This window comes from Triturus cristatus, chromosome 5_2 (genome assembly GCF_964204655.1).
Source record: "Triturus cristatus chromosome 5_2, aTriCri1.1, whole genome shotgun sequence".
NCBI lineage: Eukaryota > Metazoa > Chordata > Amphibia > Caudata > Salamandridae > Triturus > Triturus cristatus.
The window spans coordinates 1,044,685,480-1,044,757,568 of NC_140588.1; positions in this window are offsets into that span (position 1 = coordinate 1,044,685,480).

Here is a 72,089-nt window from a genome sequence, read left to right on the forward strand (position 1 = left end):
CTGCTCAATGGGGTCTCACTGTGGCCTACATTAAGTAGGGTCTGGGTGGGGAGGGGCTCGGTGGCAGGAGGAGGGAAATGGTGGGAAAAGAGAAGAAACAAACAGAAAGAGGCAAAATAAAGGTCAGAAACAAGCACAAAGAGGTAAAATAATGGCCAGAAACGAGCAGGAAGAGACAGAATAAGGGTCAGAAGTGAGCAGAAAATGAGCAGAAAAGAAGACAGAAAAGTGAGCAGAAAACGAGCAGAGAAGGCACAAACCGAAGGCAGCAGAGGGTAGTGGACTGAGGGCAAGTTGGACAGGAAAACTGTCACAGGTGGATCTGGCACGAGGGCTAGAGGGGTCTAGAGGGGAATATGGGATGTCCACTTTAATTAATGTAGCTATCTCCCACATTCCCAGCTTGTGTCAGTCAACACACTCATTGTATCGCGTCAAGGTACTGTTTCTTTCAGAATAACTATCAGCAGGCATTATAGCCTGGCCAGCGTTTGTTCCTTTTACATGTGCTAACTTCTTTGATTCATGAACCTGTACTTGGCATGATGTGGTTGTGCCACTAGATAACAGAGAAAAAGGTCCAGCATCCCCAGCACACCTCTCAACACCTCTGTGTGAGAACTGGCCAATTTAATGTGAGGTTGCTCACCTCCTCATATCAGTCTCGTCAAAAACCATTGAAGCTGCTGGAAAAAGGTCTTCAAAATATGTATTGCAACATTAACAAACAGATACAGCAACATAGGCAATAACACCGTTTTATTAAGGACATACGTCCCAGCATTGACATAGGAAGTTTGATCCTTCTCTCAATACGCACTTTCATTCCTTCTAAAGCTACTCCAAAATGCTTCCTCATCAGTCCTGTTATGTCCCTGGTGATATACACGTGAAAATACTTCACCCCTTCCAGACTCCACTTAAGTGCTTATTCTCTCTCATTTTCTTGGCTGTGTCTGATCAGTCAGTGCAAACACCTCTGATTTATCCCAATTAATCTGTAATCCAGAGTATCTACCAATCTTGACAGTGTCTCTGAATATAAGAGCTACATTTGTGGTCAGGGATTGTATATATAAAATAATGTTATCAGCGTATAAAAATGCAACGACACTTCCCGGAGTGATATATATATTCCCGTACACTAATGTTTCTCCCTCCGCCAGCAGGCCAATGGATCAGTGGATATGGCAAAGATCAGGGCAACAACAGGCATCAGTCACATGCTCCAACTGATTGGGAACACATCCGACAGCATTCCATTCACCCTCACGTTAATACATGGGTTTGCATAGGGTAACTTTAATAGAGTTATGAAAATATTTGTCCAACCCCTTTTTGGAGGACCTCGTTCCTGTATGGCCACTTCAAAGCATCAAACACTTTTTATGTGTCCAGATGCAGCTCCACGTCTCTTAAAAGCTCAGAATCAACCCTATGTAGTGCAGCCATCAATGTATGGAGATTAAGGGCCATATGTAGGTGGCATACAATTTACCGATTCTTAAATACCGAATTTTACCGATTCGGTATTTAAGAATTGGTAAATTGTATGTAGGTAATAATTCAGTAAATGTTACCGAATCGGAGAAATTCGGTAATTACCGAATCGGTATTTACCGATTCGGTAATGAGGCATACCTTCCCATTCATTCCTAAGGGCCTGGAGGCCCATAGGAATCAATGGGAAGGTATGCCTCATTACCGAATCGATAAATACCGATTCGGTAATGGGGGGAGCACATTCAAGGGTGGCAGGGTGTCACATTGACACCCTGTTGCACCCCTGATTCCTGCATGTGTGCACATGTGGCGGACATACATGCCCTAAGGGCATGTATGTCTGCCACATGGCACTCTTATTTCAGCAAAATATTGCTTTTTGCAATGTATTCGGTATTTATCACCAACCTATATTTGGTGGTAAATACCAAATTCTAATTCCTACACAACACTCATTAGAGTGTTTCCTACATCTCATTTCAGGATTCGGTATTTACCGAACCGGTAATTTTACCGATTCGGTAATTTTACCGATTCGGTAAATTACCGAATCCTGAAATGATCCTCCTACATCTCAAATAGCTAAATACCGGTCGGTAACGGGATATTTACCGAATTTCGCCCGTTACCGACCGGTATTTAGCTACCTACATGAGGCCCTAAATGCTGTTGATTTCTGGGGTATGCAGACAGATTACCCCAGAGCACAAGCCTCTGCATCAGCATTTGGAGTTGCTGTGCTAATATTTTTGCAAAACGTTATTGTCCACCAGTGGAGGGTGCTAGGGGCCAGAAACGGTGGGGTAGCTGGGAGGGAGGAGGAGGAAGGTTTTAAAAAGAAAAAAAGACAAGATCACTTTCCTGTGTTTGGCCGCTGCCTTTCCTCCTTCCTCTTCTGCTCCTGACTCCTGACGGAACACAGGCTTTCGTGCTTGTTCAGGTTCTCAAGGAGGGCGATGAAGCTGGCATTGTTGGGGTCCTCGATGTGGAAGTTGAGGTGCAGGGTTGGACGTAGTGGTGAGAGTCGATTGCTAGGGGGGCGAAGAGGTTAGGGATGGTGTTGCAGACAGTTGCTCGGGGTCACGGGGTCTGTAGGCAAGGGTGCCTTGTAAGAAACTAGCTCTATATATACTGTACCAAAATGAGGTTCAGTGTGTATAAAGTCCAAGAGTCCCCAGAGGTAGGCAGAGGTTAAAGCTAGATAGAACCTTACTCTCTAAAGTGGTAGCTTGGTCGAGCAGTAAGGCAGTATCAGAGGACAGTGTTAAGCAGTTGATGTACACATTCAGTCAGCAAATGAATTCACACACTCAAGAACTGGACAGTTGTTTTATTTCTAGAACCAAGCAAGCCTGGTACAGGTAAGCAGAAAAATTATTTGCAGTAATAAATTACTTGTGTGAACACAGTTCAAAATTGCTGTAGAAATTATACTGGTTTTGGTTTACAGTTAAGGAAGCAGTTTGCAACACTTAGCAGGTATAGTTCATACAAATGAATGGGCTTTTTCAATAATTGTAAGTAAGTAACTTTTACAATACTTTTTCTAACTCAGTGCTGGATGCCTAGAATCAGAACTGGGACATTTCCTGAAAACAGTTGTGAAAATGCGTTAAGATTATTGTTACGATTTTTAAAGAATATTTCAAGTTTTCAAAACTCCACAAAATCGTTTTTTGAATGAAAATTGTCAAAGTTATTCTATGGAAGACAAACAGGTTATCGGTTTGCAGGTAAGTAAATGACTGTGGAAGTTAAGGTTCTGGGGTTAGACTCAGGTGTCCCCCAAGAACAGTGATGCACTGTTGTTGCACCCTCAGCGGCACTAGGACGGCCGGGTGCAGAGTGTTGAGGCCCAATGTTATCCTATGGAGGATATGGGGTCTCCAGTTGGTGGCTGCTGGCTTCTGGCTAGCAGGCCACACGGCTGTGGGATCAAAGCTCCTAGGGTTTAGGTCAGGGCAAAGGGGGAAACAAGAAGGCACCAAAAGTGCACCCTCAGCGGCACTGGGGCGGCCGGGTGCAGAATGCTGTTTTGATATCGGGTGCCCTGTGGTTTTCTATGGAGATCCTCCGGTTTGAAGAAAGACTGCAAGCTCTGGATGAAGACATTTTGGGTGCGACCTTTTGGGATGTCGTGGGTTGGCTAGGCATCGCTGGTTTGGGCACACAAGGCCGTGGGGCATCGGGTCCAGGGGTGCCTTTTTGCGTCACATTTTCTTACCCGCTCTTGTCGCGGTAGGGGGGGGACTTCTGGTTTGAGGCTGCAGGCATCGTCTGGAGGCTTGAGGCAGATCAGGGGTCACCGGATCTCGGGCCAGGATCGCTGGGGGGACCTCCTCATGGTGTTGGTTCACTCGAGCTCGGGCCGGGGTCGTCGGGTGCAGAGTATGCTGGATTCGCGGTTCCTGGCTGGCACCAGAAGCTGCAGTTTAAACATGTCCGGTGTTCTCGGGAGATAGAGTCCTTGAAGCGAAGGCAGGCAGGTCCTCCGGGGTTTGTGAGGTTGCTGGCTGCAGGACATGCCGGGATTTCACTGGAGCAGGTTTGAGGGGAGACAGGCCTGTAGGGCTGGGGCCAAGTCAGTGGGCGTCGTCCTCTTGTTAGCTCTGCACGGCTCTTCAGTCCTTCTTCTTATCTTCTTTTCTTGTGGTTTCTAATCTGAATTCTAAATTTAGGGGCGTTACAGGTAGGTAAAGGGAAGGGACCAATGGGTCCTTTCCCTGGGGTGGGTACACCCCCTATTCTGCCAGTCTCCTGTGGGTGAGGGGCAGGAGCCTGTCCCTGGTTGGCTGGGTTTCCCCATCCTCAAGATGGCGGGGACTCAAGGTTGTGCTTCACCTCGCCTCCCCCACCTGACGGGTGGAGCTGGCAGAGGTGGGCACACCTCCCTTCCTCACTTGTTTTTCCCTCCGTTTTTCCCGACCAAATTGGGGGGGGGAAACCAGTGGGTACCAGTTGTTGAAAGCAGCAAATGGTCTAGAGAGGCTCACAAAGGCGGCATGCCTTTGAAGCCTCTCCTTTGTGAACCCTGCCCATCCTGAAGCAGGCTCTCGACTCAAGGGTCCAGGAACATGTCTGGTGGTGGCAGCCTACGCAGCCACTCAGTCAGGTCACTAGTAGTTGGTTGAATTTCAAGGGGCATCTCTAAGATGCCCTCTGTCGTGCAGTTTACATTAAATCCCACACTGGCATCAGTATGGGTGTAATGTGCTGAGAAGTTTGATACCAAACTTCTCAGTCTTCAGTGTAGCCACTATGGTGTTGTGGAGTTTGTAATGACAAACTCCCAGCACCATATACTCTTAATGGCAAAACTGCACTTACAGGGCCCAGGAATGGACTTGGGCACTGTAGGGGTACAGGGCTTATGCACATGTACCCTCACCACTGGCATAGGGCACCCAGCTAGAGGGGTAACTGATGTATGCCAGGGCAGTGGTTTGTGGGCATGGCACACAGGGGTGTGTGCCATGTCGACTCTTTGTTTTGTTCTGCACCAAGACACGCAGCCTGCAAAGGCAGTGTGTGAGTGTCAGGGTACAGGACCTCCAAGGGTGGCACAATAAGTGCTGCATCCCTTAGAGGCCTTCTCTGGTCACAGTGCCCTGCGTACCTGTGGTACCATTTACCAGGGGCTGACCTGTGGCCAGAGATGCCAATTGGGTTTAGGCTTCAATGCAGGTTTAGGGAAGGAACACAGGCCCTGGGTACCTGATTGTCAGGAGCCCAGGGCACACTCAGTCAAAGTACATCAGCAATTCAGCAAAAAGTGGGGGCATACCATGCAAGAAAGAGGGCACTTTCTCACAGCCTCTTATCGTGGTCTTCGCGTCAGCTTGTAGTAGGAAGTTGTAGTAGGAAGTTGAGGTGTTCCATGAGAGGCGTGGTTTCGTCATTGTTAGATATATCAAAAACAGGCCAACTTGTCATTTATACTGCCAATCACTATTCATTTCCACTGCATGCAGGCTTCTGTCTCCTGCCAAAACAAGCAGAGCTGGTATTGCTATGTTCTGAAACATCTATCTCCATAGTTAAACAGCTGGGCAATTATTGGTCTGGGACTCTGCCCATGATGTGGTTTTGCAGCTAAGGACCTATGTGCCCTTTCAACTATAAATATGGGGAAAAGGCCTCCCACCTAAACAATGTCTCCAGTAATGTCATAACATAATTATTCGTATTGGCCATTTGCTCTGATTTGGGCACCCCTATAATCGGAACCACTGCTTGGGTGTTAGTGGAGGCACAGGTGTTGTCATTTATCTCTGATGCTAGTGTTGCCACCTCAGTCGGCTTACTGTCTTGGTTATCAGTCGCTCTTTGAAGAGGTCCATTCTCAGGGTCACATGGTCAGTTTTAAAGTCCAAAGTGTATACGCTCTATTTCATCTCCTTAAGTATCCCAGCAACAACGGAAGAGAGTTAAACAGAATGGGAAGGAGTTTGGCTCCCTGTTTTTTTAAATCAAATTGTAGTTTAGATTGCTTTTGCCCATCTTGCTCCAGGTGGTGCAGGTAAGGTGTCTGCAGTGGTACACCAGTAAACACAGGAGACCACTCAGCTGTTTCAGGTCACCAGGCCTACTCTATTACCGGTCTGTGTCTTCCCTTGTCCCTGAGCACACACAACATCACCAGAGAGCGGACGCATCAGGTCCCCTTTGAACATTCCAAAAAGGGTTGCAGATGTTTTCCTGAGCACACACATGTATGACCACAGGCCCCAGATCTTTAATGTCTGGTCAATTACACAATCACCCTGCTTTGTCAAGGGCCAATGCAAACCGTGCAGCAGCTGCAATGAATGTATACGTACTTCAGTCAACTACTGAGATATATCAGCTGAATAAAGGTGCAGCTGCCACTCTCGTTGCCACAGAGCTCAAATTAGTGCCATCAAGAATTGCTTGAATCAAGAGGCGCATCAGTAGTATTAATGTCTTAATGTATCCAATGCCCACCATCACCTGCGTCAGCCCTGGAATCTCCACCCCAACAAAGCACAATGCCTCTGACCCACAATGCCCTATTACATTCAACTACCTGGGCCCCTAATTTTTCTCCAACAGAGCAATATCCCGGTGTCTGCCCTCAGCACAGGCTCACATGTCCAGCCCACTCCTTTTGTGTCTCCTCACCATTCCACTTATCTTCACTCTAACATGGTGACCAATTTTCAACGATGCCCTCATCAATTTGAGGTCACAGGGCTGGCAAAACTTCGAGCCAACCATGCCTACGTCCAGTATTGCGCTTCTTGCGCTTCATGCCTCCTGTTTTAGCGTGGGTACCATAATTTGTCACAGCTGGTCCGGGCATGCTACTCAATCAATCAATCAATCAGGGTACTTGGAAAGCGCGCTACTTACCCGTGAGGGTCTCAAGGCGCTGAGGGGTGGGGGGGGGGGTAGGTGCCGCTACTGCTCGAAGAGCCAGGTCTTGAGGAGTCTTCTGAAGACGAGTAGGTCTTGGGTCTGTCGTAGGTGGGTTGGGAGTGTGTTCCAGGTTTTGGCGGCGAGGTAAGAGAAGGATCTGCCGCCGGCTGTCGTACGTTGGATGCGGGGGACATCTGCGAGGGCGAGGTTGGCGGAGCGGAGCTGGCGGGTGGGGGTGTAGAAGCAGCTCACCATGATGGAGCTGCTCACACAATCACAACTGCGTTAACAGTTCTGCAAAGCCACTGGTCTCATATGGTGCCTCGGTCACACATTCACTCAGGCCTCCACCTACACAACCACTCTGCTCCAGCACCACTTTCACTGCTCGTGCCTTATTAGAATGCAACGACGTAGGGCTATGGAAGGCTACATGATTCAACACCCTTGAGCTGTCGATAGCACAAAGAGTCTCTGGTTCTCACAGCATTTTGCCGGGCCAGGAGAGGTCACCTAACAGGTCACATCTTCAACTGTGGCCTCTTGCGCTCCCTGATATAATTTTTATTATTATTCTCTTTTGAGCTCATACTGGCTCTTTAAGGTACTGAAAAATATTTCTGATTTCTTATTTCATCAATATTTTGGGGATTGTTATGTTCCCTAATGCTTTCAACTATTTTATTTTTATTGGGAGCTCTGCCATAGCATGCAATGAATAATATTTAGTGCACGTCTGGTGTGTTTTCTCTCTGGTGGTGCTCTCCTTAGTATGTGTAATGCTGTTTCTGTCATTTTATCTGTGAGTAAAGAAACTATGCACTAATTGTATTTTAAAATAATACATGACATGATATTAATTTTTACACTGCAGGTACTCATTTTACCTTACATGCTGGATGTTGTCTTTACTAACGTAGAGTTTTGTTTTGCAGGTATGTTTGGTGTTGTTGTTATTATTGATTTTTTGCTACAGTCTTCCTAGAGGAAAATGGATTATTTGTGCCTTTTTTAATGCAAATTTTAGTTAGGGAGCTATTTGTTTTATTTTATGTTTTAAATATGTTAAAGCTGATTTTTAGTTTAAAGTGTTTAAAAAAAAAAAAATAAGCACCTTGGTGTATGTATCTCTATTTTCTTTCCCTTTTTTAGGTCTCGCCTACGCAGCGGGGATGAGCTGCATAGGCAAAAAGACCTTTTGCGATCGATTTGGCTTTTCAGCCAAAAACGTGCACGCATTCCATTGCCTTCAATGGCAACGTGTGCACGTCCGGAGATTCACTTGCGGGAGCGCGCGGCGCCATATGGTAGCAATTATCGCTTCAGCCCACAAACAAACAAAAACACAACCCATGGCTGTAAGGTGACATCTGGGTGGAGGGCTGCTGTGCGCATTAACTGACCAGTGTTCATTCTCAGAGTGGAAGGTGGCCCCCACTCGTCTCTTTCGAGCCGCAAAGCATTGATGCATTTCTCTGCAATGCACAAGGAACGGACGGGAGCACCGCTTTCAGGCCCCACCTTCCTTGCAAATCACGAGGGGTTACAATGCGGAGATTGAGACTCTGTGTCCCTTTGTTACACCAGATTCTATCTTTGTGCTCATCAAACTAGTTCTTTTTGCACACTATAGGATTTGCGAGCGTAAAAAGCAGCAGCACATTGGACCTTTAATCCCCCTCCCATTTAGAAATCAGTCATTTTGCTACTGTCCAAACCTAAGATAACAGCGATCCGTTTTCACGTAGCGCTTACTAGGAGGGACCTGGGTTTCTTAACACTGCAATTAGCTGTTTTTACTAATCGGCATTTGAGGCTGTCTCTGCACAAATATCTGCAGCAGGTGCGGTGACCCACGAGGCTACCAGTACAGTGAGAGGGCGGCCTCTACACTGTGCATTACGGCAGCCAAGGAGGATAGCTGGTGCCAGGAATAAGAGATATTTCAAATAGACCTTGTATTCAATTCACTTTCACCGGAGGCAGATAGCTTTGGGAGATACTGGGGATGAATATTTTGAGAAGAGACTATATTGGACTCTTGGCAGTTCTGTCGCAAGGAAATATATCTTCATCATTTCGATAAGTCAGCGCTTCAACTAGACAGTGGCCTAGAGCTCAGCTATCATACTGAGATGTGTTTTAGAAAGTAACTTGTAAGATCGACCAGCAGTAAATAATCCCACTCCCCAGAGTAACCTACAGAAAAGTGTATATTTCTACTGTACATTGCAGTGCGCCCCTTGTTATATTGTGCGCTTTAATGAAATAATGTTAATGTTTAAGGCAGAAATGTGGGAGTGTTTTTTGTTGCTTTGTATCACTTGTGTGCACCATCTTACAAGAGGTAACTGAATATGAAACAGCATTATTAAAAATCGGACTCGGGCAGTGTGTCGAAGGGAGATGCGCCTGGTCTGGGAGGAGGGTTCAAAGCCTCGACGGGCATTCGTCCAGGCACAGGATAGTGCCGCTGGCGAGGTCGGACACACAACAGCAGGACGCCTCACTGGAAAAGTGCCGGGAATTTCTTCTATTTCATACTGCATGTCACAGCGGTGCTATAAATGTGTAAAAGTACATTAACTGCACCCCAAGACAGCGTAATAACACTTTTATTTCCCTGCTCAGGAATGGCCTGTATATAGTTATGAAGCATCGCCTTTATTTACAAAACAGGAAAATAAATTATTCGAGAATATTATAGATAGTGGTAGCAATAATAATTTCTGGACATAGTAATAAATTGTATGTACATACTCGTAGGTAAGAGACAGACTGTGCTACCCTCTGCAAATTGCGACTTGCCCAGTCGTTATACGCTATAGAAAACAAGCATTTGTAATGCAATAGGTCTCGCATTTACGCGAGTTTAAGCTATTGGCACTGTAAATGACAATGCCTTTTATTTTTGTATTTTTAAACATAAATAAAAGGCATTGTCATTTACAATGCTAATAGCTTAAACTTGGGTAAATGCAGGACCTATTGCATTGCAAATGCTTGTTCATTTTTAGGTCAAGCCTAGCTCTAGAAGATGACCTTTAGAAATCGGTCTGCAGTTTTCAAACGCTCGTGCTTGTGGTGGCATCCACTTTGCGGGAGCGAGCATTGGCACGCAGGGGACCATCTGTTTCCAATTAGAGTGGCCACTCCCGCTTTACTCTCGCTCCCCTGCCTGTGCGCCTTTCATCGCTAATTTGCACACGTCCTTGGCGTTCAGAGAGAGGCTCTTGACACACACGCCCAGTTTCTTCAGCTAGGAGTCGCGCGCACTTTACTCTCGCTCCCCTGTCTGTGCGCCTTCCATCGTGCCGTCTATATACAAACACGCATATTCCGTGTCCTCGTGACTAAATGCATCTGGTGAGCGTACTTGTCTCACGTGCACTGTACAATGGTTTTATTGTTTACGTAAAACTGTATGTATTTTTTTTTTGTTCACTGTAGTTGAAACTTAATTTCTTTACTTTTATATTCCCAATTTTAATTAGGTTTGTAGTTGGTTTTGTACATGAAGAGCTTACGAAAGGAAGCATAGTTTATTATATCGATAATGAGCCACTTCCTCAGTGATTGTGTATATAATTCATAAATTTGCATAGTATCATTTTTACAGACTCTGGGTTTATGTATTATTGCAGCATGTTTCACAGAAGATCAGAGCAAAAGAAGGCATAGCCCGGACTAGCGCCTTTTAACGGCTCGGAATGTACCGTGCGCTATAAGAGACTTAAAAAGACACATAATGTAACATTCTTGTCTGTGTGTGAAAGGCAGTGCGAGAGTGGGTGCTTAACCCCAAACTATCAGGTTTGAATTTACGCTTATATTTTTAAATAATCATTTTTTTTTTTTTTGTGATTTCAAAAGCGACTCGGTGCTATTGGTTGCTTTGTCGGTTTTGTGCAAAAAGGACTTCAGAATGGAAATGTAGCTTAATATATAAATGATCGACCACTTCCTTAGTGATTGTGTACATCATTTCTAAATTTGCACGGTGTCAATCTGACGGCTGCTGTGTTTTATTTATTATTGCGGTACGTTTATAAGGGGATTTTTTGTTGCAAAAGTATTATTACATTTTGCAGGATACTTACTTACTTTTGCTTCATGAGCGCCGCAAGACTTGACTAATATATAAATGCTGCAATATAGTGTAACTGTTCCGCAACAGGGCATCAATTCTCAGTATGTACAATATGAAAAAAAATATTTAATAATAAACCTTTCACTGTACCCTGTTTTTAGTTACGACCTAGCCCATACCGGGTGATTATACTAAGATAGCGCTGGTCCCTGGAGCATAGGCTGGCGTCATATGTGTAAGCTTGAGGGATAGCTCTGCTGTTTATATTATGATACGCAAAGGGTGAATCCATAGCCTCATGGCAGCTGTCCTCTGTACGGAGCCGGGACTGTGTTCAGCTGTATGACCAGCCGGTCAGCAATATGTCGTCTGTGCAATTTCAAAGCATATCCGGAATTTTGCTGTCTCTAAAGTGACTGTAAAAAATCTGGGGATAGCTCTGCTGTCTCATGAATCCAGGGCATAATCCAGCTCTTCTGTGGAGCCAGATTGCGCAATCTATGTTTATTTGATGATCATCTTTGTCAGCCAGGTTATCAAAAGTGTAATTCATACACATGTATTGGATAGCTCTGCTGTCTCCTGAATCAAACCTCACCAAGCTGTCCACATTTGCAGTGATAGCTTAATTGTATAAAAACATCTGACTTCACAATATGTGAACATTTAGAGGCTAGTTCTGCCGGGTAATGTGTCAACGTTAACAATCTGCAATAGTTGGTGGGGAAAGCGCTATCTGGGGCATGGGCCTTTACATTTGTGCACGTATTTGGATAGCTCGGTTGCCTGGGGAATCAGCATGCACATAATGTACACATATAGGGATAAGCTCTGCTGCTTGGTGTATCAGCCTGTACATTGCTTGCACATGTAGGAGATACTTCCGCTGTCTAAGTTATGAGCCTGTACATTGTGTCCACGTGTCGGTGATAGTCAGTGCTTAATTTGAGCCGGAGCTTTCCGGTGCTGAGCACTGGCACTTAATTGCTTTCCGGTGCTCGGCACTGGCACATAGTTGTCAACACCACACTTAGGGCAGTCTGTCACAAGGTGGCGCTGAGCATGTAATTTAGAGATGAGCAGTATAGAGTGTTTAGGAAAACAATATACATTAGAACAATTACCAATACCTGCCTCCTCAGCCATTCCTTTAGCTTTGGGGACCTGGAATAATCTGAACTGTCGCACTTGCAGGCGGGAGAGATGGTTAGCAGTTGTTTTGGCAGCAATGACAGGGGCCATGGGTTGTGCAAGCTGCAGTGGCCTCCTGGTTAGAGCCCTGGCACTTAATATTTTACAAATTAAGCACTGGTGATAGCTCTGCTGCCTGTGGCAATAGTATGTACCCTGTGTGTATATGCAGGGGGATAACTCTGCGGTCTAATGACTAAGCCTGTCCATTCTGTGCACACATACAGGGTAGCTCTGCTGTCTAATGTATTAGCCTGTCCATTGTGTGCACACGTAGAGGATAGCTGTGCTGTCTAAGGTTTGAGCCTGTCCATTCTGGGCACGCTACTTTTCGTCCCTTTCATTCCTGGCTGAGACTGCAATCCAACATGTAACAACCTAAACATCACTCATCACCAGCACATCTCCACTTTAGCACCATTGGAACACCACTGCAGCATCAGCACAGCACCGCCTAGGCACCAGTGCATCAGTGCAACACCACCTCTGCAACAACTTGGAATGACAGCAGCACCACTTCAGTGCGGTACAAAAGGGGGTGGTGATGGACGGAGCATCAGAACCACTCACATCCAGTCAACAGATCTGGGTTTGATCCATCACCGTTCTTTAGCCCACTCTGCCACCCCAGTTCAGACATGGCCATATGCAAATCAGTCTGACCCTGTGCCTCATGGAAACAGTCCAGCCCGAACTGCCAAGCCATGCCTTCCCTGGACCGGAAACAAACTTCCTAGGACCGGTTTCTGGCATTTCAGCCGTCTTCAGCCAGGCTTGCTTGAATCCAGTGGCAAAGTGAGCAAGGGACTCACGTCTGAGCATACCCTGCCAACTGATGGCGAACAAAGCGGTACAAAAGGGGGTGGTGATGGACGGAGCATCAGAACCAATCAAACACTCACACCCAGTCACCACTTCAGTACCAGTCAGTGTCATTCAGCATCACTTCTGCATCACTCAGCAGCACAAATACAGCACAACATAAGCATCACTCAGCCGCACCTGAGCACCATCTCAGCCCCAGTGCAGCACCAGCTCAGCACCAGTACTGCACCTTCTGAGCACCAGAACAGCACCACCTCCGCATCAGTGCAGCACCACCCCAGTACCAGTACTGTTTATGTCCCCTTCCAATAACAAAAAAAAACTTTAGCTAACAAGCATTAGAACAGGCAGGAAGATTCGGCCAGCATTGCAAGGACAAAAAAAACTAGAAGACATTTTTTATGATAATTCTCCTTGTGATATGGTCGTTCAGCTGTACATAATATCTTTTTGGTTATAAATAAGGTAACAAAAATGCTTATAAAACTGCTCTACAACGTAGCTTAAAGACATTGGCTAAGTCAATAACTCTTGCTAAACACTTATAAGGTCCCAAAGGCAAGACTTATTGGCTATGCCAATGCTTGTTTCTTGTAATTGAGGATGCACCTGAAATATGGTGAAAAAAACACGTTATTATTGTTTTAATTATTTGTTATGTTATTATAACTGTAGTTATTTATTAATTTTTCTAGCTTTCATTAATTGTCAAACTTACTTTACTTGAAGCTGCAGTCGTTTTTTAGGTCTCGCGCCTAGCGTTGCAGTGCGCAGCCCTGCTCGCGCAGTGAGAGACCTCTTGTACGGTGTTTCAAAATCGCACTAGAAATCGCACACCCTCGTGCGTGTGCTTTTCCTTTTGGGCCACGCTATTGGCCTTTGCGTGCGTCTTTTTATTAAAGACAGCACGCAATTGGCCAAAGGTGGGCACATTGCTCCGCCCATGGCCTATTGGTGTCTATTACGCGCACCATGTGGTTTCCATTATCGTGCCCAGACACGGGTGCGATAAATGAAACCACATGTTTCGCTGTGGCGCGCGAGCACCACTCACGGGCGTGTTTGTTTTACAATAGCGATCGCTTTGATAGTTGGGCTTTTGTAGATAAGGGTCAGTTCACCATGCTTTCAGAGCATGAACACAGTAGCCTAACGCAAAACAAAGGGCCCCCGTGCAGAATGTGATGAGGGGCCCCTAAGACTCCCATAGCTCACAGATATTCAATGACTTTAGGGCTGAAAGGGTCCCCCTTGAAGGGTCTGCCCGCTTACCGCCTCCACCCCCCCTCGAAAAGCTGGGAACCTCCCTTCGCTGCAGATCAAAGTTTGCATTACGCCCCTGCATGGCCAGCTGCATTCAGTTCAGTGAGCGCGGGATGTCATGCTTGTCAACACCGTTAATTTTAAATTCACTTTTAGAATGTTGCTTATTCAGAATTTGTAGCAATGTTTGCCGCCCCGTGATCTGACAGACCAACGGGCTTATGTGGGAGATACCGGGCTCTTCCGCGTAGTGTTCGGCCCTGATCTTGTCAGATATGTTCGCCCCTGATCTTGTCAGATATGTTTGGCCCTGAGCTTGTCAGATATGTTTACCTCTCTTCCTGTCAGTCAGCATGCGTATGTGTGCGGTGCGGGAAATCCATCTTCCGTTCCATGGCGCTGACCTCTCGCTGCTGCCCATGACTGGCTTGTAGTACATACCTATTAAAACCATCTTAAAACATATACTTTATCAACACGCACGTTATATTTTTAGTATACGGTTTTGGGAGTATTTATAATATTTTGGTACATTCAGCAAGCCGCATTGTTTCAAACTTGCTCATAGCCTTATTAGACGTTAATTATGTTGTCGATGTGCGCATAAGACGCATCTTAAAATTACTCAACATATCCGCACCTGTGGGAGCAAGGTCAGAAAGGGGGCGGGGATGCAGTTAAAAACAACTGTAATCGTAAGGTTGAGCACAAGCCCCTTCTGCGGATGCATTAGCCCATTTAGCTACCAAACTATCTGTCTGTGTGTCTTTATCTGTATGTCTGTGTATCTCTGTGTGTCACAGTCTGTGTGTGTGTCTCAGTCTCTATGTGTGCGTGTCTGTCTCTGTGTGTGCGTCTCTCTTTATGTTTACGCCTCTGTCTCTGTGTGTGCGTTTCTGTGTGCATGTCTCTGTCTTGTGTGCATATCTCTGTCTGCGTGTGATTTTTGCTGTGTGCGCATTTCTGTATCTGTGTCTCTGTGTGCATCTCTATGTGCATGTTTCTGTCTCTCGGTGCACATCTCTGTCTCTGAGTGCGTGTCTCTATCTCCGTGTATTTTTCTGTGTGTGTGTCTCTATCTCTGTGTGTGTCTCTGTCTCTGTGTGTGTGTCTCTATGTGTGCATTTGTCTCTGTAAGTACGTCTGTCTGTGGGTCTCTTCTCTGTGTGTGCATCTTAGTTTCTATGTGTGTCTCTGTCTCTATGTGTGCATGTCTGTCTGTGCGTCCCTGTGTGAATGTTTCAATGTGCGTGTCTGTGTCTCTGTGTGCGTTTGTGTGTGTTTGTCTCTATGTGTGTATCAGTGCATGTGTCTCTCTGTATGTTTGTCTCTGTGTATATGACTACTGTTAACCTCACTGTCAATTTAAACATGGAATGGGAATGCTGTAATACACATACTTACTCCACTGCCATTCCCTAACAAATACAGTACACAAACCAGCAAACATATCGAGCTAAATATAAACAATGCCAAATTCTCTAACTCTAACTAATGCGAGACCTGTTGCATTGCAAATGCTTGTTGTATGTGGCCGCCTTCTTTTGTATGTTTGTAATCCGGCAGAGTGACAATTCTTTTTAATAAAGCGTTCTGTTGTACATTTCTATTTGTTAACTGTTTTTAAGTTTAATTTGATTGGCTGGGTAGAAATAAGTCAGATTTTTTTAACCATTTGTTGTAAACACGAATTAGTGTTTTCATTATTTATTTAATGCTTATAATTTTTCTTTTGATATAATGTTATACGCGCATATATGCTCTTAATGTAATATTGTGTTTTATTTAAAACTATGTCTATTTTCCTGTGGTAAATAATTTTTTTGTGGTTATGTTTCCCTAGTTATATTGTGTAGGCAATATTTGATATTTCTTTATTTTTGTGAACAATATTGTTGTATTTTAGATGTTATCTCCATGATATTGTCATCAATATGTTATTTTTTTTCTTATGTATGGGAGTGCAGTATTTATTTTATCAATACTTTTTTGGCAATATTTGTATATGTTCATATTGTTTTTCTTGATATAGTATTATACATTTGAATGGTGAGTATACATCATGATCCAGCGCTTATAACTTATTATTGAGTTTCAGAAGGTATTTATGCTACACCTTGACACTTTGCTCTCTGTGGAGATCTGTTATCCTGGTAAAACAATGGACATATGCTGTTACCCTTAGGCCTAGGTGCAGGAATGTTTGGACAGGTTTTCTGTTCTATAATTGGAAACCACCCCACACTGGTGAGACATATGCCGCGAAGGTCCGACAATCACCTCTATGACATTGATTCTGCTATCCTTTGGCACTGAATACGTTTTTGGAAGTGGGGCAGTGCCAACTTGGTGCATACTTTCTGATGGGTCTTCTGAAAGAAGTTTCTCTTGCTGAATGTAGAGTTTAGTGCTACACTTTGAAAGAAGGTAAGGTTTTACCACTTGATGACGTACCAATCGAAATGGATCCGGGTGCTTTCTATGATGTTTTTCATGGGGCTTAGCGTTACCATATTCATGTTTGTGTTGCAGCAGTCTGCCAATAACTGTGTCAGCCACAGAACCTGTCAAAGGATGTGTGAAGGTTCTAAGCAACCTCTCTTTTGCCAGTCTCTTTTCCAATGATCTCTGGGGAATCAATTGTGAAGATCTTGAATATAAACCGAGGTGGAAGCCCTGTACTACCCATGCTAGGGTGGGACAGCATGCCGAACATTCCAGTTACACAGCTACATCAAAGGGGTACAGCTGGCTTATCGGATACTTTGTAAATTTGAAGCTAATCATTTTGTATAATAGTTTGTAATGCCACACTCAGATGAAGGGTTAGGGCTGCATCGAAGCAGATTATTCCAATTGATTTGCTAAGATTTAAGTGTTGGGTTGTTGTGTCCAACTCTATTCATAAGCAATGATTGGTCCAAAGATCTTTCGAGACACCGAAATGCATCTGAGAGAAAGTGCTAGAGGTCCAGTCGCTAGAGGAAGGGAGAAAATGACTTATCCTGGGAGCTTTTAAAATTTAGAGAGCAGGTTTATAGGACGCGAGGTTGTGAGACCTTGGTGGGTTTCCAGGTTTAGGAACATCTGTGACTTTTGAGGTTATATTTGGTGCCAGCAGGAACCTCGGTCTGTCATAGTCTTCTCCACTGGTTCACGTCCAGCACAAAGCTTGCAGAACTAACGGCAGCAATGGGCGGGCCAGAACACCCACAAAAACCTGGAATAGAAAATGAGAGAGGTAATTACTTACTTACCTGAAATTGGAACTTACTAGAAAATGAACAAGAATTACATATAGTCCTGCAGCTTAAGAGATACTATTCAGGCCGCTGACCTCTACTAGCCAGAGTGCTGGCTACTGAGAGGAGGTTATTGGAATTATTGGCCATGAGGGTAGATGTGGTACAAGAGGAATCACAAGAAATGACTGTACACATCCCAAAATAGAAGCTGATTTAGGAGTACCAGGCAATAGTTCACTGCTGTGCAGTCTAGATGCCAGGCCTTGGTGAGTTTGTATACCTTTTGAAGAAGGATACATTCAAGGTGTGTGACAAAATAGCCATTCACTGAGGTATCAATGGGTATCAATGGGTTGTGAATAATGACACACTCCTGGTCTGTGACATATAGCCATTCACTGGAGCGATTAATATAGATTGAGGTTTCTATGCAGGCATTGGTGCAACATATTGCTAAAACAAATTAGGGACACCCTCATTTAGATGTTTGAAAATGTGCAATAATGGGTGAAAACTATTTTTGGGCCCATTTTACATCTGCACTTATTACAAGTTGATCAAGAACTTTCTCGTGTGTACATCATGATTTACCATCATCTATAAAATGGGGTTAAAAGTGTCAAATTAAAGAAATAGAAGGTGCAAAAATTATTTAAGTCTCTTTTTCCAATTATTAATATTATGCAATGTTCATAAGATACAAACTTGCACAAGCCCAGCATTATACAAAACTGCTTCAGTGCTTCTGGCATCTGAGGGAATTCTATGGCACCCGCCTCGAAACGTTTGCAATTATACAAGCCAGGAGCAAGGAAACACAGATGCAGGAGGGAGGAAGCGCAAATTAAAATGTATTGAAATGTTATTTTAACTGAATGAACCTTCTCTTTGGTAAGTCTTTCCTAACTGTGTAGGAGTCACAGAAAAAAAGGAGGAACTGGGTCAAGGCAACTTGACAGAAGTGCCACATCTGTGACCCTTTTTAGGTCTCGCCTGACCCAGCGCATGCGCTGGTCTGGCGAGACTTTTTGAGAGGGCTCCAAAAAGTGCTACCAGGCCAGCCTAGAGCTACAGTGCATGTGCGCGGGCGCGCGCGCGGCGATTGACGCGATTACTTTCACTTTTGCGGCTGCACGGCCGCTTTGACGTTTGATCGCGATCAGGTTCACTTTGGCGGCCGCACGGCCGCTTGTTTACTTTGTGTGCTACTTTTCTCATGTGCTTCTCCCTTACTTGCCACGCCATGTGCTTCATGTTGTTCTTTCCCTCGTGTGCCTCTCCCCTCGTACCATGCTGCTCTTTCCTCATGTCTATCTCCCTCAGCACTCTGTGTTGCTCTCTCGTGTGCTGCTTTTCCCCGCCTTCCCCAAATCCAGGTTTGTTTGTTTGATTCCCCCACCTGCTCCTCTTTTGAACCTCCCATCCACAATACCCGTGAACGTATTTTTGAAAATATATTTTTAAGGGGGTGTACGGCAGGAAATTGCTGGTTGCCCCTTTTCTTTAAAAATATGCGCTTTCATACTACTTCAGTTTCATTGTTTTCATTTACCCATCCTTCACTCTTTTAACGTTGTCTCCACATCTGATGTTTACATTGATCAAGTCATGATAGAAAGCATCTTTGACCAAGCGTGTAGTGTCAAAAATCTCTTTCCACCATTGGGTTTCAGACTTCTGAGGAAGGAGTGCTGAGACGTAGGAATAGGACTAAGTTACTTACAGCAGAAAACGTTGTTTCCCATGTGGGTGCCAGGTACAGGAAGTGCTGTGAATACATCCTGGCTCATGGGCGATGCAAGCCTACTATCCTATGCGAAATCACATTGCCATTGGACTAAGGGTCCAAAAGAAGCTGTCACAGTATGATGACATCGTTGCTCATGATTTGGGCGTCTTATCGAAAAGTGGGCCAGCCAGCAGGTCACCTACGTTTTAGAAGAAACTACCTTCCGGTATGTGAATTATCTTTAAAAAATGATTGGCGCAAAAAGCTGGCTTTGGTCCACACAAGTAGAATTCAAAGGCAATAATGACTTGCTGTGAATAGAATATAACGTGATTGGGTTTTTTTTGTGTGTGTTTTTTTTAATGAAAATCAAACAAAGTGCACATTTTTTACAGACTTATTTTAAAAGTCTTGTAGTGTACACCTTAGCTGTGTTTAACTATTTCTCATGTAATAATCATTGTTTGGGCAGGAATTTTCAAAAGCTTTTTTATAGGACCTCGTTTTTTCAGTGAAAGTGTGCAGCATTATTTTACTACATCCGCCTGGAATTAGAGTCACCGAAATTGAAGGGGACAGCAGCAATTGCATCGTCACGCTCCATTGGACCACATGTACTTCCGGTAACGTCTCACTTCCTTCAGGTTGCTGCTCGGGAGTTGGGGGTAGGGCAGAAAAAAGCTTTAAAGTACACAAAGTATTCTATGCTCAGTATTTTTAGGTCGAGCCTGCAAGAGGATGCGCTAGCACATGCGCTCCTGCTTGTCTTCTTTCATTTCTGGAGGAGGAATCTGCTCGACACATTCTTAGGCCCGGCGCTGAGCTGCTTGTGAGGTGCGTGACCCGTGCAAGGCAACGGGCAAACATTAGCCCGGGCTTCTCTGCTCCACCTCAGCATTAATCAGACATTTTGCCGTGGTCCCAAGACGTCGTATCCTAAAGTTATCTGTTTCCCGGATAAACACCTATTTAAATAATCCCAGAACTAATTCTAGCCTATGTAGAAGTAAGCTACACCATAGTTCTGCTGGCATCTCCAACTGCAACACCACATCAGACTTCTCTTACTCAGTAGCAGCCCTCCCTCCACAAGCTCATAGATGGAGGGAACCGTCACTCAGGTTCACCTACATCTCAGTAGCCATTCACATAATTGATCATAATTGTCTTCACATCTATCTGACAAAAGGTGCATTGTTCGAACAACAGTAAACATACTCTGGCTCGGAACTTCAAGTGGGCCGGGTCCTGCCGGTGCTCAGCACCGGCAGTTCTTAAAAGCAGCCGTTGAGACGGGTCCTTATCGGGCTCTCTATATTTTCCCTTCCCAGTCAGGGTGGAAAAAAAAATCTTTACTCGGCAGCGGTTCAACCCTTCCCTGCCTTTGATGTAACTTCAAACAGACTCGTTATAGTTCTTTCACAGCCTCACCATTTCAGAACTAAAGCATTTTGAATATTTTATGCAGGGAAGCCATAGGTGTTGCTTATTTATCTTATGCAGTTAACATACATTGGCAAAGCCAATAGTCCTGGCTTGTTGTTGGTGTAATGTTACCTGTTGTCAGGGCTTTAAGTGGGACGGGTCTCACCGGTGCTGAGTACCTGCAGTTTTTTAAAAGGGGCCTCGAAACGGGGCTCTATTGGGCTCTGTTTCGTGCCCTGGCACAGGCGGTCCGTTTTTTTCCGGACTGCAGTGACAGCAGGCACATTGATGTGCGCGTCTGCTCACTTCTCACTAGCGGACAAGTTACGGCATTACGTCACGCCAGGTGAGCTTGGTAGGGGAAGGGAAATCCTTTAAAGGGTACATTTTTTTCTATGGTTTTTCCTTCTCTTTTTGAAACTCAGGAGCAGCAACATTGTTGTGGTGTCACTACGGCTTTAAGTGGAAGCTTTTTCAATATTATATACAAGCCATAGTTGCTGCTTATTTATCTTACGCAGCCAACAACCGTTGACAAAGCCAATAGTTCTGGCTTGTTGTACGTATGATGCTACTTGTTGTACTTGTTGCAATAACAGAAACAGGCAAATACAAGTGGGGCAGCACACTATGCTATGCACAGAGTTATAGCTTACATGTTTTAAGCCATGGCCTTGATTACATTGGCCACGCCCCTTTACGAGACACCCCAGTTTTTTCATCCTACTTAATGAGTCGCTTGTCGTGTTAAATATTCAGGATGAAATGACAGAAGCAGCAAAATACTCGTCAGGCGGCAGGCACACTATGCTAAGCATGTTTTTAGCTTACATGTTCTTAAGCCACGCCCCTTTGAGATCTGAGCAACATGATGTAAATGAATGAGGTTTGATCAGCCTTCCCTCCACTAACTTCGTATCCCTTAGCAACTCCATCAGCAGCTGCGAAACATGCATTTCACAACACCGTACGTCATTTACAGGGTTGCTGTTAATTCTTTCCCTACTTGGCCATCTGGAATGTACCTATTCTCAGGTATTAGCCACATCTTCTCCAAAATAGAAGGATGACTCTGTACGCTATGCCATGGCCAAAAACACAGCCTGCTGTATAAAAAAGTTGTGCTGACAATCATGAAGAAATTACGACTACATGGCATAACCCAGTCCCCCCTCTTTAATCTTCCTTTATTTCTTTCAAAAGATGATGTCGAAATTATGTCTCAAATTCAAATACATTTTGGGGTATTAAGCATTACACAAAGTTGCAATGCAGTACTTATAATTTACTGGTCTCGCTAATGGCAGAGTAGGATTGTATTGCATAGTGGTCCACCACTCTTGTAAGGGGAATTTTGCTTAAGAAAAAGGCAAGACCATTTAAAATGTGGGTGCATGTTTATTCGGCAACTGCCCTCGAACAGGACAGTACACACATTGTGGGTCCCATCTCCCCGCTTCACTGCAGTTCCTGCTTCCACTGCCTGGGCCTGCCACACATCCGTCAGCCTCGTGCACCACCTCACCCTGCCAAAGCAATATAGTTGCTTTCTACCACATGCACAGAGCTTTGCTTGGAAATTTGGGTTTGCTTTGATTAAAGATGGCGTAGTACACTAAGGGGGATGACTGAGGGCCCAATGCCACCACACTTTTTTCCCCTTCTTCCCCGTGTGGTCTCACTGGTCATTCAGGCAAGTTGACCTGGCTTCGACTTCACTTCTGCAAGCCACGCCGGAGCTCCTTATTTCATTTTTGTGGCCCACACGTTAGTGGCATAAAGGCTGTCACAGTGTGGTGCGGGCTCTTATGTATGCTGGTGGGTTACTCTCACCTTGGGCAGACATGTCTTCATGGTCAACCTGAGTGTGAAAGAGTTTGCCCAGGCAATGCGAGCACCGTTTATGGTGGACCTCTAAGACATATGGCAAGAGTGGGTGAAATACTATTGTTTGTGGGTGACTAGGGGACGGGAGAGGAATGGTGAGTTGAGGAATATGTACTGTGGTCATCTTTTTCTGTCTTCCTTATTTCTATCCACTCTATTATTCACCTTCGGCCTGTCCTTTGCAAATGTCAGGTATAGTTGTAGTTTTTTTTCCCACTGTTGTGATCTCCTGTCTTGACTACTGCAATGATGGATTAAACCCAGATCCTTGTGACTGGGGGTGAATGTTTGCATTGTCCAGCATTCCGCCCATCAATTGTCTCTCTTGCATTTGACTACTGCAATAGCTTGTATATTGTCCTGTCCATTAAATCAGTCACCAAATTCCACTGGTTTCAAAACAACGTTGACATGCTCTTATTCGGAACAAATTGCTGCAATCATATGCCCGCTCTAACACTCAAAGCCCTCTGCTCTGCCGCCCCTCCCCCCCCATCCCCTATAGGAGACAGAGCAATTTTCAGAACACTGACTTGTCCATAAGGTTCTACAGGGCAGGTCCCTTAAGTACTTGTGGACGCTGTTTCTTCCAGATCTTCTAGCTAGAATCTTTCGATCTAGGAACCATAGCTTGCTCTCAATTCAGTCATACCACCTCAAGAAGTTTGGTGGCAGGACCCTACACATAAACACCAGGATCATCCCATGGGAGCTCACTCCCAGTGCATCTTTGACTGGAAAATTACTTACTGAAACTCATAAAAACCCAGTTTTTTTGTGAAACCCATTGTTCACTTCCATGCAGGTGGCCATTTGTGTTTACTAAGGCTTGGATTGTTTGGATGCCTAAAAACCAGCAACTACACTCGTGGCGCTTCCGATTCTCAAGAATTTTACAACTTCACTATCGTCTATTTATTATATTTGCTGATGTCATCTGTTAGTAGTGCTCTGAGGCTACATTAGGTAGGGTGTAGTGCTGTATCCCCCCCCCCCCCCCCCAAAAAAAAGAACTATTAGGATGATAGATAAACTTACTTTGCTGTGAAAGGGGGACACAAAGACCTGTTTGACATTTCCATACTACCCTAAGAATTCCCCAACGGATGAATCACCCTAAAAATTGCACCTGTACCAATGCCTAGAAATGTTTATGTGAAAAACAAGCATACAGTAATCATAAACGTTTTGCTTTTTCCTTGTAACTTTAATGATGAATTTGATGTCAACTTGCAGTCATTGAGACATTTGATTAATGCTTTTCTTATATATTGCCGCCCCCACAATGGCCCAACTTTTCTGGGGTTTCCATCTTTCAATTTCTCACGATTTCCTGTTTTGGCTCCAATCCCCAGAATGACATTATAACTTGTGAGTACATCTCGTTCAAGTTCGGTGAAGCCCTGTGCATCTTTTTTTATGTTGGTTGTCTGTGAAGTGTGTCTTGTCCTGTTGTGTTTTTTTTGTGTGTGTTATGTCTGATTTAGGGCCTTACCTACTACTCAGAGCGGCCAGTTGTCATTGTCTCCCGTAAGTTTCTTGAGTATATAATTGCATCCTGTTATGTAACTCGCTCCTACTTCTATTCTGTGCTTTCTGCTTCTGCCCACTCAAGTAGTTTGCCCTTCTAACAGGCAATCCTAGTTGCACCGGCTGTTCTCCAAGACATGGCTAATCTATTTTGTCAAGTATCAAAAAGGGTGGGACCAGGTAGTTTGCACAGGAGTCTTTTTGAAAAATACATTTTGGTTCCCTGAACAGCTACTTTCGGGCAATAGCTTGTTCCCCACTGATATACTAGTAACTGGTAGCATCATCATTGGGTCTTCCCTCTACCACGAGGGCATTTCTCAAAGCAAAACGACAGTAGGGTATTCGTAACAAGTAGGTAGTGATCTAAAATTACCTCCTGTCGCAGTGCAACAGGAATTTCTTAAAACATAGGCAGGGATAAGGTTTAAAAAGAGAGGAGATGTCTAGGCAAATATAAGGTGTCTCACATCAACATACTTATAAGGTCAACATGTTTCAGCCTACCTGCGCCCATACAGGTCGATGGCTTTCATCTGGACCATTAGATTGGATGGGTCCCTTTTCTGAGCCAGTCGGGACACTATCCCCTGGCTTGGAATTTATCAGGTATGTTCACTCTGCGAGTGTTGGAGAAAACACTGTTCTCCTCTAGAAAGAGAACAAGCATTGGCATAGCCAATAGGTCTTACCTTTGGGACCTTATAAGTGCTTAGCCATGCAACATTTGATGTTGTTGCACAAAGGATATTGTGCTGCATAACTAAATACTTATAAGGTCCCAAAAGCGAGACCTATTGGCTATGCCAATGCTTGTTGATCTAGATATCAGTAGGCTTAAAGTTGGAAACTGAACTAAATCAAGTGATAATCAAGGATTGTTTTTAAGTTAATACTGGAGTCTAAAATATATTGAGACCTCTTTTAAATAGAGTGACGCCTCTTTTAAAGAGCTGGGGCGATCTGTTATATTCGAAAGACCTGATATAAGTTAAAGCTGATCTGCCTTGGACCAAACATACTTTTTGCTCGACAAGCCAAGAGAGACTCAATAGAATTAATTAAATAAATTGTTAGAGCTGATGTAATTTTCAAAACGACTTCTTTTATAGAACTGTAATTCAAATTTGTAATAACAAAGAATCATTGATTTCTGCCAACCTGGCTTGAGATGAATTTGATTCACTGCTGATTTGTGCTCTCCATGGGTTGGTCCAAGGTTTCCAACCTTGTATCTGTGATTCAGGTTCTAAACAGGATACTATGCATTTTATTATGTTTTGCTCATTTCATAAACAACTGTAGAAGGATTTCATAATTCTCCTACTTGAGGGAAACATTTTACTCAGGCAAGAACCTGCACTAATGTATCTACAATTATTGCCTGATCTTGTTTGTATGTTACATGTTTTTAGCAGGGGCTGTTAAAAAACAAGGATGTTGTCTGATTGGTAATTGTTGCATTGTTTTTAATATTTTTGATTCTTTTAGGGTTTTCGTTGTAAAAACTGAATAAAGATTTATATGATGATGACATTGATGTCAGTAGTGAATCAATGCCTACTACTGCAACATTACACCCACATGAAATGGCCCACCCATGAGTAGCTCCTTCATCAGGCACTGTTGGAGAGCCTGAAGAACACACAAGGGGAAGAACACAGAATCAAGCATCCTTACCAGTGAAGCCAAGCCAGTTTAGATGAAGGATCATTCCTAGGAGTCGAACACCAGGACACACAGATGGGTGTAGAGGGTCGTGGCTTGACTGCGATGCAGACGGTGGTGCTCTTGGCTCGCTCTACTGTGACCCGGCAATTATTCTGGCTAAAATGGACCCCTGAATCCCATCTTTGGGGGCTGCAAATGATTGATGCGCCCCCTGGAGCCCTTCTGGCAGGCTGGGATCTGTTCAATAATGATTGACAAACGTATCACAGCCTTTATGGAACTTTTGGCACCATGCAACAAGATTCAAGATGGTGACCGCAGGCTTCTTGCTGCGTACCTGAGACAGACCAGAATGAGCTGGCATTACCCAGGAATTGAGAGGACCATGATTGCTCTGCCTAGAACTTGTAAATATGGCGGGGAGTCAGGGGTTATTACAGCCTGTGCCGGCATGAGGATCCGGGTCCTTGCATGGGGGCCTTATGGCTGGGCAAACACTATACAGTGGTAAGGCTCCTTGGAGTCTGAGGGATTTCTGGAGTTTCCTAGCCCTGCCTGAGCGTCCCCCCCTTGCTCTGCCAAAAAGATAGATAGAGAGACCCATTGCATGCAATTTTTATTGAATCATTTCGAAATTAATTATAACCTGTGTCGCTGATTAAGTTAGTGCTGTCTAGGCCATCCTGATTGGGCGTATACTGTGACAAGTTACTGTGTCCTTATAAGGATTTAATTGATTTGTGCAGTGTGCATTACGTGATGACCATCGTAAATGTTACGCTTTTCATTACTCCTGCATGACACAGCGACCAATCAACACAGGACTACCTGAAAGTATTAACTTCATATCATATCATTGCCTGTGTGTGAATTATAGGGGTAGAGCACACTTTTAGTTCTATTGTCATAGTTTAGCCTTGACCTCCAGGAAGAGACTCCTCAACTTATGTGTTCTAGAGGTAACAGATACATTTGATCGCCTTCCACTGTCCAAGGGCCATGCTGCCAGACCACGTCCAGGATTCAATCCTTGCCTCTGCAGTTGAGAAGCCTGCTCACCACAGGGCGTGGAGGAGCACCAGGGACAGGCTGGTGACCAGGAACTCTAAGTGCCATTCCAGTCACAAAGGATGGAAGAGGATGCCATCAAAGACATTTTCAAGGATACAATTGTACATAACTTTTTACATCCAGACCTTGTTGTTGACGTTCCACATCCTCTGCATGTTCCTGCAAGTGTTCTACACTCCCAGACATCTCCCTTTCCTATGACTTGCAGCTCTTGAACTGATGGCTCTAGCGAAGACCTAGTAGATTCAGTGTCAGTCTCTCTCTCAACCAGCCTATATGGTCTTCGAAAGATGGCCAATGTCCACCTCTATTTCATCAATCATGGTCTTCAGTGAACCTTTTAAATCCTAAATGACCTTAAGTATTTTTCCAAACTGATCAGTATGCCCTTGAAGTACAGTTTCTACTTTTGACTGCATGGGGTCTTCCTCCTGGTTACCAGCTTGGGAGGCATCTGCTGGGGGTTCTGCTGCAGCAACTCTTTTGATACCTGCGTTCCCCATCTAGGAGCACTAAGTTATCTCCCACCATTCACACACTTGCAATGAAGGGATCTCGCAATGGTCTTAGCACAACACAAGATTGCACCGCGTTGGAAGGCTGTGACCGCCCTGAGTCTGACGCCAAAGTCGTAGGACTTGTATTATAACTGGTCGGAAGCTGAAACAGCCATGATGTGGCTGCAACACAAATCACTGTGTGGGCCTCTGCCACATGATGTGTGAGTCATGATATTGTCTAAGCTAGAAGCTAGGTCGGATAAGATGCCACCTTTAATGTATGGTTTTGTAAGTGTTGACACGTGTTGTACGATAAAATACTTCTCTTATCCAGCTTGGACAAATATGTAAAATGTCCAGGTAAAGAGATATTTGAGCCGGTAATCTGTGGCAATGTTATGTCCCTCTCTAATCATATTGTCTTTTACATGTCACATGAGAGCATATCATATAGACATAAACAAAACACTCCATGCACTAACTTGAGTCTATATCTTGAGCTCTTTCTCTTGAAAACAACACGGCACCCAACAAGTTTGGAATTGTTTAACACAAATAGCTCTGTACTGCATACTGTTTCTCTGTTACTTCGTTGTTTCTTCTTTTTACATGTAGTAAAGCAGTTGAGTTGTATTGTTAACTCCAAGCTGTGTCTAGTGGAAAATAACTTTCTTGTATAATGAAGCATGATACACGCATATACGAGCAAGAATTGATTTCCTACTGTATGGTTTTATAACTCCAACAGGATACAATATTCTTCTTTTAATGTATGCAGTTATGATATGTTTAAAACCAATAAAGAAATATTTAAACAAAAAAAACTCAAAGGGTCCATCAAAATGCTAATATTAGTAATGATTAATTTCCAACAGCTGAAAGTATCCGTGCCTTTTAGAAATCTATGATAAATGTGCAAAACCTTCAACTTAGGACAATGAAAGGCATTAGTAGACTATTAGAGGGTATAGACAAATCTTTTCAGTTAATGTCTCAAAAACTAGATGAGGGAAATGCATCAATTGGTAAAAACAGAAATAATGACAGAGGCTGTAAGCATTCACTGTGGTGTATTACAAGGAATCGATGATATAGGGGAGTAGGCATCATATGTACGTATCACACTTAAAGTTCCATAACAGGTCTGTGAATCGCCTTGCACATGCCACTGCCACTTTATAGAAGCGTACTGTAAATCTTCAGGTGAATATGGCCCACTATGATAGTAAAGCTTCCCATAGCCTACTACAAGTCAACACCGCCCTACACAATTTACCAACGCAAACCTGGCTACTGGGGGCCACATGGGACCAATAGCGCTCAAAGAGGCTTCAATCCTTCGCACTATTTCAGAGCAGGAGTAGGTAAACCTACAGCGCAGTAGGAGACGTGTAACAGGTGGTGATGGTTCTCAGTCTGCTGCTGGCCATCATTTGAAAGTGCCAGTGTAGGCCAATGAAGGAGAAAGCACTAAGTAATCTCCTTTGCTCTTTATGATGTTTTTAATATTAGATTTTACTTTAAAAATGACGACAATACGTCAATAGTGCAAGATGCATTCCTATGCCACATAACAAAATGTGGTTTCTCTCATACATGTTAAAAGCTTGAGATTGTTTTGTGTAAACAGTTAACATTTAAAACAAATGTAAACATTTATTACAAACGTATGTTCTGTTTCTTTATACTATATAGTACAAATACAACCTCTTGCAGGTATTGTCATTTTATTACATTTGTTGTTATCATTATTTTTCCTCATTTCACTGTAGTATCATTAAAAAGACAGGACTGGCATATGTTATGTATAATTATGTTAACCAAGCAAATAATATTTTTGTTGAAAACATTAAACAGACTTGATTTCCTTTTTTCAATTCTGGTAGGTATGTACCTACAATATTTGACCTATAATGATGATTAACGATGGCCATTATGTTATAACATTTGTATTAATGAATAGCTATTGCGATTCCATAATACATATGTATTAAGGTAAGCAATATTATATTGGTAATTCGGCGAGACTTGCAATTCAACCTCACTTATAAATATATATGAGGCAGGATGTAATTTGTGACTCCTTCCAACTGTCTCCAAGGAAAAGGCCATGTCCTGTAAGAGACAGCAAACCACAATCCATGTACTTGCTTTTTTTTTAAAGCAGCTCTGGTTCTTTAAATGAACATGGGTCTAGACCACCGGTTGCTCCCACCCGATAAAAAAAAACACATTCACAAAGGGAAATGAGTCTTATGTTGACCTCTTCGCATTTGTCATTCAGTTTCCACCTCTTCTTTTGGGGTGGTAAAGGTACAATGGCTTGTAATCGCAATGGTGACGCGAAAACAATAATACATAAGCTAATAGTCAATAATTGTGAGTGAAATCTCTTTCATGTCCCTTCCTATTTGTCAATCATTACCAGTCGCAGAATCATTAACTTATTTTTAATTGTTATTCAATTTGGTAAATGTTTTTGTTCATTTATCAATGGTATTTAGCTGTCACAATCTGTGAATCGCATTGTTTGTGGCTGTTAAATATTTTTTTAAATCAGACCAAATGTATGTCCATTTGACCCTTAATAATACTGGCCTAGTTATTTTTTTGGTGAGGAGTGGGTTTAATTCATAAAAATAGCATTTGTGAGGCACTGGGGTGCACATTGTGTTTTTTAGCACAAATGTTCTTGCCGTTTTCTTCGAGTATTGTATGTTCTTGTCATTTTCTTAAAGACATACATATCGTCGTTCGTTTTTTAGTACGTGTCCATAAACAAAAATAGTTTACACATTAACACAGGCTTGTTAAAGAAAACAAAAACTTTCGCATCCTGGGAGCATTTCAGTATTTTGCACATGATTACTACCTGCTTAAACTTGGTGGTAAATTCAGATTTTCCACAGCTAGGATGGGTAGAAAATCATGATTTTATTAAAGACACGGAGGCTGATATTATGCATGTCTCTTTAATTGCTAACCCACAGCAGCAGCAACTACAAAACAATTAAAAATAACTTAGAATAGTAAAACTTAACATTCTAAAGTCTATTTCATCCTGTGTTAGGCAGCCATCCTCCTTCTTTTTTGCTGCAAATTTTCTGCCACACCGAACCGTGAATATAAACTGATAAATAAAAGAATCCATAAATGTTCAAAACAAATAAAGTCCAATTCCATTTCTTCCAATTACTTCTTGAAGTCTCCCCTGAAAAGAATCACAAACAAATTCTCTCACGCGGCTCCCTGCAGGATTGTCCTTTGTCCCCTTTATTAATCATCCTAGCTAGGGACCCCTTAATCCGTCATTTTCAGGAAAGGCATCTTCAGAGAGGCCTACAGTTCAACACCGGCCCTCTCCTGGTCTCGCTCGACGCAGAGGACACCATCCTATACGTCAGAGAGCCCCAGGTAAATTTGGAGCCTCTCATCCGAGAGATCATCCGGTTCGGTCTACACTCTGGCCTGGAAATCAACTGGCGTAAGTCGGTTATCTTTCCCTTAACATCCAACACTACTTCCTGGGACTGTGAATTCCCCCTCGAGTGGTGTACTGACTCTGTCAAGTATTTGGGCATACATATCCATCTGGAGACCGCTCAGATTCTCCGCCTTAATTACGGGCGGGCAATCAGCGGCCTCGAGGCCCAAGTGGACAGATGACTGCGGCTTTCATTGTCTATTGCCGGCAGGGTGGCAATCATTAAAATGGTTGTGCTCCCTAAATTTCTATATCTTTTTAACAATATTCCCATACCCCTCCGGAACAGTTTCTTTTCAATGTTACGGTCCCACCTTATCAGATTAGTCTGGGGGGGGGCAAGCATGCCCGCGTGCGCTGGCAGGTGCTCACTCTACCATATGAAAGGGAAGGGTTTGGCGTTTCGGATTTCCACTTGTACTATTTGGTAGCCCAATGCAGCCATGCCTTTGCGTGGTACCACCCTGACGCCAGGATTCCCTTTCTCCGCCCAGAGGTTGATTTCGTCCTGCCCAAACAGTTAGCCACTGTGTTACCTAAGGGCATACCCAGAGACCCTAACGATATTCAGACCGTCTCCACCACCAGCTGGGCCTGGGATAGGCTGCGACGCGTCCTTGGTGCCTCCACGCTGTATTCCATGGTTCTCCCTTTCCCTAATGCCCGTTGGTTGCCAATCACCAGAGAAAAACTGGTGCAGCGCACTCTGGCCAAATTCGGCATCTGTAAACTGGGTGATTTATACCCGAATGGCCATATCTTCTCGGCAACAGAGGATGTCACATTTATGGACAGCTTTGTGCTAGGCCGGATTCGTTCAGCGCTTCGCGGCACTCTTCCTGGTTTCCCGATTGAACCAGACTCATTCGCACCGCTCTCACTCATCATTTAAAATGAGAGTGGGGCTCACCATATATCTAAATTATATAAGACATGCTCTACAATGATCCCGATTAATGACGACAAGATCCGCAAACTTCGGGAGGAAGATTTAGGCCGCCCCATCACTGACGACCAGTGGGCTAGATGCTGTGAGGTGGCGAAGGAAGTGTCACTCAACAGCAGCATAAACTACTACACTTCAAGTTCCTACGCAGAATATACATCACCCCTGCCAAGACCCACAGACTGGACCCGTCCAGACCCCACACTTGCCGTAAATGCGATGCCCCTCATGCGGATTTTGCACACCTCGCTTAGATCTGCCCACAACTACAGTCATACTGGGAGGGGGTGCATAGCACACTGGGCGTCATGACCGAGCTGTCCCTCGTCCCCACACCTGAAGTGGCACTACTGGGGTATGTGGTTAATTTTCCTAAAAAAATCCAGAGGTTTGCATCTCTCTGCCTCTTGCTCGCCAAGCGGGAAATAGCTATTCACTGGGGCTGTCGGTCCACTCCCACTTTACAAGGCTGGCTGAACAGTCTGGCCTATTGCGACAGCAACAGCAAAATATATTCAAGCACGCTAGCCGGCTCCTCCCGTCCCAAAGACATCTGGAGTCCCTACAGGACCTATGTGGAAAAAGCTAGACGGGCCACTGATTCTCAACTGGAACAGGGCATCGTCCCTACAGGGGTTGGGTAACTTAACTTTACTCTTCCGACTCATTGATTTCCTTTCCTTCATGCCACCTCGATCGGTTTCTTGTTTGTTTTTTGGATTATAGTACCTGATTCTAGGAGGCTGGGAATGAGCTAGCATGTGGGCTTGCTGAGGTGGGGCGGGGGGAAATTGCTCTTAAAGTGGTGGGATGGGCCCTCGGGATTGTATGCCTTTTATGCTTTGCTTGTATGTGTACATCTCTAGTCGCTACTTATGATGGTCATTGTGATACCGTATGATGCTCCATGTCATTTATTGCAATTGTAATTTAATGACAGATACCTCTCATGACTATTTCCCATCAATGTACTAAAATGATAAATAAAGTGTAAAAAAAAAGAAAAAATAATTAATGGGCGGGAATTAAACAGGGAGGGATAATATCAGCCTCCGTGTCTTTAATAAAATCATGATTTTCTACCCATCCTAGCTGTGGAAAATCTGAATTTTATGGCAAGGCACGGAGGCCAAAAATATGCATGTTTAAAGCTTTGCCATAATCTTCCTAACAGCAGAGTCCACAGTCTTAAAATAGAAATTCTTAAATACGGAATCTGATGACCAATCGGCCGCGGCTAAGATGCCATGCAAACCACCCCCCAAAAGGAGGGCTTTTGAAATCATAGCCCCTCTAGCGGAATGCGCTCCATATTTTGATAAATCTATCCCTGCTCTTCTCATGACCTCCCTGACCCAACGTGCCAAGGTAGACGCAGACACTGCCTTATACAGGGTTCTGTAAGAAATTATCAACTGTGAACCTGCACTGCACCTCAAACATTTCGTTCTTCTCTCATACTCACGCAAACTTCTTACCACGCACAGCTTCCTGCACTCATCCAAATAAGGATAAAAAATAGTTAGAGACAAAATTTTGGTCCTTTTAGAGATATAGAAACAAACCCCTTCTGGTACAAAGCTACGTCCTGAAATCTCCAGGGCTCTAACATCAGAAACTCTTCTAAAAGAAACCAAACATAACAACATAACCAACTTCTGAGAAAGATCCTTCAAGTTTAAAAACGAATTTTCGCTCCAAGACAACAACTCCTTAAGGACTTGATCAACATCCCAAAAGTGATGAATATTTCGCCCCTGACGGCGCCTTTAATCGTATACTTCTTAACAATCTCTTGACCACATCATGTTGACCGACAAGCAAACTGTCTATTAAATTATGTCCTGCCGAGATGGCAGACTCAGCAACGTTAACTGCACTGTAAGATTTTCCTTCAAGCAAAAATTCTGTCAAATAGTTCACTACCTTCACCAAAGGTGCTGAAACTGTGTCCAGACCCCTCGCAGAACTCCAACAAAACCATATTTTACAGGCCATCCTGTATGCTTTTGAAGTCCCAGGTGCCCAAGACTCTTTAATGAGTTGCAAAGCTTCCAATGATAAGCTTCTCTTGTCTAAAGCAACAAACATTTCCCTGTTCAACCTCCAATCACTGAAATCCATTAACTGTCTCAAATTTGAGTCTGCAACTGAATTGTCTACCCCCGGAAGATATTGAGCTAGAATCATGATGTTCCTGCTCAGGCAATAATGCCAAAACTCCTTCGTCAAATCTGCTAGAGCCTTTGAACGAGGTCCCCCTAGTTTGTTTACATATCTCACAGCGGAAATGTTGTCCATCTTTAAGAGAACGCAACATTTCGTCTGATCTTTGACAAAACTCTTTATCGCAAAGTAACCTGCCATCAATTCCAAATAAGTGATATGCATTTCCTTATCCTGACCTGTCCGTTTCCCACCAGTTGCCAGAGAGCCACATCTCGCTCCCCAAACCTTCAAACTGGCATCTGATTCTATTACTACGTCCGGTCTCTGTACCCTCTGAGAATATCTCACCCCTTTGAGTTTTTAGCCTTTGGATCGCACGATAATGCAAGGGACCCGGGAAGATAGCTTGAATGGTAGCTGAAAGAAGACCCAGAACTCTTGCTATCTGCCTCAATGTTACCCACTCCCTTGCTATTATTCTCTTTAACTCCTTGCAAATTTTCTTCCCCTTCTCCATCGGTAACCTCAACCCACAGTCCAACGTCCAAATCTGAAAACCCAAGAAAACAGTCTCCTGACTCGGCTTCAAACAGGACTTCTTTCGGTTTACTACAAAACCCAAGTCTTCTATCACACGAACTGCCAAAGTAGTGTGCTTGTGAGCTAACTCTTTGCTATGTGCCATAATCAGGATATCGTCTAAATAGATGAGAAGCCTGATCCCCCTCATTCGCAGCCAAGCCGTTATTGGTTTAATTATATTTGTAAAGTACCAAGTGCTGATGTTAAACCAAAGGGGGGTCTTTTGAATCTCCACATGGTTCCTTTACATTGAAACTTCAAAAGATCCCTCTGATCTTCGCAAACTGGGAAGGTCAAATATGCATACTTTAGGTCCAAGCGGGTCAACCAGTCTCCGTTTCTTAAAAATTCCCTCAACATATGAATTCCTTCCATTTTGAAGTGGTTGTATTCCACCCACTCGTTCAAGTCTTTCAGGTTTATGACCGGTCTCATACCCTTGTCCTTTCTTTCTACTAGAAATATATTGCTTACAAAGCCTAGAGTTGAATCTGAAGCTATTTTTATGGCACCTTTTTTCTCCAATTCCATAACCTCCTGATCTACCAATTTTTCTTCCTTTTTTGAAAACCTTATGGGGGAGGACGTTTCACCTCCACAAAATCTATTTGATAACCACTTACCGTTTATAACACCCAAGGATGAGAAGTAATCTCCCTCCATCTGCCTATAAAATGGGCGAGTCTGCCACCCAATTTTACCTGAATAGACAAAAGGTCATTTTGCAAACATACCTTGGTTTCTTGTCCTTCTTTCTCCTCTAAATTGACCTATTTCCCTCTGCCTTTGAGGGTAGAACCCAGGAGTATAGCTTCCTGCTTAATATGATCCGGGTCTGTACCCATGGGAGAAGGAGCTCTGTGAGATTCCAATGCCTCCGGGAAGGGAATCGACCCCGCATTCTACCGGCCGAACCAAAAACCTTTCTAATGTCCTTCTGGACCTTCTATATCGAGTTAAAGGTCCAGGCATAGCGAACCATTTCGCTAACAAATTCCTCACCAAATTGCAAACCGTTTGCCTCCATGCCTGACTCTTTCCCAGCTAACTCAGCCAATTTCGGGTCGATTTTCATGAGTAGGCTTTTCCTACGCTCAATACATAGAGACGCGTTAGCGTTCCCCAATAAACAGACCGATTTCTGTATCCACTGTTTTAACTCAAGGTTGTCAATAGCAGTCTCCTGAAGATAAGCATCTTCACAGAGGTCAAAGATCTTGGTCAAAGGTCCAAACACATCAAGAAGGCGATCTTGACACCCCTTCAGCCCCTTATCCAGACCCCTTCTCGGGTCCCTTCCAAATTTATTTAGGAAGGTAAGCATTTTGCCATCTAGTTCGGGTATATGCGCCACCTTATTAGAGAGGGAGGGTCTTGGACACTCCAAACTGTGTCTTGTCCTAACATCTTTTGGTATTTCTCTCTTTATCCAATATTCCACGTACTGAGCTACGTGTTTAGACGGGACACACTGTGGAGAGAGAGCGTGTTTTATAGTACTGGGGTCAAACATAAGGTCACCCAAAAGATCCAAGACCTGATCCAAACCTTGTTTGTCACTCCTCTCTTTATTAACCCTCTTATACTTAGTCTCATCCTCTGATGATTCAAAATCTGAGGAACAAGAAATTATTATATCTCCACTACTGGAGGATTCATCGCAGACAATAGCCCTGCGCTCCCTTTTTGTGGGCTTTACAGCCTTTTCATTGTACTCCTTATGAGTTGTCCTTCCAAAGCCTTTCTGGTTAAAGGCCTCCTTTGCTTTAGAAACTCTCTCTTTCTCGATGTTTTCTCTTCTGTGTGACCTTTCTAGCACTTCCAGTAGACGAGGTATTACCAACGACCTCTTCAACAGACCAGAATTGTTCCTCATTATGCTTTTCAGCAAACCTCCCTTCCAACTGTTTCATACAATCCTCCAGTTTTTTACCCAAATGGGATGCTAATGCAGAAACTGCTCTATCTACGCATTCTTTAACTTTAACCTCTATACTTGTGTCAGTCAAACTACCATCCTCTATATAACAAATATTCCAGTGGAATACGTCAAAACTAACCAAGAAGACAAATAAACCAGCACACCAAAATGACTATGGGCCCGATGTAGGTGGCCAAATAGCAATCGGTAACGCTGAAATTAGCAGAATTCCAGCGTTACCGATCGCTATTTGGCTGCGAGCAATGTACGTGAGTTTAAACCTACTAGCAAAATAAGGAATCGCAAAATTGCGATTCCTTATTTTGCTCTTGCATTTAAGGAATCGGGAATTGCGATTCCTTAAATGCAATGTAAGTAGCACAAAAGTAAGCGCACTTTAGCCTTAAGGAATCGCTAATTACCACCATCTTCAGGTTGGTGGTAATTAGCGATTTCCTTTAAAAAAGCACTTTTTTGCTTTTATGAAAGTGCCATGTGGCACACATTCATGCCCTTAGGGCATGTATGTACGCCACATGTGCACACATGCACATTTCAGGGGTGCAACAGGGTGTCCTTTTGACACCCTGGCACCCTTGAAATAGGGATGTATGTCGTTACAACGCACACTTTTACAACGCATGCACTTACAACGCATTTTTTACAACGCAAAATCCATTACAACGCATTCCATTACATAGCATGACACTACAACGCATTTTTAAAAACTACCTTTACAACGCATTCCATTACAACGCATACTACCTTTACAACGCATACCATTACAACGCATAATATTAAATTGCATTTAAGGTAAGTATTAGATAGTATAGGGGTAAAAATTACTTTTCTAACTCCAGGGGGTGCAACAGTAGGGTAAGTGTTGGATAGTATAGGGGTAAAAATTACTATTCTAACTCCAGGGGGTGCAACAGTAGGGAAAGTGTTGGATAGTATAGGGGTAAAAATTACTATTCTAACTCCAGGGGGTGCAACAGTAGGGAAAGTGTTGGATAGTATAGGGGTAAAAATTACTATTCTAACTCCAGGGGGTGCAACAGTAGGGAAAGTGTTGGATAGTATAGGGGTAAAAATTACTATTCTAACTCCAGGGGGTGCAACAGTAGGGTAAGTGTTGGATAGTATAGGGGTAAAAATTACTATTCTAACTCCAGGGGGTGCAACAGTAGGGAAAGTGTTGGATAGTATAGGGGTAAAAATTACTATTCTAACTCCAGGGGATGCAACAGTAGGGAAAGTGTTGGATAATATAGGGGTAAAAATTACTATTCTAACTCCAGGGGGTGCAACAGTAGGGAAAGTGTTGGATAGTATAGGGGTAAAAATTACTATTCTAACTCCAGGGGGTGCAACAGTAGGGAAAGTGTTGGATAGTATAGGGGTAAAAATTACTATTCTAACTCCAGGGGGTGCAACAGTAGGGTAAGTGTTGGATAGTATAGGAATAAAAATTACTATTCTAACTCCAGGGGGTGCAACAGTAGGGTAAGTGTTGGATAGTATAGGGGTAAAAATTACTATTCTAACTCCAGGGGGTGCAACAGTAGGGAAAGTGTTGGATAGTATAGGGGTAAAATTTACTATTCTAACTCCAGGGGGTGCAACAGTAGGGTAAGTGTTGGATAGTGTAGGGGTTTTAATGTAATATTATGCGTTGTAATGGTATGTGTTGTAAAGGTAGTATGCGTTGTAATGGAATGCGTTGTAAAGGTAGTTTTTAAAAATGCGTTGTAGTGTCCTGCGTTGTAATGGAATGCGTTGTAGTGGATGTTGCGTTGTAAAAAATGCGTTGTAAGTGTAGTGCGTTGTAAAAGTTGCGTTGTAAAGGTTGTTCCCCTTGAAATAGCGCCCGCTATTTGCCATTCTTTAATAGGGAATCGCTAATAGTGAATATCTTCCCATTCATTCCTATGGGCCTCCTAGCCCATAGGAATGAATGGGTAGGTATTCCTTATTAGCTAATCTCAATTTGGGATTCGTTATTAAGGAATGTTAAGGAATCGCTAATATTTTAGCGATTCCTACCTACATTCAATTTTGCGAGTCCTTAATAGCGAATCGATAAAATTCGCTATTAAGGACTCGGTATTTCGGTTTTACCTACATCGGGCCCTATATCTCTAATACAAAGTCAGTTTTCCCAAAAAGACTTGAAAAGCTCAAAACAAAACCACTACAGACCTTATCAAAGCCAATTTTTCAAATAAATCCAAACACTGATGCAGCAACAGACAGGGGATCATAAGATCAACTCTTGACCCTGACAGGAGAATCTATGTAGAAAAAACGGTAACTCGAGCTCTCTCGAGTCCCAAAAGATGTCCGCTCTATTTTAACATAAATGAATATGAAAAGACCAATCAAAGATGGCCGCGGCATCATGTGACGTCGGTACGGTGGCGAAAAAGGATCAGTCTCTGCTGAAAAGCAGGCATGAATAACTCCTGTTGAATTTTTTGCCAATATTAGATAATCATGTATAATGTAACTTAAATGTTTTAGTTGCGAGCACTCCGCTTGCACTCGCACCCTAAATTGAAACCTCTACCGATTACAATGAAGATTTGGAGAATGAGTGCAACGCTCGCGCTCTCAAAACCCTCTCGCGCTTACACAGAAGAGTTGGAGTGCGAGTAAAACGCTTGCACTCTCAACTCGTTGAAATTCAAAATACCTATAATGTTCGAGCGCAAAGGAGAAAATTCTCTCAAGCACGCCATGCCATTGAAGGGGCTGAGCCCACGTGCTCCCCTCTGATCCAGCGGGTTATCAACCTCAGGTACTCAACTACCATATACTCACCTGGGCCCATATACACACACACATTCACATAGGCTAGTAAGTCCCACTGGGGTAAATTTTTGTGATTACTCTAGATTAGTTACCTGCTAATTTAACTAATCTTTCACTGATCAAAAAGTTCTTTCCTCTGGTCAATGGACCTTTTAGTTGGAACTAGTTGATGGTGAAATGACATAAATCTAATTTCTTTCTCTTTTGAAATAATCACAGACTCGAGAAAGTTTTAAATGGTTATCTGGTTAATTTCATGAGAGCAAATCCATATACAGTAAGAACTTCGTTTCTCCAAGGAAGAAAGACAATTTAATCAATTAGGTCAACCATCTATTTAAACAATAGCACCAACAATGACAGTACCTGGAGAGTAGAGAAGAAAGAGAGCAGAACAATGATATACTACACAGAAATATAGTAACCTAGAATATTGTGGAAACCAACCCCTTGGCCAAGGAGCTGGGAAGGTCCCCTGGGACGGATCAGGTGACAAAGCTTCAGGACAGGTTACAGGACAGGATAGGTGACCTCTTCTTGATCCGACGCCTGCGTCGTACCCCTCTCTGACAATATCTTCCTCCTCGATTCTTCCGCAATCTTCTTCTAATTCTTTGCCTAATTTCCCTCCTCGATTATTCTGCGATCTTCTTCTAATTCTGATTAAGTTTAGGATCTAAGTTCTGCAATTCGATTCTTCTTCAGCATTTATTCAGCTCTCGGACAGCATCCCGGTCACTCAGCATCTCAGCAACACGAGCATAACTAACTAACTAAACTACCTCAATTATACTTTTCTAATGGCATGTACCACCCCTTAATGTTTCGACTTAATGAAACTCCTAATTCTGATTGGACAGGCAAGGAGGGATGATCATCACACCATGCAAAGTTTTAATAATTTTCTTTAGTTCTTTGTTTAATATTCCTGCCCATTAATTTATTTTCCCAAGCTTTATTTCCCACCCGTATTCACATTTTTATTAACAACAATGTATACATTTAGCGTTCACTTCCATCCAGCACTGAGGATGTCTGGCAGGTTCCCAGGACATGTTACAACTTGGATTTGGACAGGTTTCAATGACAGCATCATGGCTTCTGGTTGGTGGTTACTGAGCTTGCGCGAAAGTCACATGCAGTATGGACTTCAGTTACCCTCGGAGGCCCAAATACGAACTAGTAGAGAGGTCAGAAAGAAACATATTACATTCAAAATAAAATAATTTCACTGTATACCACCTTTCTCTACTCTAATCCCATTTACTTATAAGAGCTCTCCCCACATTAGCATTTAGTAAATAGCATGTTTTAGTTTCAGCAAGGCAGGTGCTTAGCATGTGAGCTTCCAAGCGGCCATTTTGGATGCAATTGTGCAGCTGCAGAAAATTTCCCTCCAAGCAAAGATCGTCATACTACGTAGATGTAGTTGACGCATGCGCAGTGCAGTTTCCCGCATTAGCAGCTATCTTAAGCTTCACTTGAGTTACTTGTTAGTAAAACACATTTGCAAGCGTCATTCTATGAAAAAATGGAATGTGGTGAACGTTAGTTTGCACAAAACATAATTAATACAGTGTTACAAGTTATATAAGAGGATCGCATCCAAGCAAGTCTCTTTTACACGAGTCCTTGCTCCATCACCTCCAACGAACCCGCAGGCTCGAGCACAAAAAAACTGAGCCGAATGCGACAACAAATTAAACTAAGCCCGCATAAATTACAAAGCGAAGGGGCACACTTTAAAAGATATAATCAAGTGAATAAACATCCAGCCAGCAACAACTCGCAATAAAAAATAGTATTATCTAAAAAAACAAATAATTAATTACTAATTTAGCAAATAAATACAACAAAAGACAAGCAAATATCACAGACAAATGCAGCATTCATTCCAAATCCATCCATCCTATATAAAACCTCGCACCTGCCACAAAGACAGAAATATGTAAGCACACAAATCAAAATGAACTTATCTTGGCTGTGAGCAGCAACAAAGAAGGTGAAAAATGCCCATTTGGCAACTGTTCACAAATTTTAAATCCTATGTTCAAGCGCATCCCAGAGCTCATTAGCTCAACAACTCAACAATTAGACTATGTTATGTTATGTTATGTTAACTGGTCTTCTATAGCGCACAGCTGCCCCAGCAAAGGGGCGTCCCGGCGCTCTGACTGGCAGAAGGAAAATACATAAAACAGAGAAAAAACCAGAGAGAAGAAGCAGCCGGGCAGGGTAAGGAGGTCCTATGCAGTATATTAAGATCCAGGGGGGAAAAGATATGTTTTAATAACCCTCCTGAAGGTAAGCAAATCATCCAGGGCGCGAATGTGGGCTGGTAATGAGTTCCAAAGCCTAGCCGCCAGATAGCGGAAGGAACGCCCTCCCGCTCTGCAGCGTTTGAACCGTGGAACTACTGCTAGATTTTGACCCAATGACCTCAGAGAGCGAGAGGGGACATAGGGGGTGAGAAGATGCTCTAAAATCAGGGGAGAGGACAGCTTAAGAATCTTGAAGGAAAGACATAGAGTCTTAAACTCAATCCTTTGAGCCATGGGCAGCCAATGGAGTTTCCGGATAGTTTCCTTCGCAGAGCAGAACCTAGGTAAACCCACCAAGGCTCTATCACAAAAGGGGGGAGGGAGCGCACTGCCTGGCTCACCAGCACACAATCTGCTCAGATGCTCTGGTATGCACCTGCGATCTGGAAGTGGTACAGAAATCTGAGATGATTGTGAGCGGCACTGCCAGCACCCCAAAATTTAACATGTTACTTCCTACTGAAGAAGGACAAATATCCTGAATGCATGTTTAGGGATACACAATACTGGCTGCACCAACAATGGTGAAAACTAAAGAGTTTAAATGCAAGCGAGTGTTATCGTGCACTGCGTTTACCACAATGCATCTGGGTGAATTGTGTGTTGTATTCCAAGCTGTGTTCTCCTTCTGCCTTCCAGGCCAAGTTGACAGGACTTTCTGAGAACCTGTCAGAGCCGCGCTGCTATCTGCTTTGACTGAAAGCAGACAGCACTGCTGCAGGAGGGGGTAGGAAGGCAGGAAAGGTTGTGGGGGCTAGTTAAGGATGGCAGGTAAAGTATTTTTTTACATTCAGATCAGGGAGGAGAGACGATTACTCCTCTGCCCCTGCATAACAGTTGAAATCAGGGGCAGATGATTTTGGTACCCATACATGATATAAAATAATAGATGGACAAAAAGTGAATTAAAGGGATATTTTTCATCTGACCTCTTTGTCTATTTAATGTCACTCAGAGCCTCTCAGGTCACCATAGAAAGAGGCTCGGAAGGCTGATGATTCGGGGTTTACTGGGCCACCCCTATTCTTGACCACCATGCCCTACGTCTGACTGACTCACCTGCCTTTCAGCGGTTTCCATGTTTGCATGTTAGCTTTGCAATTAATCCTGTTTGCAGGGAGCGGATGGGATGCCTAGGAGGGTGTGGCCTAACTATAATCTACAAACCTCCTTGCACGACCCCCGGACTCACACTGAAGTGTACTTTCATGTTTCCTGTTTTCAGAGTCTATTTTTTCCGGTGGTTCCTTTCACTGCTTTCCAATGTTTTCCAATATGGTAAAAATCTGTGGATTTCAGTATTTAATCACTTTTTGCTCTATAAAAAAGACTAGCCTAGTGTTTTTCCAGTGCTTATAAGAATTTTTTTTTCCATCTCTCATTCAATGCTTCCTACCCTCCCTCTATCCTGCTCCTAACTTTCTTCTTTCTATCTTTCTTTGAATTTGCTCTTTCTGTTAACATTTCATTATTACTCTCATCTCCATGCCTGCCTTAATTCCCACCACTCAAACTTCTCTTTCCATCAATCTAGCCCCACCCCACGTGAAGGAAGGGCAGGGTTAGAGACATGTTTCCACCTCATTAGGAATTGATAATAGCAGATAAAAGGTTAATGGTTGGGCATTTATCATACTGCCCTGCTACTTGATTCTTGACAAACCATAGTTATCAACTGAATTAAGATTTTCTCCTAAGGGCACAAAATATATATTGTGGGATGTTCCATGCCCTATTATTCCAGGCCAATGTCACAATGTATTTCTCTTTGTCTCAAGATACCAGGAAGGGATTGGACTAATAAATGTATTATCACTGTCTCATCTGGGCATTTACCTACTCTGCCGGGTCACAGGGGAGATGCCTGCTAAGGAATGAATATGCATGCTGTTAGTTATAGGTCCTTTGGTGAGAGCGAACTGAACTGCTCTTTGAAGCCGCAGCTTCTCAAAGGCACATCATGACCGTTGGCATGCCTTGTTTTGTTTGCCTGTGCACTTCACACTGTGAATGAAGTCTATTTTTGGTCTGTACCCTACAGGGGTTTAGTGTTTATCTAAAAGTCAGCACAAGGACAGCTAGGCATTGATTCTCACCAGACGTGTGGGCCTTTACTTCTTTGAAATCAGTGCAGGGACTATTTCCTGGGAGGCAGATAGGAGGGGGGCTCAAGGCGCTTTATCGTTTGTTATGTGCAGTAAGCACTTTTCTAAGAAAGAGAACGCCTAACCCAATATTTTCCATAAACAGTGGTCATAGAAGTTTGTAAGGGGGGTGTTCCCAAGTGACAAGCGCGACAAGCCTTATTTCAGCACGATAAGTTCCACGCTTCATTTTGACTTTGAGGTAGCGGGAATGAGTGTTGAACTTCCTGGGGCTGTATCGGGAATTCTGCGCTCGTGCACAGGCTCACAATGGGCCAAGCACCGGTTTACCCTGAAGATGGCCTGTCTGAAAACAGGGCAGTGGCTACCTGTGCACATTTATACACTGAACAGTGGTGAGCCCCTACACAAAACTGTAGATTTTGGGAGTTAATCTGGGCAACATGGGCAGTGCAGTTTCAGCCAAACCAACCCATGGACCCCTTGTGGGCCTGTGCAGGTGGGCTCAATATGTTCAAAAGTCCTCTGATCCTTTTCTCTGAGAGAAAGTGGCACCTGCAGGCATGCTGTTCAAACCATTACAATGTAAAAAACTAAGTACGGCCTGTTAGGTGCAGTTTTATATGGGAGGAACATTTTTCTGGGGGCTTCATAGATGTTCAGTTCAGTAAATCTTTATTTCGCTGATTAAAAATCAACATAAAAAGTACAAAATACAAATACAATATACAGTGTACAGTATATTTCCATTAGATCTGAACCGACGGACATTAAAAACAAGTTAAAAACAAAACTTTAAAAAGGCACTTTACAAAGGGCACATTGCATTATTAATTCATCATTATTCAATCACGAGTATTCCTCAATTTTACCGACACTCTCAAGAAATTTACAATCGAGCACAAAGTGTGGGTGTCCACGGCCATTTGTAAGAAATTCAGGGCACTCTTGGCTTCACGTATTTTAGCCTCCTTTAGGATATAAACAAGAAATTTGCGACGGGGATTTGATAAAAAGAACACAGAAGTACAAAATGAAGGGTGTCCTGCGGAGACCTATTGTCGCAGCCGCAGGCACCCTTCTGCTCAACCGTTACTGTGAAACCTGGAGGATAAGCTAAAATGTGGTGTAACAGGTTGAGCCTAAAACGGCACATTAAAAATCTGTCCTGGTGATTACGCATTAGATATAAATAGGGCTCCATTCCTGCTCCATTACTCACTCGGTGGTGTGCTATAACTGATTTCTTTAAGGAGTCAGTGCTTGCTCTTTGTGCTTCAATTTTATCCAGTAGCTCTCTTTTAATCTGGTGTCTACATGTGGGGGTAATGGAGGTAGGATCACTGAAAAGAGATAGGTGGTCGATTGAATCCAATGTCTCTTTTATGTACCTCAGCCATGGGATACGTAGGTGGTTGTCCATTTGCAAGCAGTCCCGAGCTATTTGCCTGCTTAGTTCCGCTGCGGGATTCACCCATAACCTGAGCCATAGCATAATGGGTCTCACCTTTACCAAGTCGGTGATATAAGGTAACCCCAGTTCTGTGTGTGTTATTCCTGCTGGGGTACCCTGTGGTAGCTTCAATATCCTCCTAAAAAATGTATCTTCCTCCAGTTGCAGGGACCTTACATCTCTAAATCCCCAGACCTCCGCTCCGTAAATGGCTTTTGCAGTGCTGACGCCACATACAGATTCATCACCTGTTCCGGCGACCACCTCCCCAGTCTACGAGCAAAGTTATGAATAGCCCCATTTGCCGATACCAGCTTCCTGCATCTATCCTCCATTAACAGATCAAACTTTGTATCCCCGTCAAACAGTAGACCCAGATAAGAAAAAGAGCTCACTGTTTCCAATTTGTGCGACCCTATTTTAAAAGCAAATTCCCTGCTTGGTTTCTTGCCAGCTATCATGACATACGATTTGCTCAAATTTACGGACAAATCTAATTCGTCCATAAACTCCACAAATCCATTGACCAATTGTTGTAGGCTCACGGCCGTCCTGGCAAGCAGGACGGCATCGTCAGCATACAGTAGAACCGGTATGTGACGATTTCCAGCTTTGGGACAATCCACGTTTAAGGCAACCAACCTTCTCTCCAAATCGTTAATGTAGAGAGAGAACAAAAATGAAGCAAGGATACACCCCTGCCTCACTCCGCTCGTGCAGGGGAAGGGATCCGTGCACCCCCCCCCGTTGTGCAGCGGACCCTGGCAGTGGTGTTCCAGTGCAATTCTTTTAAGATGTCAATGAGTCCAGGCTCAATTCCCAGGTTGGTCATCAAATACCAAAGTTTGCTCCTGTTCACATTATCGAAGGCTGCCGCCAGGTCCATGAAGCCCATGAATAGTGTGCCTTTACCAGCCTTTGTGTATTTAGTTATTAATAGGTACAAATTCAAGCATTGGTCACTGGTAGACTTGCCTGGCCTAAAGCCGTATTGAGTGTCTGCTATAATGTTGTGTTCTTCTGTCCATGACATCAAGCGACTCAAAATTGCCCTGCCCAGTAGTTTGGCCGATACGTCTATCAACGATATTGGTCTGTAGCACTGTGGATTGTCCCTACACCCCTTCTTAAAAATAGGGACAATCAGTGCCGTAGACCAAGACCGTGGCAGACCCATGGCAATTGCTGCATTTAGGACCCTCATCATAATGGGAGCCCAGAGATCAGGGTTACTCAGGCAAAGGTCAGGTGGCGTCCCATCAGGCCCGGGTGCTTTGTTGCGAGTTAGCCCTCTGATTGCTTGGGTAATTTCTTGGAGTGAGAATTCTACCTTGCTCGATCGGCATTCCTCCCATCCCGCTGTAGTCACAGTATCACTTTCATGATTATACAGACTCTTAAAATGTGCCACCCACTGGTCAGGAAGAATGTTGTTACTGATCCCCGGGGAGTTTTTCTCTTGGAAGCAGGGCCCATTGATAATCCTCCAAAATTCGCTGAAGTCTCTATGTTCCCCCGCTTCCCTCAGGTCCGCCCACACTTCTGCTTGGAGCGTAATCTTCCTCTGCTTGACCTTTGTCTTATATGCCTTTCTACATAGGGCTACTGCCTGTTTGTCCCTAGGGTAGATTTTGAGACATAGTTTCAATTCCCTAAGTGCTCTCGCGCATTCAGGATTAAACCAGCGTGGCTGTGTTACAATTTTTACTGGGCCCTTTGCTTTCAGGAGTTCCCCTATCATGGTGGTTAGTACCTCAAAGGCAGAAACCAAACACCCACCTTCTACTAGGGGATCAAGACAGTCTTCAATTTGGTGTTTGCCTTTTATCACCAGGGATTTATAGAACTCCTCTGCATTAATCTTAGCCCATCTTAGTCGCCTCCCCTGGTCTGTTGGGATCAGTGTAGAGGCGGCCTGTTGAGTTCTACTGCGTCCGTCGCTGTATTCTAGCACCATTATCAGCGGGTTATGGTCGCTAAAGGGGTTCCAGTCTATTCTCACTTCCTTCACCCTGTCCTTTAGGGCAGAGGATATCATCATAAAATCTATAATTGAATAACAACCTCTGCCCTTAAATGTTGGAGTGAGGAAGCCATTCCTCCCTGGGGTTATCAGATCTATAGTGTGGGTCATGGCAAAGGTGTCCAGAGTTTTCATGAGGCTGTTTCCCTCCCTGTTATGCTCGAAGTGAGGCCCACTTTCTACCGGACAGGAGGACCAGTCTGCATTTGCGGGAATCAGTTTGGGGCAAAGGTGGCAGTTAAAGTCACCCATGATCAAAACTGCTGGTTCCCCGCCCCTTCTCTGCTGTTTGGTCTCATGCTTTAACCTATTTTCTAGTTCCTGAGTTACTGATTCATTTCCTTCCCCTGAGACTGAGTTGTAGATGTTAAATATCAGTAACCTTAGTCCCTGCCCCTGAAATTCGACTACCTGGATTAGGTGTGACGACCATGAGGGTTCTGACCATGTGCCTTCCAGCTCTAGATTAACATACAGGGCTAGCCCACCCTTCGCTCTGCCCGATCTCCCGCCCCTTGCAGGGACAGAAAAACATTTAAAGCCTTCTAGTTGGTAGGCGGATGGGTCTAGTGCCCATGTCTCCTGCAAGGCTATGACATGGTACCCCTGGAGATTACTTATCCAGTCCACATTGTCAAATTTCCCCGCCAAACCAGCAATATTCCAGGACAGTATTTTTAGGCCTTCCCTTGGTAGTTCACTCTCCCCTTCTTCACCCTGTGTTGATGTTATGGGATCTGCTGCCCTACTCTTGGTCCCTCCCTGACCCCCTTTGCCTGTATGTGTTTGGGTGATAACTGTCCCCTTCTCTGGGATGCTATCTAGAACCCTCCCTTCCCCATACTCCTTTACCACCCATTTAGAGGCCCTTTCCTGGGGTGATTGGGATAGTCAGTCTAGTTCTTCTAAGGATTGCAAAGGACTGAATCTGTTTGCCCACTGTGTGTAATCCTGCCCTCTCTGTCCCTCCTCTCTTGGCCAATTTCTAGCCGCTATGTTTCTTGGTCTATCCTGGACATGGTGTAGGGGATTTGGGGCACATCTCCTGGGGTAAAAGTGTCTTAATGGTAGGGGGCATATTGTGCTGGTGTGATTTCTATTGTAGCCTCCTAGTATATATTTTACTAACTCCGTGTCCCTAAAGTTTGCCACGATGCAGTCTCTTGCAGCATCTTTCCTCCTGCTGCCTACCCAGTTTGTTCTTCTTACTAACAGGATCTCCCCACATTCTCCTCCTCTCAGGGGCCTGTGTATATTTAACCACTTAATTATTTTCATTTTTAACTCTGCATGTGACTCTCTCTCCCCTGCCCTAAGACCAGGTACTCCCGTAAAAACCACCACATAAGCGGCAGCTTCAGGTGGTAAATTGATACATGTTGGTACATAGTCAGTGGGGATATCTGGGGGACTGCACCCAGTTTGAGTTTTCTCTACGCAGCACTGACTTTTTACAGTCCCTTCTTGTGGGAGTGTAGGAATTGTGCTCTGTGGGGTATTTTCGCGTACGGTTACCCCCCCTAAGTTAGGGTTACCCCTGTCTCCTTGAGCCATTGCCGAGGGTGCGTCATGTAGTAGCACTATGCCACAGTCCTCGTTACTCACACAGTTGTTTCTACCTCGTGCATGTTCCCCTGTCCTGATTCCTACTGCGGGGTGATTTACTATTTGATTGGTGTCAGATGTTCCCTTACTTTTCCCCTGCTTTGCTATTTCGTTTATTGCTTTGTCTAGCCTGCTTATAATTGGTTTTAGTTGGTTCACTATAAATGTTTCCATACGTTTTTGGAAATCGCCCATCACTTCTTCCAACCAACCTGGTGGGAGTTGCTGCCCTGCTATTGTACCTCTAAACTCTTCAATCACTGTCTCCCCCCTACTTTTTGTCCCCTCTATTCCCCTGCTTTGCTTCTTTTTGTTAGCTCTGCTCTTCCTGCTAGCCCCTGGTTTGGGTTTCCTCTTATTTTCCATCACTATTTCGTTTACCACTTGGGCGCAAGGGATTATGTCTGTAGAATTTTCCAATGACTAATTTCCCGAAATTTCTAGAATTTCCGGTGCAATGGGTTGTATCGGTGTGTTTGGGGTGGACAAGCTTCTCTCGGTTCGTTCCCTGTTTACTTTTTGCAGCATCAAATCAATTGCAGTGGGTTGTAACACCCCATTTAGTGCCGCACCTGGGGGATTATCAGACCGAGATGACTGGGTTTTTCTTGTGGCAGATCGTGTTTTAGTTTTGTTAGACATACCCAAAATTTCAACAAAGTCAGTTTAAAAGGAACTATAGCACCATAAACTCCCTACTGCCCTGGTTGTTCCAGCAATTGGTCAGATGGCCTACTTTTTATCCCTACCGTGTGTGTGAATGGGTGGCTTCCCCCCAACTCAGTGTATTCAGTAGTCCTTACCAACAGGCTATTATTGGTGTTTGGAAGGAGCAATCCACTCCCTGGGGGAAGAATGTCCATACAGTTCACAGTTTGTGTCTCTTTTCTCGAATACCTTTATCGTAGACGCAAGGGGGTGATCCAGCCCAGCCTCTTCAGTCACTGATGGGCACGGATGGACCCGCCCTTGTCCCAGGCTTCTCCCGGTGCTCCCGCGTACTCCCTCAAGCCGAGGATCCTGGGTAGTGTAGTTTCTGCCCCTCCACTGCGGCCGCACTCGAGGATGCTGCGGCGGCGAGGGGGACCAAGGCAAGCTTCAAGGGACACCGCACACCAGCAGGTCAGCTGTACCTTACAGCGCTATGCCCCCAAAGTTTTAGCAAGGCTAACTTCCTGCGGGACACTAGGGCGTGTCTCGCAGGATATTACAGGCTTAAACAAGTTCGTATCTGAAGAGGGGAGTCACAGCAGGTAGAGCACTGCTCAGCTTTTGCCAAAATAAAACATGCACCGACTCACTCTATGGATGGAGTATCTCTCTCCCTGTCACAGCCGTCGTCTCCCCGGCGTCTCAACTCACGCTTCGTAGAACGAACGCACCAAGGACCAGTCGGGCGCCTCCAGCTCAAGGTAAGTCCTGGAATAAGTTCCAGCAGCTGCAGTGTAAACACTCCTCAGGCTCACCTCGCCTCGCCTCAATTTCAAGTGTAGCAACGATATATTTGGCCTCAGAGGTGCCTCCAGATACAAACAAACAGCATCCCAGGGGGGGAATTCACGCTCTTTGTCCCTCTCTCGCCTCCGCTATCAGCCGTTTTTAGATTCGGCAGATAGAAATCTGAGAAATCCGCAAGGTAAAAGCTGCAATGGGAGCCGCAGAACGCCAACCAAGCTCCACCATCATCAACCTCGAGGGGGGAGGAGCCTTGACCCTGTGCCTCATGGGAACAGGCTTCACAGATGTTTTTTGCCCAAGTCCTGATAACTTAGCTTTCAGAAAGAAAATCTCTATCCCTTTCTTGGTGAAGGAGGATGACATCATGGCGGTGGCACTTACCCTAAAATGAAACCTTACTCATCTGCGAACGTGCTCTATACCTCTGCCTCTATACGGCAATGTGCAGTGAACAGGGAGTCATAGCATTATGAAGTGGGCCGGGATTCCAAAATGAGATTAGGATATGAGGGCCCATGGACCTTGCTAATGTTCACAAGGGCTTACCATGGCTGGAGTGGGACATGGCGGGAGCATCAATCACAGAACAATGTGTAAAAGTAGGCTGTGCACCAGTTCTACTTTGACACCATTGGGCACCATTGGGCACAAGAATATCCAGTTTAATCCTGCTAAAAAGCAAATATTCCCTTCAGTGGTGCTTTGTCAATTATAATCAGTTTCAACTGCAAACTTGAAACCAAATGCACTAGTCTCTGAGCTTGACAATGTCCTAATCCTTTTTCCTCCTACAAGAGTGATGCACACTCTTGTAGGAGGAAATGTTATGCATCATACACCTTTGGTCCTTTCGAGCCCCTATGATGTCACTTCTAGGTCCTCCAGTTCCACATTACTTACTTGCCTTCCCAAGGTGTTGCCTCCCCCACAAAATTCTCCCTACCCTTTAAGCTATCTCACTTCCCTAAATTCGAGCCCCCACCTATTATTAATACTCCCATTGCAGACAAGACAAACCCCATTCAGGCCACACCTTATATTAGTTGGAATATAGCAAACTGTTAAAATATTTGGTGTTTAAAGTTAACTTGTTAGTTAAGCTGTAGTTTGGATCCCTCATGAACTGGGATCATCACATGGCTTGAGACAGAGCACAGATCAGAACACAGCTGCCTGACAGCACCCCGCATCACTACTGGCATACTCCATGCCCAGTGCCCCTCCTCCTGCCAGTCATCACAGAGGACCTGCGCCCAGTACAACTAGATAATGGCCTTTCGCCCCCACCCCTTGGTGTCACATATACTTTTACTCCCCATACCCCACCTGACCTATGGTCCCTTACCTATCAATCGTCAATCACACCTCCTTACCACTTGATCTCAATACTGACATGAGGCTGCACAGTGAATGCCAAATTAATTGTAGGTGATCACATCAACGGTATGACTCACTACATTATGTGCAAGAAAATGTTACCCAATCTTCAGAGAAATGCAAGGATACAAGTGGTGAAAATTACAACTCTGCCCTGATGTAATTATGTTTCTGACATGCTCCCTGTACCTATATGTCCCTCAGGCTTGGCCTGGATTAAGTTGTTGGTTTGGGGATGTACTCACCCCGAACTGAACTCTCATAAACTGCATGCACACACCACGGACAGAGACCTGAAAAAGCCTCATACGCACACACAGTCACAAGTGATTTATGTCCTGCCACATAAGGACCCCCCCCACCACTTTAGGGATTGTTGGCTGATGTATGTGAATTGATGGAAATACGAAAACTGAGAAACTACATTGGAGGAAACCAGATCATGGATAACCAATTTTATTGAAAGACAACTTTAAGGATATATAAACACATAGAAAATGTAAGGAAACATTTTAAAGGAAAGATCATTTTAAGAAACATCCAAAATCACAGCCTTAGGTGAAGATTATGGATCATGGGGTGCTTTTGGTTTCAGGGATAGGTGATGTTTGGGGGTGATGAGAGTCTTTTAGAGTTTTAGGGTTAGGGATGACTGTAGTTTTGGCGTGGTGAGGGTTTTTTTAGGGATTAGTCATGGATAGAGTAGAGGGTGATGATGAGTTTATAGGGGTCAGGGATGGATGGCGTGTAGGGGTGTTGAGGTTTTTTAGGTTTTACAGATTAGGGATGGTGAGTGTTTTGGTTCAGTGATGGGTAGAGTTTTGGGGTGGTGAATGTTTTTTAGTAATGAGGAATGGGTGAATTTAGGGTGGTGTGGTGTTTTGAAGGTTCCAGGATAGGTGAAGTTGATATATGAAAGAAAGTGTTTTAGGTTTCAGGGATGTGGGATTTTAGGGTGATGACGGTTTTTGGGGCTGTGGATGGGAGGTTTTCAGGGGGTGGTGAGGATTTTTTTAGGCTTCAGGGACGGGTGGAGTTTATGGGTGGTGTGGAATTTTAAGTGATCTGGGATGGGAAGAGTTTAGACATCGAAAGGGGTTTTTAGGATTCGGGAATGTGTGGAGTTTAATGGTAGAGAGGAGTTTTAGATTAAGAAATAGGCAGAGTTTCGGAGTAGAAATAGCTTTAAGGTTTAGGGATTGGTGGAATTCAGAGGTCAGAGATGGGTGTAGTGTATGTGTTGGCGGTATTTTTAGAGGTAGAGATGGATGGTGTTTAAGGGTGGGGAGGGTTCAGCGAATTAAAAACATCCAAAGTAATTACTTTACAATGTAAAAGATATAAATCCAAAGCAATGCCCCGTAATGTAAGGATTGAAATAAATTCCTTTGGCAAAAATCTTTCTGAAAGTAAGACCTGCAATGAATGAATGAATCAATCAATCAATCAATCAATCAAGTAATTCTTTATTCGCATAGAAAAAATATCCATAAAAGTACAAAATAAAACCAGCACAGTGCATACGTAGTTAGGAGGTTAAAAATCAATAAGTGCAATAGACATATTACTGTGAATACACAAAATTATATACATAGTGCAAGGGTCAATTCGGTAAATCAGTCATAGGCCTACAATTAATTTAATGATTAAGAGGTAATAAAAATATAGTATTTAAAATGTAACAGCATAAAATGTTAAAAATGCGGACACTTTGACACATGATAAAAACAATAAAATTATGCGGCCCACATATAAATTGAGTCAAATGCTGGGCATACTACCAAAACTGTCTCTACTGTATTCATAGAGGCACGGGAGCGAACAGCCAGTCTCAAGAAGGTACTAACACGAAGAGTTAAAATTTCCCCATTGAGTGTAACAATCTCCCTGTATGCTTCCCTAAAATCAGTAATTTTGTGAGCCTTAAAGAAAGGGATCAGCAGCTTCTTGCTATATATTTGATAAAAATCACAGAAAAATAAGAAGTGTAACATAGATTGGCTGCCGCGATTTCCACAGGGGCAGTGCATTTGCTCAAGATTAGTATTGAAGCCTAAGGGAAAACAAAGTAAATATTTTAGGGTACCAGCCCTAAGGCAGGCTTCGTTCCCAGCGATTAGTCACCTTTAAGAGATAACTATCTGGGAGTTTTGTGGGGGGGCCATCTGCACCTACCATAGTTATATACGAGGCAACTGAGGGTTTCGGAATGTCTTGCTCACGTCTCAAGTTGCCATAGTAAGCGTACAAGGTCCCCTGGATTATCTTTTTGTTAGTGCCTGCCATATTTCCTGGGTCTGTAAAAATGTTTGGCAGATTTACAATGCTCAGGCTAGCCTTAACAGCCGCCAACCATGGTATATCACCACCCTTATCGCAATTAATGTCTCTGGTTAACGTGGCTGCTGGGTTTTGCCATACTTTCATCCAGATGATCACTGGAGGGTCTTAATGTAATCCTCGAAAAATGGAAATTTTAACTCATGATGGCAGGAAAAGGAGGAAGAACTGATCGGTGCCCCCAAAACGGGGAACAACCTTTACAACGCAACTTTTACAACGCACTACACTTACAACGCATTTTTTACAACGCACAATCCATTACAACGCATGACATTACAACGCATGGCACTACAACGCATTTTTAAAAACTACCTTTACAACGCATTCCATTACAACGCATACTACCATTACAACGCATACCATTACAACGCATAATATAGTAATTTTTACCCCTATACCATCCAACACTTACCCTACTGTTGCACCCCCTGGAGTTAGAATAGTAATTTTTACCCCTATACTATCCAACACTTACCCTACTGTTGCACCCCCTGGAGTTAGAATAGTAATTTTTACCCCTATACTATCCAACCCTTTCCCTACTGTTGCACCCCCTGGAGTTAGAATAGTAATTTTTACCCCTATACTATCCAACATTTATCCTACTGTTGCACCCCCTGGAGTTAGAATAGTAATTTTTAACCCTATACTATCCAACACTTACCCTACTGTTGCACCCCCTCGAGTTAGAATAGTAATTTTTACCCCTATACTATCTAATACTTACCTTAAATGCAATTTAATATTATGCGTTGTAATGGTATGCGTTGTAAAGGTAGTATGCGTTGTAATGGAAATGCGTTGTAAAGGTAGTTTTTAAAAATGCGTTGTAGTGTCCTGCGTTGTAATGTCATGCGTTGTAATGGATTGTGCGTTGTAAAAAATGCGTTGTAAGTGCATGCGTTGTAAAAGTGTGCGTTGTAACGACATACATCCCCCCAAAACTCTCCAACAAAATCTGTTTTCTTCTACCTGAATGTTGTTACAATTTGCAGAACCCCAGATTTCCGCTCCGTATGTTGCGGTAGGTAGGCACTGAGTTTTATATATTTTCAACAGAGCTAGCACTAGCTCAGTTCTTCTCGGTTGAGGGAGGCACAAAATCGAGTTGATAGCTTTTAGAATTGTACTCCTGCTATGGGCCAAATGGGCAACCCAGGAGCCATTGTCTGAGAATACCAAGCCCAAATATGGGAAAGTGCGTGTGCATAACAATTTTTCAGAGCCAGAATTAATTACATTTACAGAATATTTTTTGGGGCCGCAACTCATTAAAAATTATTTTTTAAATTTGTGCAAAGGTCCAGCTTATTCCAAAAATCCACAAAACCCCCAACTAAAGTGCGCAGTGCATTGGGTGTGCGGCCCATTAGGACCGCATCGTCTGCGTACAGTAAGGCGGGTAGCATTTTGCCATTAATCATTGGGACGTCCTTGGTCAATTTGGACAGATCATTATTCAGCTCGTTAATATATAAAATGAAAAGCAGAGGGGCCAGTACACATCCTTGCCTGACCCCTCTGCCAATCACGATATTCCCTGATACTGCCCGTCCCTGCTAATTCCTCACTCTAGCTCCCAGATCCCTATGTAAATAGGCCAAGAAATGTACTAGAGCCTCGTCCAGCCCATAATTTAAAAGACATTGCCAAAGACGCGATCTATTTACAAAATCGAATGCTGAGGTAACATCCATAAAGGCCAGGGGACAGACAAGCTATTTACCGATTATCAGGTTTAGTTCCCAATCTACTTCTGAAACCCAACTGACATTTATCTAAAATGCATTCTTCCTCAGCCCAACGCCTGATTTTTTTAAAATAAAACCCGCCCAAGTATCTTCAATGTGTTGTCGATCAGAGAGATCGGTCTGTAACAACTAGGGTTGGACCTATCTCCCTTTTTAAAAATTGGGACTATAATGCTAGATGACCATGTGCTGGGGGTATGGGAGTTTGTTAAATTGTTAAAAACATTAAGCAAAAGCGGTGCCCAAAATTCTGGTTTATGCTTAATAAGATCGATATAGAGCCCATCTGGACCAGGGGCCTTATTACCTAAACTTTGGTCAATGGCATCCTCGACTTCAGTTATAGATATCTGGACTTGTGTGGCAGCGTGAAGATCTATATGAAACTCATTCTGAACAGGGGCTGTGTAAATTTAGGCAAAATGAGCTACCCAGGCTTCACTTGTTATATTACAGCTCCAGCTCAGAGGAGTTAAATTATGACCCATGGATCTCATGTTTTTAACAGATTGCCAAAACCCATTTGTATTATTTAGATTCGCAGCACTGGCCAAATTATCCCATTGATCTTTTAAGATCTCATCTTTCCATGTTTAACCACTTTATTATATTGTTTCCTCAGTGATCTAACAAGACTTGCATCCCTTGATGTTGATGACAAGGCAGCACAAAGCTCTCTGTTGGCCCTTGAGCAATCACTGTTGAACCACTTGATATTGTGGTTATTGATAGTCATGGGTTTTGAGATAATTTGTTTAATGCCTGTGCATAGATGGGCAAAAGCTGCTACTACCTCAAGATTAACGTCCATTGGCGACAAACAGGTATCGGCAAGTGATAGATAGGATGTTACCATGTTCAAGAACACAATACTATTGTCGATACCTTTCCAAATGATTCTTAAGTTGTCGGTCGAGGGTGTTAAATTACTTGCTCCTGGTTCTACAATAGGATTGGCTCTAGGGATGATCCTAAACATAACCGAAGTTGGGTTGTGTTCCCCAAATACGGTGGGTATAACCTCCCCTCTAACTAAAATATCTTCCAGCGTGGCTGATATGAAGACATAGTCAATTATTGAAGCACAGCCACGACCTCTGAACATTGGTATTTGGTGGCTGTCATTTTGGTTTATGGCTGCAATGTCCATCGCATTTAGTAACTCATAATTTAACAAATAGTCAACGAATTCCGTCCCCCTTTTACACAGATTTACATCTGGTGCATGAACAGTGTCTGATATATTCGCCCCTGAAATCTTAACATTAAAATCTCCTACCAGACAATTTCCAGCTAGATTGGGGTCCCTGATGGAATTTGTATGCCTGACACAAAATTAAAGAGGTTGGCAACAATCGTGTTTGATACACTTAAGAAATCATTATTACAAAAATTAATAAAACAAATGGAAACCCCCGTGTATATATCAGAGCTTGGAAGTTGGGACTATTCGTAGAAATATTTTTGATACTTCCGCCAGCCAAAGTATTGACCCAAATAGAAAGGCCACTTGAGGGTCGCCTATATGTAGGAACTGATGCACAAACATTAAAACATTGAAAACCCTCATGGTATAGATCCCCTGTAGCCCAGGTCCATTAGAATGTCGAATTTGTTTACCAGATTAACCCAATCCTCGTTGTTTACTTTGGAGGCTAAGCCGGCGACATTCCAGCTTAGCACCTGCAGGTTGTGATTTGGGGGCTCAGAAAAATAGCTTACCAAGGGGACCGATATTGATGTAGTGAGGGCCAATTCAATGGGCAAAAGTATAGGAGGCAGTCAATCCAGTGTATCTAGGTCAGAGAGGGGAGTAAACCTATTTTGTGACAAGAATGGGGAGATGGCTGGTGTGTTGTCAAAATTATTGGGTTTATAAAAATAGCCAAGAGGCAATGACCAAATGTCAGTAGGTGAGGGGTTATTATGCTCTCTTAAACTTAGTATGGATTTTACCAGAGCCGGCCGACGAAAATTAACAACAACACAGTCTCATTCTATGGTCTTATTAGAAGGGACAACCCAGCCAACCCTACGCACCATCAGAATATCGTTGATGTTATGCGTGCTAAACCCCTTATGTTTTGCCAGCCAATTAACAGTCTTGTTACGTAGTTGATCCCAAGACTCTGGCTGATTTTTCCTTATAGGGGGCACCCCTGCTAAAACCAGAACATAAGGGCAGGCCTCAGGTGGTAAACTTAGGACATCTTTTCTTGGGTCAACGTGCCCGCCACCATTTTTTCCGGGGGCAGTATCCATACTCTGGGACTTTTGTACTTTGCTGGTATTATTTACAGGGGCTGTACTGGGAATAAGGACAGCTCGTCGGCTAGACGGCTGTGGTATGTTGGAGGTACCTGGGTGTAAGTTATTCCCCTGATGGATGGAAGACTCAGGAAGACTGCATTGTTTGACTTTACGACAAATCTAACCAGACCCAATTAACATAGGCTGCACAGCAGTTAAAATTGGTTGTGATGTGCTAGAAATACTAGGAGTAAATCCCTTCTGAGCCTGTGATTTGTCAGACAGATTGGGTGCATTAATATACAAACTAGACTTGTTAACAAGTGATTCTAAGCGAGCCAGGCGCTTCCAAAGTAAGGCAAAAATCCTGTCGACAAGTTCCTTAACACTCTCAGACACAGCATCTACAATAATGTCAATAGCAGTGTCTCCCAACGTAAAATTGTTAAAGAGTGCTGGTGTGGACTCCATCTGAGTTTGGGTGTGAGTTGGGTAATTAGACGTAACAGTCGACTTTAAAACAACAGGGGCACCAACAGTTACTGTATCAGTCACTATATCAGCTGTGGCCGCTGGACCTTGAATCCATGTACTTAAAGCAGTGCACTGTGGTTTTAGACGGGGTGGTTGTTTTCTCTTAGGGCAGACAGGCTTTACTGTTTTCCTTTTCCTTTTTGCCCCAGAAATTTCTAGATTTGGGGAAACAGTTGCGTTTTCACCTGTGTCCTTATGGCTATTGTGTAACAGACTATTTGCAGTAGTTGCAGTCACCCTATGGTCCCCGATTGATTTGTGATCCTTAAGGCTCAGACTGCTTCCCGGATCTGGTGAGTGCAAGAGCATATTATGCATACTATAGTTCTTTGGTGAATTCAACATCATAGGGGAACTGGTATGATCATCATCCACAGGTAAAGGGGTACGTTGAGGGATTGTAGATCCCAAGGACATACGCCTCTCAGTTAGTTCCATTTCAGTGCTAACAATATTGACAACCCTCTCCAGCATACTGTCTATGGAGACTGAGGCAGAGGCACGCATGCTAGGTATAGCTTTAGCCATTACAATAGGTCCACAAGGGCAAGCCTTACTTCACTCACCGGAGGATGTCACAGATGACGGCGAATATCAGAGGGGAGGCCTAGCCCGGACTACTCCAGGCCCCGACGGGCGCAGACCGGCCCGCCCTTGGCCTGGGCTTCGCCCGGGCATGGCCCGGGCACGCCCACGCTCATCCCGTGCTGCGAGAGGCCTGTCCCCCGTTTGTGCGTCTCCCGGCGCTTTCTCCATTCGTGAGCGGCGTGCGCACCGCTAAGAGTGCTGGGAGCTGTAGTCTCTGATCCACGAGACCAGCTCCACTCCCAAGATGACTCCGGCGGCGGTGGCGGCGTGGGCAGGCAGCAACTGATGGTAGGTAGATTCAAAGTGCAATCATTTCACCCACATCTTGAAAATAAGTATGCAGAAGCCAATTTGGAAAAAAAGACTTTCTATGAATTGTTTTAATGAAATGGTAATTGTCATTCAACTTGAAAATTTCCATTAAACGGTTTAGCTGAATTGGTTTCTCAGTAATGGTGTTCCGTTAAATTATTTTTCTATGAAATCACATGCAACCATTGCTGGAAAGTGCAGTCTTCAATGGTGCACAGGGCCTCACTCCTCCATATGCCCATAAGTCACCATCCAGGACACTCTCCAACGAATGTATGACGATACTTATCATGCCATTACTACGCATGCATTAGTGCGATTTTTTTACATCGCAAACGGCATTAGTACGCATAATATTACTACGCTTACCTTAACTTCGTAAAAGCATGAATAATACTTCGCATTCCACTACTATGTGTACATGCCCCTACACTACACATACATGACGACACTACACAGAAACCTTTAACTACACACCACTACTCTTCCCTAAACCCTAAATCACTACCCCCAGCACAACTTCCTACACTACAAAAACACAACACTACCCTGAACCCTAATACGCCACTCCCAGCACGACCCCCTACACTACATATACACCAAAACACTACCCTAAACCATACCACCTACACTACCCTTAACCCTAAAACACTAACCTAAACTAAACATACACCACAACACTACCCTGAACCCTAAAACACTACCCCAGCACGACCCCCTACTCTACACATACACCACAACACTACCCTAAACCCTACACTCAAACCTTAAACACTACACATACCCCTTAACACTATCCTCAACCCTTAAACTGTACCCCCAGCACGACCCCCTACTCTACAAAAACACACTACATCCCCCTTACCTCACTCTCCTCGTGGTTCCTCTCTCCTCCTGGGACCTTCCTCACGTCGTCTCCGAGGGGCGGTGCACGTCGTTGTGAGGAAACAGCCTCAGTTTCCTTACAACGACATGGATCGATTTCTTTTCAAGCATACCATTACAACGCATGCATAGTAACAACGCTTGCGATGTTACAACTTGCGTACTAATGGTACGCGTTGTAACATCGCAAGCGTAGTAACGCTTGCGAAGTAATGGTATGCGCAGTAGCAGCCGCGCACTAAAGGCTGTTTCCCCTCTCCAACCCTTCACATAAGAATAATGGACTAAGAGGCAGATTTATATATTAATGGTAAGCATACTCCATTGCAACAGCGGCGGAGTATCCTTACTGCAAATATAATGGTGGTTACACGAAAGATCCTCCAACATTTAAATCAGGCATGTGCCCCTCTGATTGCCGGACAGAGTAAAGGGCCGTCGGAGGTTGACCTCAATGCCCGTCAGCCTAACTTAGATGGGTGGACATACAGGTCAGTTTTCACTCCCCTTCACAACCAGGAAAAGCGTGGCGGTAAGGGACAGTGAAAACTGTTTCATGCCCCCCTCGCCATTGGGGATATCTCACATGTCGAGGGTTGCATTTTTTTTCATACTAAATATCCCACTTCGGGATCTTCTTTTTGAATGTGAAAAAAATACATTTGACAGATGGCTTTGTTTGCGTCAAACTTTTTAAAAAGCAGTGACAGGAGCTGCTGTGATGGCGGTTCCTGCCAATGCTGCAGAGATGGCTGCCGGCTTGGCGGTCATTTCTAAATTTGCCAGGTGGGGACTTTGTCAGGTTCAACGGTGCAATTTATTCCGTCACCCTGATGGTCTTTCCCCTCTACTGGCCAATATATAAATCGGGCTGTAAGTCCTCTAGGACATTCATTGGCACCTATGATCCACAATAACAGAATGGCTCACAGAACTGGCTTGGATTGATGCTTGTGAACAGGTGATGTAGAAACTCCAGGACCAGCTAGATTTATTCACCAGCATATGGGGGCACTTTCTGACTGACATTAACAGTCCTACTACACATTAACATCTTCATCTCTGACTCCACACCTCCACGGTTATACATCAGAGTAATGAAAGGCCCTTTCTCCCCTTCCCCTATGTCTCTCTAGCCACAAGGCATCATGAACTCATATTTATGTAGCCCCCCCTTAGGTGATATGGTGATGTCTAGTATCACATACCTCCGTTGGATGATCCTTCCCCCTTTATGGACACTCTACACCATAATCTGTTTGACCGTGTAGTAGGGACCACACCTCTACAACACTTACATGACCACTTCCTGGACTGATGGACATTCATGATTGTAGTGCCAATAGGCACTGCAATGGGCCCTCTTGGACTAAAGGATACAAAAAAATTGATGGATGGAATACTTGAATCAATCTCAGCCATCAGTAATCACTCAGGGCCACATCCCAGTCCATCATTATTCTGCACACCATGCCACCTAAGCTTGCACCCAACCTAATGCAAATCAGTCTTGACCCAGTTCCAACTGAAGTGTTCCAGCCTGAACTGCTAGGCCAGGTCATCCCTGAACCGGATCACAAGCAACCCAAGACCACTTTCACCCTTAGGGATCATCAGTCAAGTATAGCTTGGTTCCAGTGGCACAGTGTCACAAGACCCAGGCCTTGGCATACCCGTCCCACTAAGGGCATGCCACTGAAGTATACAAAAGAGTGATGGATGGAATACTTGAATTAATGTCAGCCACTGTAGTCACTCGGGATGCATCCCGGTTTATTGTCATTCTGCACACCATATAGAGAGGAGATAAGAAAATTGTAGCGATTGAAGCTCCACAGCGGGCTACTCCTACCCAGGGTTGTACACAACAGTAGGAGGTAAGCGCATAAACATAGTTGATGAGCTCAGTGTGATATGGAATTCTTGAAGTGAGGTTTACTCAGTTTGAAACCAACGTCGTGCTGACATCTTTTGCTCTCTTTCTGACACGATAGGGTTCCTGGTTTTGGCACCTAATCAGCCAAAGAGGTACAATCTTTAATATGATTACAGTCGCATGTGTGCTGTGCACAGGTGGATTATTTTTCTTTAATACAAGGGTGCACTTTTTTTTAAATAAGAGGAAGTGATATGTCACCAAAACATACTCACTGACATATAAAAGGGTCGGTAGGCTGGAGAGGCAATGTTAAACAAATACTTATTGGAAGAAATAATGAATTAATTTGTTAACTGGATACATTATTCGTAAAAGCTTGGAGTTTAGCTTTAAAAGAGGTGACTTTATTTATATGAAATATTTTATTGTAACATATATGAGGTGGTGGTTGAGGATGTCACAATGAAGTATTTACATATTATTCTTTTTGTTCTTTGTCTTTGCACTGGGTGCTCTGAAGAATAAGTATGGACCTTGAGTCCTGATGTAGAAATGACAACACTGTTATTTTTGTGATATTTTATAGCCCTGAGGAAGTCGTACGGGATACTTTCCCACTGCGACGAAACGCGTTGGCGCAAGGCTATAAAGAAATAAAGAGAAAAGAGAGAAGACCAAGACATTTCTGCATCGTTGTGTGATTTAAAGACAATTGATATTCATAATGGGAATTGTATAATGTGTGTGCCTTGAACTGTGTTAATTGTTGTTTCAATCTTCTGGATTGATTGTTGGGAGGAGCGGGGTGTACCTCCCCCTAAAGAGCACCACACAAATTTTAAGTATCGGATATTAAGTGGTGTAATCCATGCACAGCGCCGGAAGAATGCCAGAATCCTACATGAGTGAAATGCAAGCTTCTCTCCTGCTTGCAGCTTTGTAATTGTCCATGTTCCTTGGAAATAGAACTGTATGTGAGAACATAACAGTGAAAACATATGAGCCCATATTTGATACAAACATTTTGGAATACATAAAAACCCACTGACAAGGACTTGTCCCTAAATATGCTAGTACTGGTGTTTCAAAGTTTTTTAGGACTCATGTACAGACAAAAGCTCTCTGTAGATGGAGACCCATTGACTAAGCAATACACAAAGTGGGCTTCGTCTCAGCGCCTTGCTCACCAATGAATGTTCTTCTGTCCGTCTGAGTTCTCTGCTCCTCATTCAATGGCTTTCCTCTCTATTTTTATGTTTGTGTCACCGTTCTTTACATCAGTTCTGCTTGGCAGACATGTCTTCTTCAACTGATGACCTGAAGGGTCTATTTTGTTGTTAATTGTGTTTGCACGCTCCATGGGAGAGCATTGCTTTTCTCTCTCTCTCTCCTGCTCACTAGCACTCCATGTGAGGGGACACAACCATTTCAATGCGGCTGTTTCCACGCATAGCCTTTACAACGCATGCATTACAACGCATGCACTGGTACTACGCATAGCCTTTACCACGCATGCCTTTACAACATAATTCATTGTAAAGCTATGTATGGTAAAAGTATATGTGTGGTAAGGGTGGTGAAGGCTATCGGCATCGTTAAAGGTAACGTAGACATCCTTTCGCTTCCTCTGTAGGATGTGCGCCGCACCTGAGACGAGCTGGAGGGGAGGTAGTATCGTAGAGAAGTAAGGGGGATTGGGCCTGGGGATGGGCTATGGATTTATGGTTTTGGACGGGGGTTGATTAATATTCATTTTTTAGGCGGGAAAGTCATGCAGGGTTCCACTTTTAAGGCTCAAGGAAGTGGCAGTTTTTCAAAGGGCTGGGGATCCGGGGGGGGGGGGGGGCGGCAAACAGGAGTCCACTACTAGGGCTCGGGGAGAGGAGGGGTATTTTTTTAAAGTGCTGGGGCGGGTGGTGAATCGGGTGGCTGCAAGCGACTGGTTTTAGGACTCAGGGCAGGGGTCAGGAAAAACTTTTACCATGAATATGTCTTTAACATTCATGCTTTAACAACGAAATTCGTTGTAAAGCTATGCGTAGTAAAGGCATATTCGTGGTAAAGGTTATGCGTGGTAATGGCATTTGCGTTGTAATGCACGCGTTGCAACAAAATGCGTTGTAAAGTCATGCAACTTATGTGAGTGTTCACTTTTTTTTACATTTTATTATAATTATAAAGTTTGTGTTCCCATTAAGTTTTGGTCATGGGGCAATGTAGTTCTTGCCGCTGTTACAGGCTGAGAAAATGTTACAGTCCTGGCGCCCCCTTATCTGATGCTTTTTCGTCGTTGCCTCCCTCCCCTCCAAGACGACTCACTCCTGTACCTCCCCTGAGTTTTTTCATGGGGCGCTGCTTTTTAGGTCTCGGCTAGCGAAGGCTGCGCTTGCGCAGTCTCGCTCGCGAGACATAATGACTTGGAGAAGAGGGGCTTGAACCCGCCCCTCTTCTCTCCTCTTCTCCATTGGCTGGCCTCTTAAATGCTGGCCAGCCATTGGAGAAGAGGCTTGTCTCGCAAAACAAGCCCCGTCCTTTTCGGATTCGGGGGCGTGTTTTTTCGTTGCTTTTTGCTGGGCGTGTTTTAAACGCCCCCGAATCCGAAAACACGCCCCTGAATCCAAAAACGCCGCTGCCTTTCTCCGAGGCATTTCTGCTTCACCTCGGAGAAAGGCAGTGGTGTGCTTGTTTTTTCCTGTGTGCAAACGAGGGAAAAACGCCCGAATCCTACAGAACTGCTGTCATAAACATTGGTGAAAATGACAGAAGAGAAATCGTAACCGAAGGGAACGTACATGGCCCTGAAAACAACGAAAGACCCATGGAGAGGAAAAAAACATTTTTTTTTCTTCAGCTCCGACCGTTGCACCAAAAGTGGGTGCGTGTGATGGTGTGGTGTATCAGGTACAGCCCCCCCCCCGTTCCCGGAAAGCATGTCAGGTTTGCACGTTCCGTGGTCAGTGGGGTGGGCGGCGATAGCAGATGAATGAGTGTGAGCGCCCCCACGCTTTCGGCGGGGGGGGAGGGTTCAAGAGTCTCACCGAGTGCTCACAGCCTAACCACATGGGGAACTGCAGCCATTTCCTGCTCGCAGTAGTGAAGCCTTGCCGGCTGGGCCCCGAGTACCGAAATGGCTGCAGGGAGCAGCCACGTCTGAGTTGCGTTCCTTGTTCGCTAATTAAATTTCTTTCTTTGCTGATCACTTCTAATAGGCTCGGACGGGAATAATTATGCGGAGACATTTCATGGCCTGCCGGATCAGGAATTCCCAGGGAGTTAGTGACAGGCCTTTCAGTCTCTGGCAGCCTTCCCCCCGGCGCCGAACAAGGCCCGAGCCGCGGCCCTGGGGGGAGCCGGGAGCCCAGCCTGCTCCCATTGTCACTCACACCCCGGCCTCCTCCTCCTCGGCGCCCCCACCCCTCCAATTCCCTCCACTCCACTCCTCTTCACACCCACTCACTCCCCTCGCCCCTCCTCCGAATTCCGCCGCCACCCCCTCCTCCACACAGCCGATTCTACCCCCTCCCGCCCCCTGCTCCCTTTCTTGCCGCTGGTAGCCGCTGCGGGGGACCTCCAGCCTGGCCTCCACACTCACAGAATGAGCTTCTCTTGAAGGGCAGCTCTCGACGCCCCTTGATCTCTGATCCCCGAACAAGTGACTTTTTTTTTTTACAATCCCAGTACTTTGGTATGACCTATTTTGACTGTATCCCCATCGACTTTCACATTAGGTCGCCTCCGCATTTTATCCTTCCTGACCCACCACTGACCGCACTCCTGCCAGGTTAGTCCCGCCCTTTCGTCCGTGTCTGGTCTCGCGCGGCACTCTCTCATGTTAATGAATGTTTTATCACACTAGGTGTACTTCTCAATGGAGGTCAGCGATTGTTTAAATTGTCATGTAAGCCCCTTTCATGTGAGCCTGTAGCAATCACAGAGTACGGACAGCGGCGGGGGGCCAGGTTCCTGCCCAGAGCAGCCCTCTCATCGGAGCATGCACACCCCCTGGAGTCCCCACTCCCAGTAAATACATCGGGTGTCTACTCTCTGTCGACACGATGTGTATGCAGGCCGTTGGGGCCTGCTGCCTTCTGGGACCCCACTGCATATATACAAGGGTGCCCCCCTCCTGTGAATACTCTACATTTACAGGTGTCATGCGCGGGGGCACGGTGGGTGGCAGGACTGCTGTTCTCATCCACATTATAATATCCGCCGCCTCCTCCAGGCCCCAGTATAAACAAGGGGTGTTTGCCTCCTGAGAACAGACACCATTAAGAGGAGTCATGTTGGGGGGGAGAGGGGTGGCTCGGTGAAGGGAGAGTGGCAACACTCCTACCCTGGCACTATTCTAACCCTCATTATAATATCACCCCCTCTCAACCCCCTGTAAACAAGGGTGCCCCCCCCTCTGCATTTACAGGTGTGGTGTGCAGGGCACGGTGCAGGGAGGGTTGCAGACTGATGCCCTGGCAGTATTCTCACTGCATTATTATACCACACATCCCCCCCGAGGACCCATATAAACTCCTGGGACAGGCACCATTAACAGAATAGGGGCAGAGAGAGGAAAGGAGAGCTGTGACAATGCTCCCCCCAGCATCTCATCTCACCCCTGAACCCCTCCCTGCCCCCCTCCAGGTTCTCCACACCTCACAGTGAAAGCTCTCGCTCGTTTTGCCACCTTGATGTTTTCAGGGGTGTTCGACGTGTTTCGGTTCACCCACGTCTTTACTTCAAGCAGTGACTCCTAGGGGCCAAGACAGAGCATTGGTGCGTTCACCAGGTAACAGCAGAACAAGTGCAGCGGGCAGAGCAGGTCTGCGAGATTACTGCACGCCGGGCTGTCTGTGGCTAACGCACCTATCTTGACACTGTATGCTACTTGTTCAGCGTGTGTGCTGAGCAGATAAATAAATACATACAGTATGCACCACAAACACCTGTCTTATCACAGGATTCCTTGTGGATGGAAGGTGCGCTTAAACATAGGTTGAAATACATAAAAAACTGCAGTCAACATACAAAGCACCCAGGTGAGGCATACACTAATCGGAGGTGCACACGCACATGTGTCTCAGCGCTTGGACGCGTGTGTTTCACAAGGCGACATAAATTCGACATTATCTCGCGGAGGGAGAATGGCATTTTGCGCCGACGTAGCGGTCCATTTTTGACTACGTCTTTGCCAAAATAGGAAAGAGCCGCGTTAGCGCCATTTCATTAATGCATTCACACTCCATGCTCAGGTGCATCGCGGTCTGTCGCGACCAGACCCATGCCGCCCACGGACCCGATAGGCCATCCTTACAAGCGTCTGTTCTCCAGACTTCAATGGAACCCCCCTACCGTAAGCACGAGCTCTTGTGCGAGGGGGAGAAACATGCGCACGGTTACTCGCACACAAACATAACAGGTGTATTTACAGGGCGCACGTCCCCCTCACCCCCGCACACGTTTTGCGCTAGTAACTGATAACTGGTGCTTCTTTCACAAACACACGCGCTTTCACCAGCACCCTGTCCCGCGATACGCTGGTGAACACAGAAACACAAACCGATGCAATACACGAATTCACATGCTGTCACACAGATGCACCCAGAGATTTACCACACATACACAACATCCTTTCTTTCACCAGCACCCTGTCCCGCGATACGCTGGTGAACACAGAAACACAAACCGATGCAATACACAAATTCTCACGCTGTCACTCTCACAGACAGATGCACACACAGAGCTGTACTCACACATACAAAACACACATGCTTTCGCCAGCACCCTCTCCCCCCACACACAGGTGTACTCACTCACATATTGATGCGATGCACACATGCACACACTATTCCTCTCACAGACAGATGCATGAGGAGACACACAGGGTTGTACTCACACACACACACAGACACATACAGAACACACAATTGCACTCACACTCCCCCGTACTGTGTACTTTTCCTGTACTTTGTCCAGGTTTAAATAATTTGTTTCACTTTTTGTGCTCTGGTTGATGTTCAATCAAATAAACTCTTTTTTTTTTAAAAAACATATAAGTCCAGTAAAGCAATACATGTGTTTACAACTTTCTCCCATAGACATCATAAAATATTGCAGATATGCAAGATAAATATAAAACGTGGGGCATACATACATAAGTAGTAGTAGTGTGTAGGGTTTTGCTTCATCTACTGTTAAAAAACTGTTTCATTTTGAACCAACCTTACTCTGTCTGTGTGTGGGTAACTCTGTGTGTGTGTAGGTGGCTCTGTGTGGGTGGCTCTATTTGTGTGTGGGTTGCTCTATGTGAATAGCTCTGTGTAGGTGGCTCTGTGTGGGTTGCTCTGTGTGTGTGGGTGTCTTTGTGTGTGTGGCTCTGTGTGTGGGTGCAAATGCAATAGGTCTCGCATTTGAGAGAGATTAAGCTATTGACATTGTAAATAACAATGCCGTTTTTTTCAATGTTTTAAAAACAAAAACATAAACAAAAATAATGTCATGAGCAATGCCAATAGCTCTAACTTTAACAATGCCGAGACCATTGCATTGTAAATGCTTGTTATGAAGAATGACCGGTTCAAGTGACATCCTGTGGTTGACAACAACGCCAAGGCGTCACTCCTCTAATGGTTTTTAGTTTCCATTAGAGGAGTGGCCATTTGACATCCCCAGCAACCACATAAAAGATTCACTTTTTGGGTTACATGTGGATCAGTCCACAGGACTATTGAAGGGGATTACCCCTCCCCCCCCTTGTCAATCCTCGTTCAAGGCCCGCCTTTCTCCACATGCCAGCCGTGCAGCATCAGCCTGTTTCTCGACTGTCGGCTCAAGTCCCTCCTCCTCTGCTCGCATTTTACTAGTGCAGTACTTGGCTTCTGAGGGTTGGGGTACAAGTCCCAGACCAGTCAACTCACATGGTGCTGCCGTGTGTCACATGATTTTGGCTCCCTTCACACGGTCACCTGGTGAGGAGCCGAAATCACATGGTGATGGTGACAGGAAAAAGGAACTGAAAACTAGGCCTGGGCTAAATTTCCGTTCCGCTCGCGGAAATTGCGATAATTTGACATTTTCGCATTCTGCGGGGAGCGCGAAAATGTCAAAATTTCCGCATTCCGCAGTTTAGCGATAATTTGGTTCTTGCTCGCGCTGTAAAATAATACATTCTCGCGCGCGCGCGATCGCCTTACCTGAATCCCCGCGTTCGCCAACAAGTTTTCCCGATCCGGTCGCGTTCTTCACGAGATGTTGGATTGTTGGTAGCCATTTGCGCTGTCTCGCGACAGTTCGCGCCCGCAGTAACGTCATGCGTCGCGCGATCACGTCTTTCTTCTCACGATCATGCACCGCGAGAAGAGTGAAAACAAGATGGCCGCGCCCGCAAGCAACCGCATGGGTAAGTTGGCGAGCCGCGAACACGCAGAAAATACTGCGAACGGGCGGGAAAAAAACTTCCGCATCTTCGCGATATTTCCGCATGTTTGCGGAGATTTGTAACATTTTCGCGATAATTTGCGAAAGTCGCTTTCGCAAATTCCGCCCACCCCTACTGAAAACCACGGTATACAGCGGATTTTCAGCTCGTTTTCTGAGGCAGTAAGCAGCCGATGTCCATTAGGAGGTGTGTAAACACCCTAGGACATCGGCATCAATGACCCTTTGTTTCTATTTTTGGGGGGCTTGGTGAGAGGCAGAGTGCCTCTTGGGTAGCTCTCGGCATGAAGCCCTGTCCCTTCCTCACATGGTGGCATTCATTTGTAAGTTGGCAGGTATGAAGTCCCGTTTCCCTCTACATTCCTCTTTGTGGCACTGATGAGGCAGCAGGGAGCTGTGGTCAACCTAAACTCCAGAGATACCGCGCTGTGCATCAGTAAGAGCCAGTTCCACATCTGGAACTAATGCATTAGGCTTCTGGGGTAAGCACCCCACCCCCTCTTTAAAAACATCTCAATGCATAAACAAATGTTTGTCTTGTGCAGCAGCGCATCTCAGGACCACAGACTGACTCGTGGTGATGCCCAGAGCTGACTGCAGCACATAGTCTGTGCTGTGCTTACTGACTGAAGAGGGGATCCTCAAATAAAAGCCAAAGGCTGAGGACTCTTAATCACTTTTAGTTTTGATTTAATACTGGGCACATCTGTGCCAGGATATATCTGAATTCTGTTTATTATTGATTTCTAGGTGGAATAGTTTACTGGCGCAACAAGGATTTCATATGAAGATGTGATTAGGCAAATAAATTGGGGCATTCTTGCTCATGTCCAGATGGCTTTCTTCTCTATCTAGTTCTCTGTTCCTTATTCAAAGGCTTTCTTCTCTTCTTGGGTTTGTACTCCCTGGAACAGTTCTTCTTCACATGGTTACAGAGTGGATGACTCGTGTCAATTCCAGTGCTGATGTCAAGGGGCATTTAAATCTTTTCCTTTTAGGACTTCTTGAAAGTACTTGGCTCTTTTCACTCTCTTCTACCTTCAATATGTTCCCCGGCACAGCCCAGATCCCTGTTCTTGTTTCTCCACCCTGCTGTCCACTTTATTTATTTTTAATTATTACATTGTTTTTGTGAGGGCCTGACATTCTTACGCTGCTATTGTGGTAGTATAGTAGCCTCTTTCTGTTTGTGCAGCTGATGGAGCGGGTAAAATGTTTTCTTTTTATATACCCAATCCATTTATATATGTTTGTATTAAAATGACTAATGATTAATCATAATAATTAATAGAGTGTTGTTTTCAAAACTAATCAACCTTAGTAACCGAGAGAATATACGTGGGATTGCTTTGCATGGCTAAAAATAATAGGTAAACTAAGTCTCTATGCATATTAACAGGATAAACGTTGCTTATGTTATGTTATCGTGAATTCTGCTTAAATAAACAAGTAATAATGGCTTTGGATGTGGCATATGGCTAGATAAATGCACACACATATGGGTATTAGCAAGGGAAATAACACTGTTTAATCATTTCAATGTATTAATGACGTTTTTATGTTTCTTTGCTTAAGTTGACCATTTGGACCTGCTATAAAATGGCCGCCGACTGAATCAGACCTTACGAAGTAAAATCAACGAAGGGAAAGGAGAAACGCGCCTGCGCAAACCTCAGCAGCTGCGACCTGCCGGTGAACTGTCATCGCTGTGCCCATCAAGGCTGCACCAGGCGGAAAGCAAACCCTTCAATACAAATTGTTGCAACCTAAACTATGAATTGCCAACGTTCCCATACATTCGTTTTGGAACTTTTAGCCTGTGGGAACGACATCGAATGTTTCCTGATGAATTAAGATGTACTTTGATTGACCAATGAAAAGCTCTGAAAAAGAAGATTGTAACTTCTTAAATGTAAATTTTAGTATAAATATTAGTAGACTAGAGAGGGTCGCACGGAACGCACTCCACCATATCCAGTATCCTGATGTTATGCTGACGGAGAGGACGGTGACTCTGCATGATAGAACAGAACTTTGACGATTTGACTGAGGACCTGATTCTGACTTAGAAAACGACAAATAGCCAGAATAGGTAAATATGACAAAAGATTAAATTTACTAATTAGGTTTAACCTGCATTTAATTTAGATAAAGGAAGATTAAATTGCATTTATGTGTTGCGTTGTTCTTTCATTGAAATTTATTATTGATTAATTCAGAGAATTAAGAAGTCATTAAACTAATTCCAACTAAATGATTCATCAGCAAAGTTAGCTGTTTTCCTTGATGGGAGGAGGAGGAGAAAGAGATTTCTGTTAGGTGATGTTAGCGAGTTTCCCATCAAGGGGAAAGCAGTGTAGTTCGGAACTAAATGTTTTATCCCCTTTTCTGAATAAAATGGTACGGATAGATTGATTAGAATGAATGTTGGTGTTATGGGCCCCACCAGTGTGTGATGTGTATGTGGGTGTGTGACTGCGAAATCACTCTGTCCGTGGTAGTAAGGGGAAATTGAGGAACCCGAACTGCACCAGTTTTTCTGGTAGCTA